Source organism: Neoarius graeffei, chromosome 8 (assembly GCF_027579695.1).
Source record: "Neoarius graeffei isolate fNeoGra1 chromosome 8, fNeoGra1.pri, whole genome shotgun sequence".
Lineage (NCBI taxonomy): Eukaryota > Metazoa > Chordata > Actinopteri > Siluriformes > Ariidae > Neoarius > Neoarius graeffei.
The window spans coordinates 82,665,969-82,738,057 of NC_083576.1; positions in this window are offsets into that span (position 1 = coordinate 82,665,969).

Here is a 72,089-nt window from a genome sequence, read left to right on the forward strand (position 1 = left end):
CACGGTATAGAACCCCAAGCTGAAGCTGGGTACCAAACATCAAGCAGTTGTGATTTGGAATTGCTGAGAAAAGTGTTATGAAAATTTTGTAAAATCCACCCTACGTGTTTCGTAAATACATTCAGCCGGTAAACAGGAAGTCGATGTGTGACAGACCTGAAAATGGTCTACACGGTATAGAACCCCAAGCATCCTGGTAAACTTGGTACCAAGTGTATCTGTGAAGATACTCAGGCCCAATCCCAATTCTAATTTCTACCCCTACCCCTCCCCCTCCCCCTTCCCCTTGGCCCTTCCCCTTGAAACTGAGCTACAAGGGATAGGGCTTGAAATTCAACCCTTACGTATTGGGATAGCCCTTCAACGATCGCATACGTCATCGCGTACCTCCGTCAGCGTTTACGTTAGCAAAACGCGACCAAATGCGTCATTGGCTGCGACCAGCCGCTACAGTCAGAGCCAGAACCAGAAATCTCTGCTGGCAGGGTGTGATTTGTTAACTAACACCACTGAATGGGATATCTTTGGCGCTTCGTGCACCACATCCGACAGAATGAGGTGTCAGAACACTCATGTAAACAATAAAAGCGAGAATAACAGAACAAAACGTACACAGTCAAGCAACCGAAAACAATACTCACTCCCAAAGCTTTTTAGCAGCAGCTTGGATTTCAGAAATCGCTGCTCATTCTCAGCTCGAAAGCAAATCAAGCGGCGTGTTTCCTCTGGATAACAACTTAAAACACGTAAATAATGGAGAAAATACATTTATGACAATCTTTCGCCGCGGGAACCGCCATCTTTCTGAAATCCGCATGAAATCTCGCTGAAATCCGCATGGCATTGTGGGAAATCACTCAAACCCCTTCGTTCGGAGTCAGCTCCAGGAAAATCTCCGTTTGGAGGGGTACAGAAGCCCTACCCCTTCCCCTACCCCTCCGCGTTAACTGGGATTGGGATACCCCTACCCCTTCACGTGAACACGCAAAATGGAGGGGAAGGGCCAAGGGGTTGGTCCAAGGGGTGAAATGGGATTCGGCCTCAGTCATCCAGGTACATAGCAATCTGTGGTTGGTAGAAGAGAGCAACTGGACTTGCTTGAAGATTCTTGAAAACGTTTCGCCTCTCATCCGAAAGGCTTCCTCAGTTCTTTCTGACTAAAGGGAGTATCCGGTATTCATCCTCTCATGGATCATCATAGAATCCGAATCAGAATGCTGATGGCTGCATTGTAGGTGGCTGATAAAAGAGGCCATAGACCCCCACCTCTGTTCATTGATGGTCGTTCCAGGTTGACAAAAATGAAATGATGAGAGGCGAAACGTCTTCAAGAATCTTCAAGCAAGTCCAGTTGCTCTCTCCTACCAACCACAGATTACTACTGTATGTACCTGGATGACTGAGAATCTTCACAGATATGTTTCTACGCACTTTGGGATGAGTTCCCTTCGACTGGTGTGGGAGTATGAGAGGACTTCCAGAAAACTGGCAGACATCTTAGCCAGAGAGGATCGTTCATTTTTGTCAACCTGGAACGGCCATCACTGAACAGAGGTGGGGGTCTAAAGCCCTATTCGCACGGGATTAGTATTACCTGTGAACTTCTGGCGATTTGTAATAATTGCAGAGAACGTCTGAGATGTTAGTCCCGTGCGAATGCGCCATGTCTGTAATTTGTAAAGTAATAATTCCACTGCAAATTACCTACTATATTTTGTCAAACACAGACGTCCAGTGACAATACTAGTCCCGTGCGAATACGCATGTCCGTGTTTGTTATTGTAATTGCGCGCGTTTTATATCTTCTCCGGTTACTGTGAGTAGGCTAATGGAGGCTACGGTTGAAATTTTCATGAGTACTGTTTTAGGGGCAAGTGGTAGTCGTGCCCCATACCACACTACATGGAATCCGCTTCCCAAAAACAGCAAGAAATCCAAGAGGAGAGCTCGGAGATTTTTGACCTGGATGACTTGTGTGGCTGCTTTCAGTAAGGAACATTTTTAATATTTCATAGCTATAGCCAGGCCATATCCTCCATGGACTAGGGATGGCGAAAACTAAAAAAAATCTTGACCGACCACCGAACCTCATTAGCCGGTTAAAGTCGGTTAACCTACAAGTTTAAACAGGGATGCAAACGGGGCACCTTCTTCACGGCTCGTGCAGATCCGATTTTTTTTTTAGGGGGGCGTTGGAGTGTCTGAATAATTTCATCAGAGTAAATTCTGTATTAAAATGACTACATAAGCAAATGCCGTTACAGTCCATGAAAAAGCCGTGAAAAAGTCGGCATCTGCGCCTTTAGTTTGTGTGGAGAGATCTGATCTGCAATAACATGCATTGTTGGCTACAGACCGAAACATACTTTCAGAATGCACTGGCCAAGGCAGGACTAAACTCCATGTGCCTTCTAATAATAATTCATCTCATCTCATCTCATTATCTGTAGCCACTTTATCCTGTTCTACAGGGTCGCAGGCAAGCTGGAGCCTATCCCAGCTGACTACGGGCGAAAGGTGGGGTACACCCTGGACAAGTCGCCAGGTCATCACAGGGCTGACACTAATGGTGCGTTCATGTGCTATGGGAATTATGGTAAATACCAAACGCCGACATGGAAAGCACACATGAACGCCCCCTCTTGTGGTATTTTCCACTGGGCAACTCGTAGAAAATTTTGATACACGAGTTGCCGAGATGAGCTGAACTTTAACCTTTTCAACATGGCGGCGAGCGGTACAAGACACTTGAATGTTAAGCATTGTACGCTGCTAAAGTTTTTTTTACTAGTACTAGTGGGTAGTTTTTGGTGTCTATGCAATGTTGCGTCATTAACAAGTGTAATATAATACGTTAGAAATCCGTTTCCTTTAAAAATGTGTTATGGTTTGTTTTTACCTATCCAGAGCAGACGCTATTGCTAACGATAGCTAACTAACTATTGCTAACTCGCAGTCCGCGTCCTTTGTCAACAACAAAAGCATGTGAACACAACACACTAGTAAATACCACTTCCCAACTGGAAAATATCATCTTCCCATAGCACATGAACGTAGCAATAGACACAGACAACCATTCACATTCACACCTACGGTCAATTTAGAGTCACCAGTTAACCTAACCTGCATGTCTTTGGACTGTGGGGGAAACCGGAGCACCCGGAGGAAACCCACGCGGACACGGGGAGAACATGCAAACTCCACACAGAAAGGCCCTCGCCGGCCACGGGGCTCGAACCCGGACCTTCTTGCTGTGAGGCGACAGCGCTAACCACTACACCACCGTGCCGCCCCTCTAATAATAATTTAAAAAAAAAAAACAATAGTAATTTGTAAGCTAAAAAGCCTGTGTCTACACTTTTTTCTTTCGCCGAGTGGCAGCGGGAGGGCGGGACATGACTGAATGGGCGTTTCTGGTTTGTCAGCTGTCTTTAACTGTGGCGGGAGGGCGGGACATGACTGAATGGGCATTTCTGATTTGTCAGCTGTCTTTAACTGGGGCGGGAGGGCGGGACATGACTGAATGGGTGTTTCTGAAGTACAGGATGTGACGACATATCCGGTCGTGATGTCTGTAAATTGAGTAAATTACGGACTTTGCTTATCCCGTGCGAACGCAAGGGATTTAACACAGAGGTTGGGTGGGAATTTACAAATTACTATAGGTTCACAGGTAATACTAATCCCGTCCGAATAGTGCTTAAGACCTCTTTTATCAGCCACCTACAATGCAGCCATCAGCATTCTGATTCGGATTCTATGATGATCCATGAGAGGATAAATACTGGATACTCCATTAGTCAGACAGAACTGGTACCAAGTGGCTATGATTTGTGGTTGTTGAGAAAAAGGGTGTTTCGGACAGACGGAAATACGGAGATATGGATGGATGGATGGACAGACAGAGGTAAACCAGTATACGCCCCCTCCTTCGGAGTGGGGGTGTAAATAGAGTCCTAAAAAATGTTAGGAGGATAAGAAGAAGAAAAGTAGAAAGAGCCTGACTGAGGGTAATAATTTGCGCTAGCGCTGCTAACCCAAATTAAAAGTCACACCATTCTGGTCACAGTGTTTATTATTTTCCGATAACTGCATGCTCTGTTGCGTTTCCTTCCTCGTTCGTGATTATTATTTACGGTCCTGAGTAAGCTAGAACTTCACATCAAACATACACACTTGGCTCCAATTAAAAACCAACCATTTGTAACATTCAAGACTTTTTCACTCCGACTCTTTCTTTCTTTCTTTCTTTCTTTCTTTCTTTCTTTCTTTCTTTCTTTCTTTAAGTTCTTTGCCTGACCTGCTTGGCACCTGCCGTAATGAAGAAACCCAGACAAATGAGTGCACTTTGAAAAAAAAGAAGAAAAAAAAAAATCCACCTTTCCTGAGGAAAAGATTCCATCTTTTTTTTTTTTTAAATATCCATTTTTCATGAAGTGGAACAATGGTATGGTTCAACCTCTGGACTCAGACTGGTGAGACTTCCAGGGATGTAAGTTTATAGTCACATCACATGAGTGAAATGAAGAAAACAAACATATAAAGCTACAGGGTTTTGACTGTAAATGATACGTCTGTGGAGCTCCTGGATTGCGGATATGACTTTTTGTATGTTTCTCATCGCGGGCTGGATAAATATGTAGCGGAAGCTCGGGTAGAACCGACAGCACTTCTGAGACGCATTATTCATGCCGGAGCATGGGAAGTTATGGAAAGCTTTGGGAAACGGTTGGCTTTTCGACGAGCGTTATTTATCTGAGAGATGCTAAATGCTGAAAGCCAAATAACATGGCTGTAAAATTCAGCGCCCAGTTGTTGTTAAAATTTACTACATCCGATTCCACTGGAGGTTTCAAATGCTCTGGGCTTTTTTGACGTGCTATGATTTCACTCAACTTATATTCGAAGAAACTTTTTCTCCAGTCAGCCAAGAAGAACGTAAACATGGCCGTATCTGATCGAAGCTGATATTTGGCAGCTATAATGCACGTGAAATTCTTGTATGAAGTCTAAATTCTGATCAAACAGAGCTGAACAATGAATTGTAATTTAACTGAGATCACAGTTTTAGCTTTATCAGTTCATTGGCTAGCTTGGTGGTCCTCCTGATACTTAACCGGTTGTATTATGAGTTTACTTCCTGGTGAATGAAGTGGTGGTCAAACCGGTTTGGCCGCCGTTATGTCAAGAGCTCGTGAAACCGTCTCCGACTATTTTCGCAGGTTAGAAGCCGACGGATGGTAGAGATACCTTCAGAAAGTTGCTGTTTGCGATGGCATTAGATCCTTACACGATAACAAAGAAGGATTTTTGCCTACGAGTTGGAAAAGAAACTGCACCGAAAGCATGACCTCCTTGGTGGAGGTTATTAAAGTAAAAAATCTCATCTCATCTCATTATCTGTAGCCGCTTTATCCTGTTCTACAGGGTCGCAGGCAAGCTGGAGCCTATCCCAGCTGACTACGGGCGAAAGGCGGGGTACACCCTGGACAAGTCGCCAGGTCATCACAGGGCTGACACATAGACACAGACAACCATTCACATTCACATTCACACCTACGGTCAATTTAGAGTCACCAGTTAACCTAACCTGCATGTCTTTGGACTGTGGGGGAAACCGGAGCACCCGGAGGAAACCCACGCGGACACGGGGAGAACATCCAAACTCCGCACAGAAAGGCCCTCGCCGGCCCCGGGGCTCGAACCCGGACCTTCTTGCTGTGAGGCGACAGCGCTAACCACAACACCACCGTGCCGCCTAAAGTAAAAAATAAATAATAAAATAATAATTAAAAAAAAAAGGTCAAAAGTCCCTCCCGTGCCAGGACCTGGTCTTCCCAGTTAGTTTCCCATCCCAGTACTAACCAGGCCCTGAAGGTACACTGGGCAGCACCAAATCTCTGCTTCTATAGCCCTCAGCCTTTCGCCTAGGGTTCCAGTGGAGGGCGGGTCCTCTGGTAACCGCAAGAGTTTGACTCCCCACTTGCATCTGTATTGCAGCGTACCTTGCCAGATGGCAGTAGGTACCATTTTTATAATGGTCTTTAGTATGACCCGACCGCGAGTAGCAAAAGAGAAACTAAGTTCGCGGATCTGTCCCGTGACTCGGATCCGCTTCAAAATTTCATGGATTCTTCTTTGGCCCATGCTACAACTTTCCACCAAGTTTCATAGAAATCGGGTCAGTGGGTTTTTGCACAATCCTGCTTAGAGTCAGACAAAGACACAAACTGCACCGAAAACATGACCTCCCTGCCGAAGGTTATGATAGCTATACAGATTAAACTGTAAATATTCAACGAGGTATTTCAGGTGACAAAGACGCTCTTGTATATGACACGTAGACAGAATATCACGGCTGACTGTATCTGTAGTTTGAACAAACATGGTGCACGCTGGAATGAAAAGGTAGTCCAGAGGGAAAGGGGCCCAAGCAGCAGACTCCGACAATGGCAGAAAGGCCAAACGAACATCCAGAGAGAAGGCGACGTTCCTTTCGATTCCGCTCTGTGCATGACGTAACGTCCTTTTTCCATCGCCTTGACCTTTTCCTTGCTCTGAATGTGGGGGCCTACAGGATGGCAGAGGTGCTCTTATTTATAACTGGAGGAATATTTCTCCGTCTGCTGCTGTGGACGTCTTTTCTTCCCACTGTTATGACTTTAAGGATTGTGTGTGTGTGTGCGCGCGCGAAGGCCTCCTTTCGATAAAAGCTTATATGGTCTTTAAGTATAAGCAGACTTCTTTGTCTGGCTGCCAGCAGTCATTTATATCTCGCGGATTAGAGGGAGTGAGAGCGAAGCCACGAGACCCGCCATTTTTCCAAACACAGCGTTGCCGAAACAAGAGAGTCGCTCTGAAACGGCTCCCGCAGGGCTGCTTGAACAAGATCGAGGCTGAGAAAAGCTTTTCACGTTCTTTTTTGTTGTTGTTGTTTTTTTTCCAGAACCGAGAGCTGTATCATCATCATGAAAAGTTTAGGCGTCCATCTTGGTCATGAGAAACTACAATGCAATGAACAAACCACACACACACACACATAATATATATATATGCATACAGAGCACGAGACATGACGAACACTTTTGATGTTTCTTAGACATTCAGACAAGTCCTCAATGTCTTCGTGTGCTGCAGGGGTGTGTGTGTGTGTGTGTGTGTGTGTGTGTGGGCGCTGGAGGAAAAGCTTGGAGATGGAGAGTGTGAGGAGGTCCATGTATGCTGCCTATTGTATGCTACACTCCAGTCACACATTCACATGACTCCAGCAGCCGCTGACGTTCGTACGGGCTAAGCCGGTTCTGTCTGATAAAAATGGCACCTACGTCAGATTATTCACTGCTGAAATGCTTTCATACTGAATTATTTTGAAGTTGAAGGGTTTTTTTTGTGTGTGGAACTGAGAGCCACCAACGACTGAAAGTAATCTTCTGAAGAAGCGAGAAGTGAGGCTCGGGCTGATTTCTTTCTAGCCCAGACTATAGAGCAGGGGTGGGCAATTATTTTTTCCATGGGGCCACATGAGAAACAGAAAATTTTGTGGAGGGCCGGACCAAAAGGCTGAACTAAATTCTGCATAATATTAATTGTATTTCTTTATATAAAGCAGTAAATAACATTGTTTTTACAAGCTGCTAAGACTGGTAAGAGTATGGGAAAAGCGAACTTGCCTTACAAAAAATGTCATTTATTCAATCAAATTTCCCAAAACAATGGTTAACAAAATGTGAACGTTTGTACCGTTTTTTTTCAGTCACATTCAGCCCAAAACACAATAAAGACATCACAATATTGTCTTTCTACTCCAAATATCAAGCAAGATACATCATATTATAATAATGATGCCCACATTTGTAGTCTAATCACCTCATTTGGTGTTTTTTATTTGTTCAGTGAGAGAAATCTCGTCTCTGTTGGTCTTTAACGAGTGCATCAGAGTCAGGTTGAATGTCTGAGGTGGAGATGCGAAGCACAGCTGACAGATGATCATCGGTCGATTCGGTGTAGGTATCAGATCTACAGATCGGCTCGGGCGCTTGTTGGTGACATCACACGATGTGATTGGCTGGACCGTTTGAAGGATGACATACAAGTTTGTGGTTGGTCTGGACAAATTACAGAAGTAGTTATCGTGGGATTAGGTTTCGTGGGATTTCATGTCATGTTCATGTCGCGCGCATTGCGTTTTTGTTGAACACAACTTCAAAATAAAAGCAATGCACATTCAGTCCATGCATGAGGTAAAATTAGAAAATACGTTTATTTTGTAATTTCTAATTAACCTTACGCGGGCCGGTCAGAATGAACCAAAGGGCCGGATGCGGCCCGCGCACTTCACTGATTTTTAGTCTTTTTGGCAGGAAGGTCGGTCTGCCTGGGGTGCATATAGATAAGTTCTACCCAAATTTGCATAATTGCAATTAATAATAATGAAGATATGGAGTAATTAATCAATCCCTAACGAGCAGTTTCCACACAAATCGCTTCTTCTCCCTCAATTCTTCACCAATTTTGATTCTTTCTGGCATGAAGAGTTCAGTTACACAAATTGAAACGTGGCGATTTTCTATGCTATGGAAAGTCCGCACTATAATGACAGGCGTACTAACACCTTCTGCGCGCTTCGACAGCGCATTGATACGGAGCTCCGAGAGGTGAAGGTATCAATGCGCTGTCGAAGCGCGCAGAAGGTGTTAGTACGCCTGTCATTATAGTGCGGACTTTCCATAGCATAGAAAATCGCCACGTTTCAATTTGTGTAACTGAACTTGTTTCATATCACTGCTCATATAAACCTATGGAAACAGGAAAAACGCGGAAGAGTTTGGTCGCATCTAACTACAGCCCCAAAAAATACCATTGGCCATACTGAACCTAGCTACATTGCTAACAGGAGTGACAGCGCGTCTGACTGCGTCTGACTGACTGGGAGGTCGCGCAAAGCTCGGACAGGTACGGAGCAGCTCGTCTCAATTCAGATAAGAGCATATTTCATTATGGAAGTACGGTGGACTGTTCCTTTAAAGTGCGTATGTGCGTGCGATATTTTGCCGCACGTTGTTATTAGCTCATCCGGCCGACAGGTGATGAGTTTACGCCATCATGTCTTGTCAGTCATCATCCACATTTCATGAAAATCGCTTCTTTGTCAGTTCTTCACTGATTTTTAGTCTTTTTGGCAGGAAGGTCGGTCTGCCTGGGGTGCGTATAGATAGGTTCTACCCAAATTTGCATAATTGCAATTAATAATAATGAAGATATGGAGTAATTAATCAATCAATCAATCCCTAACGAGCAGTTTCCACACAAATCGCTTCTTCTCCCTCAATTCTTCACCAATTTTGATTCTTTCTGGCATGAAGGTAGGGCGACCTAGCGTGCACAGAACTTCCACCCAGATTTTACAATAATAATTACAAGTATTCATGAAGTTATGGACTAATTAAGCCATAATGAGCAGTTCAACAAAAATCGCGATCAATTCCTCACCGTTTCGGATTCTTTCTGGCAAATCGGTCGGTATTCCTAGGGTGGACGTATATCGCTTCTATATATAGCTTGCAACGTTTATTGCGCAACCAAGGTGGTCCGCTTTAGATCGTTCCTTCTGGACTAGACGGAACCGGAGTGAGCTACGCCGTCACTGAGACGGTCACGTTCTCATAACAAAATGCATGATAACACTAACCGTTTCGTGCTCGAGCTATTGATAGATACGAGATGTCAACCTGACGGATCGATCCGTGTGCGCACGGAGTCCACGAGTCATGAAGCGAACGCAAAGCTTATGAGTTCGGAAAGAAGAAAGGACTCAACACAAGTCTGTGCACTCCACACGGGCATTTGGAACCTCTCTCGCAAGCATCCCGGCTTCTCTTCTGTTGGCAGACGTTCAGCTCGGTCTCTCTCTCCCTCTCTCTCTTTGCCGCCCCCCATCCCCCCCTCCACCGGCCGCATCGTCTCTTTCATCAGAGCTGGCAGTGCGAGCGTACTCTGCATTCTGCACTAATTAACATCCTTCAGAAGAAGACCACCAAACTGGAGAACTGGCACACTCTGGGCGCACGTCATGTTTTTTTTTCCATCCCACACACACACCATGTCAGTGTGTGATGGTACTGGAGCCACGCAAGCGTCCTCTCTGAGCCTCGGCGCATTAAGCTCGCCGAGGTGCGAACGCGGAAGTCTTGTCCGCACGTCCCGTCGCACGGAGTGAGCGGCGAATTTTTCGGTCATCGCTCCACGCCTACCTGACACAGATTATTACCCAAGATGCTGTGCATATCCTAAACACGGAGAGCTTAATGCAGTAATAGGTTCTGACTGCGGCTTACCGAAAGCTAAAAACGCACCGAAGCCTTGAACGCCAAGTTAGATTTCACGGCAAGTTCGATGACGTCATGATGTAATGGAAACAACACAACATACTCCATCGTTAACACCAGTGCTTCGAAGATCTATCACTCCTCTGCTACCTCGACGAACACCATCCTCGATGAAACAACAACAACAACAACAACAACAACACACGAGCAGTGTGAGACACACAGTGGAAGCTCTGGTGACCGTTTAAAAAAAAAAAAAATCCTGTGAACTTCACTCGAAGCCCTCGCTAGCCTGGCTCAGACTCACATGCTGACGATTCATCCCTCGCCCTCATCCATCACTCCAAACACGACAGCGTGGCCCTCCAGCGCCGGTCTCCATAGCAACAGCCCACGCTGTCTCGCGCATATTCATTAGCATAATCGTTTTTTTGCCCATCATGCCAGTGTGGCAGCAGTGACAGGCTGGAAAAAGTCACACCACGACACCGAATGAGTTTGTTCTTTTCCTTTTACGCGTTGCCACGTCTGCACGGCGTATCCCGCATGACCAGAGCCTTTATTTATCAATCAGGGGCCTTGTTCAAATACACACACCACCCATGGAGGACCATGTTCGCATTACACATGACACGTCATTCCAGGAGCGACTTCGTGTCACCTGCGTCTGATAACAGGGTCGAAGTGTTTACTCGCAGTGACGTCTAATATGCATCTTGCAGCTGCTTAGCTTACTGCGTACTTAGCCGTTACAGATTTTCATCCATCTCACTGACGGGTTAGTTCTTGTAAGGGTTCAATAAAAACATCACCTTTTTCACTTTTAATTTTAATGCTTATGTTATTCCAGGGCTCGACATTAACGGTAGTCCGACTGTCCGGGACAACTAAATGTTTGATCCGGACGAGTCAAATCTGCATCTGGCTGTCCGACGGGACGAGTTGAATATTTGTTATAAAATCAGCATTTTTATAGTAATTTTTAAATCGATAAATTTCCAACAAAACTACTTCAATCCGCTCAGTGATCCGGCCGTGTTCTTGTTTATGAAATTCCAGGGAAGCCGGAGTACAGCAGGTGCGTGTGTGTAAAAATAACCACGTCGTAATATCTAGTTACAGATTATTAGACTCACTGAAATCACAGAAACGATCAAACACCTACAGGGCTGTAACAATATGCGTATCGAAATCGAAATCGCGATACGCAGAGCCATGATCCGTGTCGCGATACAAGAAGGCAGAATCGCGGTACATCTTTTCAAACTTCTCCTCAGCCCAAAAACAGAGGCGCTTCCAAACTTCAATTTATGAATACTTTACTTTTTATTTAAATTACATTTTAAACTTACTTAAATTACTTTTATTTTTTTATATCTATTAGCAAGTCGTTTTTTCGCCGACCTGCGACAATCTTCTGCGAGTCACACAACGTCCACACTCGCCACTGGCAGAGCATTCATTTCTTTTAAGCGGTCGCCATTCTGGCTGCGACGCGGGGAGCGAATCTGTAAACAAGCAGCTCATTGGCTGGCTAGGTGTGCCACAAGCCAATCACAATCACTTGACCGGAAAGGCATGCAGTGTTGCCAGATTGGGCAGGTTTAGGTGCTTTTTGGCTGGTTTTGAACATATTTTGGGGTGGAAAACGTTAGCAATATCTGGCAACACTGAAGGCATGTCTGCTTGGGCGGAAGCCTTCTGCGGCAGTTACATTTTGACACGCGAGCAATGTTTCACCATAAAAATTCCGTAATTTCCATCTGTTTTCTGCGATCACAGAAAATCATTGGCCCTATGAGAGCGAGACAGTGAGAGAGCCACCCCCCCAAAAAAAAAAATCTTAACGGATTTACACGATTTGGAAAAATGACTTTTTCAGAACCGAAAAAACAGAGCTTCCAGCTCAACAGTATTATTTTGAGAAATAAAACAATCTTTGGATATACATTTGTTCATTTTTGCATACATATTACTCATTCTCTGCAGTGGTCTGAATTATTTGTTATTAAATAGTTAATGTAAGTAAGTACATGTTAATAAGTTAAATTTACTACTTTAAAAAAACATTTTTTAAAAAATCGTGGGTGTATTGAATCGTGGGTCAAAAATCACGATACGAATCGAATTGTGAGTTGGGTGTATCGTCAAGCAATTAAAATATTTAATCGCGATTAATGTCGCGACTGTCATAGTTAACTCGCGATTAATCGCAATTTAATCGCACATTTTTGTCACATGAAAAACCATTGCAATTCTCTTATCAGCATAAAAAAGAGAATGGGCTTGCTCACCGTTGGAACTACGGGGGTACTCGGGGGATCCGAGATCCCCTGAAACAGACATGAGATCCCTTGAAAACATGATTTGGGAAATGTTGGGGGGTCTCTAAAATATTGGCAAAATGATGTTTATTGACATAGCAATCGTGTGGAACGGGAAGCATTTGCATATCCGAAGTGAGCGCGCGATGGAGATCCGCGCTCTGAGACAAGCGCAAGCACCCCCCCCAAGGGAAAAAAAGGGACCCCCCGAAAATATCGGCATAGTTCGAACACTGGTTGTACCAATGTTTTTTTTTTTTTTTATTGCAGAGCATAACACGTCTTGTCACAGCCACTGCAAAGTGGGGCTGGAGCCGCCAATGGGAAAACGAAACCTAAGCCGAGCACCGTGGCTCTTCGGGGGAGGGCAGAGGACTCTGGCTGTGCGGGGCGTGGCATCATGTCACAGAGTGTTAATCTCGCGATAAAAAAATTATCGCCGTTAAAATTGAGTCAAGTTAACGCGTTAATAACGCGACATTTTTGACAGCACTTATATATATATATATATATATATATATATATATATATATATATATATATATATACACATGGTTCACATTAACCATCACGAATGTGGTAAAATATTTCAAGGGAATTTTACGACAGTGCCGAACTCACGGTTTGTTTTCATTCACACCGTGGCTTGCTTTCTCGCTGCAATCAGATAGCGCTAGAGTTGGAACCAGAACCAGACCGAGACAACCTCACTGAGACCACCTCGGTCTGGTTGTTTTGGTGGACAAAGTACTAGGGCTGGGAATCGATCCAGATTTCCTGGATCGATTCGATTCCGATTCATAAGGTCACGATCCGACTCGATATCGATTTACTTAGATATTGCTGGATTGTCACTTTAACCTTTTGGTGACTGACCCCTTGAAAATCGTTCCTCCAGGAACGATGACGTTTCAGTTGTCAAGACAATGTAAAAACTAAAATACAAAACAGAAAGATTTTGTTGTAACTTGTTTTGTTGATAAACGTTGTAACTTTAGTTTTAGTTTTTCCGTTGTCTTGACAACTGAAACGTCATCGTTCCTGGAGGAACGATTTTCAAGGGGTCAGTCACCAAAGGGTTAAAGTAAAAACTGTCCCTATTGACAGGAACAGCCCCATGTGTGTTTGTGCATGTAAGTTAACACCAAATGCCTTCTCCAGTGCAGTTTGATTCGCCGCAGGTTTAGCTGAAACTGTGTCGGCGTGGTGCCTGGATAAGTGGTTGCGGAGATTGGTTGTATTGCCACTATATTTTACCTCTATGTGGCACAGTTTGCACACTGCTTTTGTTCTGTCGACTTCGTCTCTGTCCTCGTAACGTTTGAATCCAAAGTAATGCCACACATCAGCTTTCAGGCCAGGCGGTGATTTTAGCTGTGCAGCTTCAGCCATCTCGCGTTCTTAAGTTTTAGTTTCGTTTGCCGGCACCCGCTTTTTATAGCGGTCCTTGCACGGTCGAGAAAATAGTGCCTATAGCCACCTGGAAGAGATCGATCCACACATTTTTTAATCGATCTCGTATTTTTTGAACGTGAATCGATATCGGATCGTGGATCGATCTTTTGAACCCAGCCCTACAAAGTACCCAAGTTTATTACTGAAGTCAAAGTCCAGATCCCGCTGGTTAAATGTGACTCCGATACAAGTGAAAGTTCTCCAGTCAAATTTTTACTCAAGTTAAAGTACTGAAGTACTTGCTTTTAAAAAAAATACTTAAAGGGGTAGCAAATATAATATATACAGTTGCTGATGTGACAAAGTAACGTATTCTTAAGTATTCTATCAAATTTATATACTAGAAAACAACGAAATATCTTGTTAATTGTAAATATAATAGTCGGTACGCTAAACGGCACAAGAGTCGCCATTTTTAAAAGACCGTGACGTCAGCACTACCCACTGCACTAGGACAGAAGCGTGTAATCATGGCGTCGGGCGCATCAAGTGAAAGCGACAGCTCTGTCGAATCATACGAAGAGATCCCGCAAGACACACTGCAAGCAGGCTATGGCTAATGCCGCTTTTCCACTACAAACGCGGCTGAGTTGGGCTGAGCCGTGCCGTGCTGAGTCGGGCTGAGCGGGGCTGTTGGAGATGCATTTCGACTACAACCGCGCTGAACCGTGCTGGCTGGAAGTGGGTGGACACATTGGGTGGAGTTAGCGAAAGTGGGTGGACGTCACGTGATGTCATTAAGCGGCGCAAACAGTGACATCAGTGAGCTTTTAAGCGGTAGTCTCACGACCCGAATAGTAAACAATAAACATGGAGGACATGGAGTCGTTAGTGTTGCTGGTCTTGGTGCTGTGGCTTGTTGTCACCGACAACGCCAACAGATACTGGCAAGAGCGTATAGATGAGGCGAGGCGCATAAGGCTTCAGAAATTCTCGAAATTCGTAATTCTTCTCCTTCCGGGTTTACGGTGTTTACAGATCCCAGCACGCTCGCGGGGCGTGTGTGGGCATGTGAGGACACTCCTCCTCACCAATCAGTGCACAGGGGAGTGTCTGCTCACGCCCCTAGCCTCACTCAGCTCGCTTTGGCTCGCTTCAGCCCCACTCCAAAACGGTGCGAGTTTTAGGGGCTAAGCAGGGCTGAAACGAGCCGAGTCGTGCTGGTTTTTGGTAGTCGAAACGCGAGCCGTGTCGGGCTGAAGTGAGCTGAAAAAGGGTAGTGGAAAAAGGCCATTAGAAGGGTACCAGTTTGAACCTAGGAGAGGTACTCTCGACTCCGGTGATGACGAAAGAAGAGAAGAAAGCTCGAACTCGCTTGGTGTTTTTCAGCGGAAACGAGTGAAAAGACACGTCTGGAGGATCGTTATGCTTTCCATCGGTCCTGTTATTACACCCGAAAGCAACACACTGTGGCATTGTGTAGCCGATCACTTACAATTCATCCTACTTTCCGATTCACACGTGCTATTCCCAACCTCAATGAGCCAACACAACTGGGCACATACATACGTCATGAGTGTTACGCAGAGAAAATGAACGTGCATTCTGATTGGATAAAATTAATATCATGGCGGGCTGTTCAAACTGCGGAAATAGTTTGCTCGAGCTACTTTCAAAACACTATAACTTTCCAACCTTAGAACAAAAAACTTTTGTAAGTCTTGAATAAGGTTCGTTAATGTGTGTTTTATTGTTATATATTGCCCTCTGTTCCCCTTTAAGTATTAAAAGTGCATTTTCTGTCAACGCATCGTTGTATTATTGCCACAACGCTTACAAAACCTAACGCCTCTGAAGCAACCGACTGGATTTTCTGACTAACTTGTAGAACCTGTAGAGCTGAAGCGCCACCTGACACGCTAGCAAACTCTTTTCAAACTCGAAATCATATTGGGTAGCTAACACTACTAGAAAAGAAAGATTTCTACATTCCGTTTATTTGGCAAGATTATGCTGAAGTTAACGTTATTCATGTTAGCGTGACTCCGTTTTTCCATGCTAACTAACAGTGTCCAAGTTAACTCGCTATGTGTTAGCGTTAGCCGTGGACAAGGCTACGGCAACTTGGCGGGCAAATCCATAGAAAGTCCTTTGACTAACCAGACTGCATAGCTATTGCAACGTTACCGCTAGCTCTAAAACCACAGACAGCTTCACTGCAAGCTTTCTCTTGGAATAAAACGTTTGCATCCCTCAATATGCTTCCCCAGGTCGGACGGCGAGTTTTTGTAGGCTGGGATGTGGTTCGTTTTCGGCAAACAAAGCAAACATTTAAAACGAAACGCATCTTTAATCCTTTCAGAAACCTGAAACATGGGTTCATGGGCCGTGGGTGCATTCATTCCCCAGAAGAACCGCTTCCTTCCGTTTTACCATCAACTGATCGTGTTCAAATAATGCTGTTGAGAAATCACTGAACTTGATTTTATGCAGTCTATGGACGTGACGTGACTCTAGTGATTACTGATCGGCTCTCAGTGTCACCTGCGAATAAACCAATCACGTTTTAGAAAAGAAAAGAAAAAACATCCACTTTCAAAGCTGCTTCATGGTAACAAGTAACGAGGAGCTTGATAGAAATGTAGTGGAGTGAAAAGTACGATATTTGTCTTTCAAATGTAGTGAAGTTAAAGTCATAAGTTTCCAAAAAAAAAAAATACTCAAGTAAAGTACAGGTACTCAAAAAGTGTACTTAAAGGAACAGTCCACCGTACTTCCATAATGAAATATGCTCTTATCTGAATTGAGACGAGCTGCTCCGTACCTCTCCGAGCTTTGCGCGACCTCCCAGTCAGTCAGACGCAGTCAGATGCGCTGTCACTCCTGTTAGCAATGTAGCTAGGCTCAGCATGGCCAATGGTATTTTTTGGGGCTGTAGTTAGATGCGACCAAACTCTTCCGCGTTTTTCCTGTTTACATAGGTTTATATGACCAGTGATATGAACAGGGCCGGTTCTGGAGGGGTAGCAACGGTAGCATTTGCACCCGGGACTGGTGTGGAGAGGGGCCCCAAAAAATAAGATAAAATAAAAAATAAAGAGTTCTCTCTGTTCCTGAATAAGTGCATTACTGAGTGTCTCTGAGCAAAGGAGAGCCTGAAATGTATCAATTGTTGCCCTTCCCACGGGAATCATCGCGGGCTCGAGAGACGAGACCTGACGAGTTAGTTCATTGGTAGCAGAACAAAATGTCTGGACACAAATCGGGTTTTCAGAAAAGGAAAGAAAATAAACGCAGGGTCGAAAATACAAAAAAGGAGGCAGAAAATGCAAAACGAGTATATACTTCTTGGCTTAGCGAAAACACGACGCATACAGTTTTAAGGTAGGACAAATGGTTACTTTTTAAGGCAGCCCGCCGTGGCTGCAAGCTTATTTATTATAGCCCATTTAGTTAAAATAGTTGATGTAAAATGTTTATAGTTATAGTTATGTGATGGTTGTCCTGATTTAGACTGGTGTGTGTGTGTGTGTTTTTTTTTTTTTTGGGGGGGGGTTGCGCGATGTTGCACCCGGGTCCAGATTAGGGCAGAACCGGCCCTGGATATGAAACAAGTTCAGTTACACAAATTGAAACGTAGCGATTTTCTATGCTATGGAAAGTCCGCACTATAATGACAGGCGTACTAACACCTTCTGCGCCCTTCGGCAGTGCATTGATACCTTCACCTCTCAGAGCTCCGTATCAGTGCGCCGTCGAAGCGTGCAGAAGGTGTTAGTACGCCTGTCATTATAGTGCAGATTTTCCATAGCATAGAAAATCACTACGTTTCAATTTGTGTAACTGAACTTGTTTCATATCACTGCTCATATAAACCTGTGTAAACAGGAAAAACGCGGAAGAGTTTGGTCGCATCTAACTACAGCCCCAAAAAATACCATTGGCCATGCTGAGCCTAGCTACATTGCTAACAGGAGTGACAGCGCGTCTGACTGCGTCTGACTGACTGGGAGGTCGCGCAAAGCTCGGAGAGGTACAGAGCAGCTCGTCTCAATTCAGATAAGAGCATATTTCATTATGGAAGTACGGTGGACTGTTCCTTCAACTACAGTACTCAAGTAAATGCACTGTACTTCGTGACTGTCCACCTCTGGCGTGGACCCGAGTACGATTGCTGTATTCACACCGCACCAAAGAGATAAAAACACCAGGGATTCAGACAGACGAAAGCACTCATCACTGAAGTGCAAACTCAGAAGAACGACTGCTGTCCGTTCGGTACAATTTGGAACGCAGCTTCTGTTTCCACCACTTTTTCAGCTTATTGGACCATACGTCAGTTTATTTTCCTGTAGCGGTTCCTGGATCAGTGCTGCTTTCATTTTCAGCACAATGAAAAACTCTCATGCTTCCTACTTCTCACTTATTACAGGACACCATTTATTTAAAAAAAAAAAAGCAAACTGGCCTTCGCAATTGACGAACCTGATAAACCCAGATAAGCACAACAAGGTCAGGAGATGTATACCAGGTCACTGGAACACCATACTGCCTGTGGCTACTGAGGCGAGTGGCTTCGCTGAACTCACGCTGCTGACGCCAGGATTGCACAAAACTGACTTTCCATGACCTCATTTTTGTAAAAGTGTATTTATGAAAACGTCTCTGAGAAAAGAGGGTGCTCTGGGACGCGTTTTGCTGGTTTTCGATCATTAACGGTGCACTGATCGATCCAGATCAGAGGCCAGGATGCGTCCGAGTACATCTCTGAAAACCTCCAGCCGCACAACGCAGCATTGTGTGCGGATTTGAGAAGCGGCTTGGGGCGCTGACGAAAACAAGGCGTCCTCAGAGAGAGCGGACCGAGGCGTCTCGTCTCAACAGCGCTCTCTCACCCCACCACTCCCCGAGCGAAGACAGCTCTGGAGAGACGGAGAGCGAGGAAAAGAGCCGGATCAAATCGGCGGATGATGACGCTCAAGTATGTGGAGGAGAGATTTGGTTCAAACGAGCTGTTTGATTCGAGACCTGGACGTTGTGAACATGCTGGCGGACGCCAAAAAAAGAGAAGAGAAGAGAAGAGAAGAGAAGAGACAAAGAAAGGATCATCAAATGTTGGATGAATGACATGGATGTGTAGATTTAACGAGCGGTACATCTCCACCACGACCCCGGAGCTATAGTTCCACTATAAAAACACACCAATCTCATCGCGAATATTCAACATTCGCCCAGTCGATCAACGTGCTTCCAACTGACGCCTTTTTCTACGTATCGTAAACGTGATGCATGTGATCGTCTCGTCTTTTTTGTGTTTTTTGCCGTGTCCGAGCTGCATTACTAGACTAGACCAGAGAGTCAGCGACGCAGCAGCTCACACGGCCGTACCATGAGAAACCAGATTCAGTTATAATTAGCCAAGTTGTTCTTCATGAGAGAACAATTAGAACAATTTGAGCTTCCAAACAAAATCAGAATCAAAATCCAGTGAAAATTCAGTGAGGAGTCGCGGTTTTCCTGAAAGTTCGTTAACTGGCCTAATTAGCAACTTGTTAATAGGAAATCATAAAAATAGGGAGTAACTTTTGTGCAGACTGATTAGATCTTCCAAACAAAACAATCAGAATCAAAATCCATTGAAAACTCAGGGAGGACAAGCGATTTTTGTGAACTGTGGACGGACGGACGACAGATGCAACATGATGGCAGTCGCTCATCGGCTACAGCCGGTGAGCTAAAAATAAATAAGTAAGTAAGTAAGTATTCAGTTATGGCTGGCGAGCTAAAAACAAACAAACAAACAAATAGAATCATTGGCTATGGCTGGTGAGCTAATACATACATACATACATACATACATACATACATACATACATACATGGCTACAGCTGATGAGCTAAAAATAAATAAATGAATAAATAAATAGAATCCAAATCATCGGCTACGGCTGGTGAGCTAAAAGATAAATAAATGGTGAGATAGATAGATAGATAGATAGATAGATAGATAGATAGATAGATAGATAGATAGATAGATAGATAGATAGATAGATAGATAGATAGATAGATAGATAGATAGATAGATAGATAGATAGATAGATAGATAGATAGATAGATAGATAGATAGATACTCTACTATGGCCGGTGAGCTTAAAATAAAATAAATACATACCCTGCTATGGCCGGTGAGCTTAAAATAAAATAAATACATACCCTGCTTAAAATAAAATAAAATAAATACATACCCTGCTATGGCCGGTGAGCTTAAAATAAAATAAATACATACCCTGCTATGGCCGGTGAGCTTAAAATAAAATAAATACATACCCTGCTATGGCCGGTGAGCTTAAAATAAAATAAATACATACCCTGCTTAAAATAAAATAAAATAAATACATACCCTGCTATGGCCGGTGAGCTTAAAATAAAATAAAATAAAATAAATACATACCCTGCTATGGCCGGTGAGCTTAAAATAAAATAAATACATACCCTGCTTAAAATAAAATAAAATAAATACATACCCTGCTATGGCCGGTGAGCTTAAAATAAAATAAATACATACCCTGCTTAAAATAAAATAAAATAAAATAAAATAAAATAAAATAAATACATACCCTGCTATGGCTGGTGAGCTAAAAATAGATAGATAGATAGATAGATAGATAGATAGATAGATAGATAGATAGATAGATAGATAGATAGATAGATAGACAAACAAATACTCTGCTATGGCCGGTGAGCTAAAAATAAAATAAATAAATAAATAAATAAATAAATATTTTCAATCAATCAATCATCGGCTATGGCTGGTGAGCTAAAAATAAATAAAGTAATTAATTAAATTAAATCAAATCAAATCATGGGCTACAGCTGGTGAGCTAAAAGTAAATAAATAAATAGTGTACGTGCTCTGCCATGGCTGGTGAACTAAAATAAATAAATAAATAAATAAATAAATATAAACTGCTCCGCTATGGCTGGTGAGCTAAAAATAAATAAATAAAATAAAATCAATCATCGGCTATAGCTGGTGAGCTAAAAATAAATAAATACAATTAATTAATTAATTAATTAATTAATTAATTAAAATGCATACTCCACTACGGCTGGTGAGCTAAAAATAAATAAATACAATTAATTAATTAATTAATATGCATACTCCACTACGGCTGGTGAGCTAAAAATAAACAAATACTCGGCTACGGCCGGTGAGCTAAAATAATAATAATAATAATAATAATAAAGATTTAGCACACTCTGTGTGTAGGAGGTGCTCTTTCACTGTTTAGAAGGTATGTAATGATATATCGTGCACTTGTAAACTGTGATACACATTTAACACGATTTGAATCGATGAAATAGAAAATGACTCATGATTATCATCATCATCATCATCAGGCTGCGTAATCTCTTCGGTTTTTGCTTGCTGTAATTGCATTGTTTAGACAGCAGGGGGCTGACTCCCTAGACTCCCCTTCAGATTTTTCAGGTGTAGGTCATAAAAAGAATTTTCCCCGACACCCAGTTATTCTTGTTCAGTGGACCAAAAGCTACTGAATTCAAATAACAGACTTCCAATTTTATTATTATTTTTAAATAGAACAATGAATGAATTTAGAGCCACGTGGCCTTAAATTCTCCGCTATTCTTTCTGCTTCACCATGACGCAATACAAGATACTACATCCCGTGGTGGGCTTTCCCCGTTCACGCAAGGCATTGTGGGATACAAATTTGAAGCAGGAGAGAAAAATGGAGGGCGTGAGTGTGCGAATGAAACGTGAAAGACCAACTACAGTAACGGAAAGAAAGTGAGAAGAAAAGACGTTATGTTATATACAAAGGAAAGGAAACGCAGGACCGAACTAATAAATATGGGCGCTCAGCGAGCACCTCATTGTGATCAGCTGTTCGTTTAGCGACGGAATGATGTAAACCTGCGCATGCACACACACACATGGACTTCCTCTGTCTGCTTGACTGCACGACGCAAGCTATTTCATGCACGTTATTTGCTTTAATCCCCTCAAATTAAAGAACTTCCCAGCCACAGAACAGAACGGCCTGATATTTTATCAGATATTACAGAAATAAATAAACATACATCACAATGACCACATTTCAGAGGGAACTCAATTTCACCGATTATATGAAATCGAACAGCCGTCTCATTTTAAAATTTCGATTGTCGATGCAAATCGCAGTAAGTTTTAATATTCCGATCTACGTTATTATATTTTATTTGTCCTACTTATTATATATTTGCCATTTATTTATTCATATTTATATGTTATGCCGAGCTTTCGTGTAAATAATGGCCCTTTTCCACTACCCTTTTTCAGCTCACTTCAGCTCGCTTCAGCTCACTTCAGCCCGACACGGCTCGCGTTTCGACAACCAAAAACCAGCACGACTCAGCTCGCTTCAGCCCTGCTTAGCCCCTAAAACTCGCACCGTTTTGGAGTGGGGCTGAAGCGAGCCAAAGCGAGCCAAGTGAGGCTGGGGGCGTGAGCAGACACTCCCCTGTGCACTGACTGGTGAGGAGGAGTGTCCTCACACGCCCACACACGCCCCGCGAGCGCGCTGGGATCTGTAAACACCGCAAACCCGGAAGAAGAAGAATTACGAATTACGAGAATTTCTGAAGCCTTATGCGCCTCGCCTCATCTATACGCTCTTGCCAGTATCTGTTGGCGTTGTCGGTGACAACAAGCCACAGCACCAAGACCAGCAACACTAACGACTCCATGTCCTCCATGTTTATTGTTTACTATTCGGGTTGTGAGACTACCGCTTAAAAGATCACTGATGTCACTGTTTGTGCCGCTTAACGACATCACGTGACGTCCACCCACTTTCGCTAACTCCACCCAATGTGTCCACCCACTTCCAGCCAGCATGGTTCAGCGCGGTTGTAGTCGAAATGCAACTCCAACAGCCCCGCTCAGCTCGACTCAGCACGGCACGGCTCAGCCCGACTCAGCCGCGTTTGTAGTGGAAAAGCGGCATAAGTGTCAGCTTATGAAACCCTGTACCTCATAAACTTTTAGACATAATTATATCACCCAGAAGAAACCTCCACAAACATGGCAAGCACATGTGACCCGAGCTCAGGATCGAACCTGTAAGAAGGCGATGCTACCTGCTGCAACTATTTTAAAGAATATTTATGCGTCGAATTCAGCAGCTGTTATAATCAGACTTCCGTTATAAACATGTTTTGATGTGACTCGGTTTTCAGTTCTCTGCGCGGTTCAGGAAAGCGTGTCAAAGTTCACGTCCATAACGACACACACACTGGAAGACGGGGAAGAAAGCAGGAATCGGGTTGAGTCGGCCAACTCCAGTACGTCCAAGCCATGGAGACTGGATCAGTGGAGCGCCCAGTGAGTGCGTTAGTGGGAGTGTTGAATCTCCAGCTTCAAGTTCTTCTGGACCTCAATGGTGTTCTTGTGCCGTACATGATGGAGGTATGGACGGGACTGGCTATCAGGGCCCCATGCTACACACACACACCACACATATATATTTTACACACACACACACACACACACAGCAGACGCTTTTCCATTCTGTCAGCAGCGAGCAGCACACTGGTCCCTTCCAAACTCAGCGCCACTTCATTAAATGACTTCAGACTCCTGGCAGAGGCAGTGGGAAAAGTCGATATTAACTGTGTGTGAGATCCACAGGGCAGCCAACAAAGGCTGCAGTTGTTCCCCCGCCTCCTTTCTTACACGGCTCTAGCGGTACACGAGAACCTTCCAGGACAGTCTCGAGAACACACGCGTTACAGATTTCTAGATACGGTGTCGATAAGCAACTCGGTGCGCTCTGCAGCACCTCTCGTGACATCACCGAGAACGATCGGCTGATCTGAAGTGGCGGAGAGCAGGTGGGCGTACGAGCGACACCGCCGGGTCGCCGAATCTGTTTCGAATTGTTTGCGATGAGCTCATTGCTTTCGGCAAGCTGCAAAAACAGCTGACTAACAACACAGGTACAGTTCGCTGCTCCAGGTCCACCGGTGTCCAGACAGAGCAGCTGGCTGACGGCCGACGAAAAACCATAAAAACCAGAATTCTTTCGGTGCAAAATAATAAATGAGTGCACACTCACTCAAAGAAACAAAAAAAAAAAAAACACTCCACGTGGATAAACAGCCAGGGCCGGCTGGAATAGTAAACAGGCTACACATTAGATTCATAATGTTTATATACAATGTTTATAACCTTCATAAATAATTTAAAGTGGATTATTTGACGGAACCGCAATCCACAGGACCGCCGATCACACAAACGCTGGTTATTAAAGCTGGACTGTCCTTCACTTTTTTCAACTGTAGGTGATAAAAAGGATTTCCCCCGACACACAATTACTGCTGTTTAGTGGACCGAAACCTACTGAATTTGAATCACAAACTTCCAATTTATTTATTTATTTGTTTTTTAAATAGAACAATTAATGAATTTACGTCCACGCGGCCCTAAATTCTCTGCTATTTTTTCCTGCTTCACCATGACGCAATACAAGATACTACATCACGTGGTGGGCTTTCCCTGTTCGTGCAAGGCATTGTGGGATACAAATTTGAACCAGGATAGATGGAAAAAAAAAAAAAAGGAGGACGCGAGTGCGTGAATGAAATGTGAAAGACCGACGACAGTAATGGAAAGAAAGCGAGATGAAGAGACGTGATGTTCTATACGAAGGAAAGGATCAAACTAATAAATTAAATAAATAAATATCGGCGTTCAGCGAGCACCTCGGTGTGATCAGCTGCTCGTTTAGTGACAGAAATGATGTAAACCTGTGCATGCGCACACACACACACACACTTCCTCTGTCTGCTTGACTGCGCAAAGCGAGCGATTTCATGCCAGGGCTCGAAATTCGCAGTGGTCCGGTCGCCCGAGGCGACTTAATTTGTCATTTGGCGGGTAATTCCTGTCACTAGGCAGCCCGGCTGGCTGGTTGAAAATAAAAAATATATACGAAGCGAAGATTCGGACACACCGTCAACTAAAGCCGCCACATATTAAGCGTGTGCCGTGTCTGTGTTAATCGATGTGTTTATCGTCAGGACGGAAAATACCGAAGAATTCCGAATCATATCGTGTACGAGTCAGGCTGTCGTTTTTTCACTACTGCGCATGCATAGAACGCATCTCGCTGAATATCGCGGTAATCACGTGTAGTATTGGACCAGCTGGGTGGAGCACAGAAGCACGGCAGGCCAGAACCGAGTTCTCAATGAGCTATTTATTGCTAGCTTTTCAGCCTTTTATCACTTCCCAGCCGCACACGCGCGCACACACACACACGTGTTCTGGTTGGGGAGAGAGAGAGAGAGCGCTCCTTTTCTCTGCTCTCCTCTCCTTTTAAAGGGTGCGGTCACTGGGGAAGGCACACAAACACAGGTTAATCCCCATCAGGTGCAATGATTCCACCACTTACCTTCCCTGACTCCGCCCTCCATTCACAGACCGACGCTTGGCCACGCCCCCGCTGCCACATCACGTTATCAAACTCAATAGATGTGGCCGCATTATCGCCCATTTAAACACGTGTTTTTGTTGGTGTTTACATCTACATCTGCCAAAGCTCCGTTGCGATGTGGAATTTTCTGAAAGGTGTACAGAAACCGCCAGAGACAAAGCGACCTCGGTCTGAAGAGGAGAAAAAGGCCGCCGATAAAGCGTACGAGAAGGAGAAACGACAAAGGGCTTATAAGCAAACGTGGGAGCAGGGTAGGCCTTGGCTGTGATACGATTTTTATGGAATAATTAATTTTTTTCAAGTTGATTCCTAGTCAATATGAAGCTCCTAATGCTTTCTCTCTCATAAACGGTTAAATACAGAAAGCATGTTGGACATATTTCGGGTGCTATAGTCATGATAGTAAGGATATTTGCTTTCAATACTCATACACCAAGTTGCCAAGTTTTCCAATATATTATTATTTGTCGATATTGTATTATGGTGCTCTGTGTTGTTCTCATTTATGCATTTAACAACAGTATCAAAATACTCGGGTCTTGAAATAAACGCACGTTAGTCATGAACAATGGTAACGACTCTCATCTCATCTCATTATCTGTAGCCGCTTTATCCTGTTCTACAGGGTCGCAGGCAAGCTGGAGCCTATCCCAGCTGACTACGGGCGAAAGGCGGGGTACACCCTGGACAAGTCGCCAGGTCATCACAGGGCTGACACATAGACACAGACAACCATTCACACTCACATTCACACCTACGGTCAGTTTATGGCGTATTCACACCTACGTTGTTTGGTCCGGACCAAACGACCAAACGAACCAAATTTCCCTTGATCCGGACCTTTTGGGTTGGTCTGAATACAAACCACCGAACTCTGGTCCGGACCAAACAAACGGACCGAGACCGAGCTGCAAGGTCGGACTCGGTCCGGACCAAAGGAACCCTGGTGCGGACCTTTTGGAGGTGTGAAAGCAGACCGGACCTAATCCGACAGTTTTGCTTTTTTGTACCTTGGGAGCTTCCGTCGTTTGTCGGGCATTATGGGAAACAGAGTCTTGACACTCCACCGCCAAGTGCAAACACTGTTTCGGTTGTCAAGGGAACCTTACAACAGTCGTTCAGTCATTCAGACCAGTGGTAGGCTAGACTACAGAGTACAAAAAATGAGTAGGGGGCAAACGTGGGCCGAGGAAGAAACGCGTACCCTTGTGGATATATGGGCAGATGTCCACATATCTGAGCTTTTGGAGAGAACGCACAAAAATGCCGACGTGTTTGCTGTATTCAGTGAGAAAATGAAGGAGAAGGGGTTCACGCGCTCCCCAGAACAATGTCGGCTAAAAGTGAAGAAACTCCGTCAGACCTACATTAAAATCAGGGACATTCTTTCAAAAAGTGGCGGTACTAGCGACGCAAAAAAGAAATTCATCTATTGCGTGAAGAGCCAGAACTGTCACAACATGATGTGCGCTCATCAGCGCTATCCTCCGTAGCCGCCTTGCCCTTTGTCGTCGCCGATAAATTACTTGTACAACAGCATAGTAATCGCACAATTGTGAAAACAGTAAAAACTGGAAAAAACATATAGCTTTGATGACATTAAAAAGAATAACAGCACGGAAAGCCTCCATGACTACTTTTGAACTTAACGCTTTGTGCGCGTGTCGTCTCTGACCAATAGCTGAACGACCTCAGGGCGCGCGGCTTTGTTGACAGATTTTGGTCCGCTTACTAAAATGTACAGTGTGAAAGCGAACCGCACCAAAATGAAAAAATAAAAAAAACATTTGGTTCGGACCAAAGCAAGTGAACTATCCTGGTCTGAATACACCCTTAGAGTCACCAGTTAACCTAACCTGCATGTCTTTGGACTGTGGGGAAAACCGGAGCACCCGGAGGAAACCCACGCGGACACGGGGAGAACATGCAAACTCCACACAGAAAGGCCCTCGCCGGCCCCGGGGCTCGAACCCAGGACCTTCTTGCTGTGAGGCGACAGCGCTAACCACTACACCACCGTGCCGCCCTAACTACTCTCTTTTGTGTTATTTCTGACAGAAGTAAAATTCATACATGAACACATTTTGTCGAGTTGATTTTCTGTTTGGCGAGTTACTTTGGAAGGTCACTAGTCCGGCTGGTTGGTGAAAAAAAAAAAATTTCGAGCCCTGCATGCACACATTATTTGCTTTAATCCCCTCAAATTAAAGAACTTCCCAGCCACAGAACAGAACGGCCTGATATTTTGTCAGATATTACAGAAATAAATAAACATACATCACAATGACCACATTTCAGAGGGAACTCAATTTCACCGATTTTATGAAATCGAAAGACCGGCTTGCTTTAAGAAGCAAGAAAAAGCTTGGGCTGATTTCTTTCAAGCCCAGACTATAGATCCGTGCAGTGAAAGTCGTGTCAGGTGATTACACAGAGTGACACGCCCACTAGATTTGCTGGACTATCTGACATAATACTTTTCCGAACTCTAATAGTTGAACAGTAGAGATGTTCCAGAGTGGTTACAGAGAAAGAGAGAGAGAGAGAGAGAGAGAGAGAGAGAGAGAGAGAACCCAAGCTGAAACATGCACCAGAAAAAGCGGCACGACTGAAATGCATCACATAATAGCTGGAGAGATTTCATGGCTTCTCAACAGCGACGGCGTGCAGAATTCCGTTCGACTTATACCGCGTTAAAGGCCGCGTCAGACCCGATGTGCCCCAGTGCCATTATCAGACTCCAGGCACCAGAAAGGAAGAGCTCCATTACACTCCTGGAATCGGCGTTTACAGCAGTGGAGCTCGGGCCCGCTCTTATAACCAACCGGCCTTCGCAGTTATAAATCTCTGGATTGGTCTAATTACTCAGTTGGGTGCACTTTTGCTCCCCGCTCTGGTTTCATGGTCGTTTCTGATGTAGCGAGGCAGCAAAAACAAGCCTGGGCTTCAGGAGCCTCATGCTCCGGCACAATGGCTGCCTTTTAGAGCACTGCCGCTGACACACACGGGTGAACGCAGGGAGCTGTGGCGCAGAGATGCGGTGATGTCATCGTTCGGGGTTGTCTGATGAAGAGCAATGGACAGAGCAAAGAGACAGAGAGGACTCATTGTGGTCTCTCAGGCAAACAAGCAAACAGTGGGAAAAGCAATAATAAGTCAACGTCTTTCCAGGGACACTGAAAAACGCACGTAAACGCTGTCCGGAACAAAAGAACCACGCGAGTCTTCGATGCTTTACTGCAAATTCATTTTAACGAAGCGCATTTCGATATAAACGATCCAACAAACTGCGAGACAGAACAAGCATTCGCATTCGTAGTAGCGCAACACGATGCGTTCGTATCGTATTTGCACTCGAAAAACTTCACATTCGCTCCATATGATCATTATATGTATGTACACACACACACTGAACATTGACCTTGATACAGGACAGAGCATCAAGACATGTAACTTCAGAATATGCTGAATACATATAGATCTAATACTTGTAACAGAGCTTTATTTCATGGCATTAATGTGCAAGTAGATTTGGTTATACAGTGGTGCCTGAAAGTTTGTGACCCCTTTAGAATTTTCTATATTTCTGCATAAATATGACCTAAAACAACATCAGATTTTCACACAAGTCCTAAAAGTAGATAAAGAGAACCCAGTTAAACAAATGAGACAAAAATATTATACTTGGTCATTTATTTATTGAGGAAAATGATCCAATATTACATATCTGTGAGTGGCAAAAGTATGTGAACCTTTGCTTTCAGTATCTGGTGTGACCCCCTTGTGCAGCAATAACTGCAACTAAACGTTTGCGGTAACTGTTGATCAGTCCTGCACGCCGGCTTGGAGGAATTTTAGCCCATTCCTCCGTACAGAACAGCTTCAACTCTGGGATGTTGGTGGGTTTCCTCACATGAACTGCTCGCTTCAGGTCCTTCCACAACATTTCCATTGGATTAAGGTCAGGACTTTGACTTGGCCATTCCAAAACATTCACTTTATTCCTCTTTAACCATTCTTTGGTAGAACGACTTGTGTGCTTAGGGTCGTCGTCTTGCTGCATGACTCACCTTCTCTTGAGGTTCAGTTCATGGACAGATGTTCTGACATTTTCCTTTAGAATTCGCTGGTATAATTCAGAATTCATTGTTCCATCAATGATGGCAAGCCGTCCTGGCTCAGATGCAGCAAAACAGGCCCAAACCATGATACTACCACCACCATGTTTCACAGATGGGATAAGGTTCTTATGCTGGAATGCAGTGTTTTCCTTTCTCCAAACATAACGCTTCTCATTTAAACCAAAAAGTTCTATTTTGGTCTCATCCGTCCACAAAACATTTTTCCAATAGCCTTCTGGCTTTTCCACGTGATCTTTAGCAAACTGCAGACGAGCAGCAATGTTCTTTTTGGAGAGCAGTGGCTTTCTCCTTGCAACCCTGCCATGCACACCATTGTTGTTCAGTGTTCTCCTGATGGTGGACTCATGAACATTAACATTAGCCAATGTGAGAGAGGCCTTCAGTTGCTTAGAAGTTACCCTGGGGTCCTTTGTGACCTCGCTGACTATTACACGCCTTGCTCTTGGAGTGATCTTTGTTGGTCGACCACTCCTGGGGAGGGTAACAATGGTCTTGAATTTCCTCCATTTGTACACAATCTGTCTGACTGTGGATTGGTGGAGTCCAAACTCTTTAGAGATGGTTTTGTAACCTTTTCCAGCCTGATGAGCATCAACAACGCTTTTTCTGAGGTCCTCAGAAATCTCCTTTGTTTGTGCCATGATACACTTCCACAAACATGTGTTGTGAAGATCAGACTTCGATAGATCCCTGTTCTTTAAATAAAACAGGGTGCCCACTCACACCTGATTGAAAACACCTGACTCTAATTTCACCTTCAAATTAACTGCTAATCCTAGAGGTTCACATACTTTTGCCACTCACAGATATGTAATATTGGATCATTTTCCTCAATAAATAAACGACCAAGTATAATAATTTTGTCTCATTTGTTTAACTGGGTTCTCTTGATCTACTTTTAGGACTTGTGTGAAAATCTGATGATGTTTTAGGTCATATTTATGCAGAAATATAGAAAGTTCTAAAGGGTTTACAAACTTTCAAACACCACTGTATATAGCTAGGACGCCATTTTGTAGTGCTGTCCGAAATGATCGTGAGGATTATTACACCATATATAGTGCAGGGAGTAGTGAACGAGTGAGTGATCTCGGACACAGGGATGGTAAAGGCATGATAATCACTTTCACGCTTTCGAGTGGTTTCTCTTTCGCGGTGGGAATGCCCAGCGTAAACAGGATAAAATCTGTCCGAGATCCCATTAGGGATTTGGGAATATAAGGATATATTTGGGGGCGGCACGGTGGTGTAGTGGTTAGCGCTGTCGCCTCACAGCAAGAAGGTCCTGGGTTCGAGCCCCGGGGCCGGCGAGGGCCTTTCTGTGCGGAGTTTGCATGTTCTCCCCGTGTCCGCGTGGGTTTCCTCCGGGTGCTCCGGTTTCCCCCACAGTCCAAAGACATGCAGGTTAGGTTAACTGGTGACTCTAAATTGAGCGTAGGTGTGAATGTGAGTGTGAATGGTTGTCTGTGTCTATGTGTCAGCCCTGTGATGACCTGGCGACTTGTCCAGGGTGTACCCCGCCTCTCGCCCGTAGTCAGCTGGGATAGGCTCCAGCTTGCCTGCGACCCTGTAGAAGGATAAAGCGGCTAGAGATAATGAGATGAGATGAGGATATATTTGGGCTATTTGGAGGTAAAACTTGTTGCGAGATGGCACACGGATTTTATGCGCTTCGGATGATTCATTTTATAATTCAGGGCAGCGATTCAGTTCAATCTTGAGAACGGCGACACTGATGAACGGTGGCTTTTTTTTTTTTTTAACTTCGACTCGATTCAACCAAAGATCAGCTCGAGGAAGTGTAAATATGTCTTATGAGCAGATCGGTTGATCATGTGTTATCTTAGACTGGTGTTTGCAGCACGGGGTCAGTCAGTGCCCAGTCCACTGCAGCCCAGACAGCCGGACAAACCACGCCTGACTGTCAGAGCAGTGACTTAAAACTCGCGCGTACTTGACAAGAACTTACGACGAACGTTACATGACGGAACCGCTGGTATCATACGTGATCTTTTGAAATAGCTAGTAATTAAAATTCACTCCAGGTACACTATAAATATTCATCAGGAGTTAAAGTGTACTTCCTGTTATAAAGCGTGATCCAGGAACTAACTGTTCCGCGGATGTTCCACAACATTGAACGTAAAGGATAAAATGGACACCGTGCCATCGTCTTTTAAATTAATAATTCATTAAAATGAAAAAAAAAAAAATCTGTTGTGGTATTAGAGGAATAAAACAATTCAGGACGTTCTGTCTGACGAAAATTCAAGATTTTCCTGTAACAGCACGTCCGGACGTGATTTATTCCTTACTGTACATACGGTGTTACTTTTAAAAACAACATCATTAACAGTTTTCAATGATTAACAAACTTTTTATTTCCTCAAACAGTGCTTTATGACGTATTTATGAGATGCGCCATGTATGCTTTACTATGACGTTGTGTTATACTCATATACTGCACACTATAAAGTTCCACTTTAATCGGAACTTGTTCTTGATTCTAAGATCCCTGTTCTTGGCTGCAGGAGCGGAACCCAAAGTGTTCTTCTGTTTGCTGTTGCTTTTCTGCTGAGATGCTTTTCTGCTCACCACGGTTGTAAAGAGAGTGATGATATACGAGTTACTATATCCTTCCAATCTGTCCGTTTCCCTCTGACCCTCTCTTATCAACAAGGCGTTTGTTTTTTCCACCCACAGAACTGTCGCTCCCTCGATGTTTTTCGCACCATTCTGTCTGTGTAAACTCTCGAGACTGCTGTGTGTGAAAACCCCAGGAGATCAGGAGCAGTTTCATCTGGCTCAAACCGACACCCGTGCCACAGTGAAAGAAAGTCACACTTCACTGTGAGATCACAAGTTTTCCCGTTCTGATGTTCGAACATTGTGAACGTTAACTGAAGCTCTTGATTTGCATCCTGCTGTTGCCGAGGGATCGGCTGATTAGAGAACCGCATCAAACGGAACAGCAAGTGGCCGGTGAGTGTATATACAAAATTTCAGGACTTGCGTTTGTCTAAGACTAGCCTTAAAATATCATACGATTTTGATATTTAACTTATGACGGTACTAGGGCTGTAACGATATGCGTATCGAAATCGCGATACGCAGAGCCACGATCCTTATCGCGATACAAGAAGGCAGAATCGCGGTACACCCTTTCAAACTTCTCCTCAGCCCAAAAACAGAGGCGCTTCCAAACTTCAATTTATGAATACTTTACTTTTTATTTAAATTACATTTTAAACTTACTTAAATTACTTTTATTTTTTTATATCTATTAGTAAGTCGTTTTTTCGCCGACCTGCGACAATCTTCTGCGAGTCACGCAACGTCCACACTCGCCACTGGCAGAGCATTCATTTCTTTTAAGCGGTCGCCATTCTGGTTGCGACGCGGGGAGCGAATCTGTAAACAAGCAGCTCATTGGCTGGCTAGGTGTGCCACAAGCCAATCACAATCACTTGACCGGAAAGGCATGCAGTGTTGCCAGATTGGGCGGGTTTAGGTGCTTTTTGGCTGGTTTTGAACATATTTTGGGGTGGAAAACGTTAGCAATATCTGGCAACACTGAAGGCATGTCTGCTTGGGCGGAAGCCTTCTGCGGCAGTTACATTTTGACACGCGAGCAATGTTTCACCATAAAAATTCCGTAATTTCCATCTGTTTTCTGCGATCACAGAAAATCATTGGCCCTATGAGAGTGAGACAGTGAGAGAGCCACCCCCCCAAAAAAATCTTAACGGATTTACACGATTTGGAAAAATGACTTTTTCAGAACCGAAAAAACCAGAGCTTCCGGCTCAACAGTATTATTTTGAGAAATAAAACAGTCTTTGGATATACATTTGTTCATTTTTGCATACATATTACTCATTCTCTGCAGTGGTCTGAATTATTTGTTATTAAATAGTTAATGTAAGTAAGTAAAAGTCAAATTTACTACTTTAAAAAAAACATTTTAAAAAAATCGTGGGCGTATCGAATCGTGGGTCAAAAATCGCGATACGAATCGAATCGTGAGTTGGGTGTATCGTTACAGCCCTAGACGGTACGAATTCTGCTACGTTAAGGCTACATCCACACGACAACGGCAACGAGATTTTTTTTTTTAGCGGGTAAAAAAAAAATATCGCGTCCACATGGGCAACGAATCAGTAAAATATCAGGTACATATGGCAACGCAACGCTTGCTGAAAACGATGCAATACACATGCCACACCTCTAGGTGCGCTGTAAGACGGTCCCATCGGAGACACCACAACAATAGAAGAAGTAGGACGCATGCGCATAAACCCCTTCTTCTAGTCATGTGGTTGTGACGTCATCGTAAACAAATCTGTTCTACTCATCCAGACGACTTCGCAACGGCGCCGTTGCCAGATTTTTCCACTCTGGAAACCGTTCTCAAAAAATATCGTTTTGGGGCACCCAAAACACCGGTGCCGTGTGGACGCCAGGCCGAAACGATAAAAAATTTTATCGGATTCACCTGAATCCGTTGCCGTGTGGACAGGGCCTAAATCTCCCCGGTTGTGTGTGTGTTTAGAGGAAGCGGAGCAAAAGGACACACGTTTCCAGCAGGGCAAAGACGCTGCTCTTTCAAATGGTAAAGTGACAAGCGGCTCGTGCACACGGCCTCCCCGGTTCCTGATTCAACTCCGTTTGTTTGTTCTAATTAAAACGTGCTCGCGTGGAACGCCTCGCCTAACGAAGCCATTCATCTTGCCGTGCAAAGCCATGGCTGAGAGGAGAAAGAGCTGATCCCCTCCGAAGAGGAAAGTCAGGATGGTTCACATATGATATAAACAAACACACACACCATCCATGGTTGAATCCCATTCACATATACTAACTAGAGCATCTCAAAAAATGCAGACTATCGTCGAAAAAGTACTTTTTTTCATAATTTAATTCAAAAAGGTCAGCTTTCATTTATCCCATATTCATTACACGTACAGTGAAATATTTCAAGCCTTTTTTACTGTTTTAATTTCCATGATTATGGCTTACAGTTCATGAAAATCAGACTTCATATCTGTCCATACACTACCGTTCAAAAGTTTGGGGTCACCCAGACAATTTTGTGTTTTCCATGAAAAGTCGCACTTTTATTTACCGCCATAAGTTGTAAAATGAATAGAAAATAGAGTCGAGACATTTTTCTGGCCATTTTGAGCATTTAATCGACCCCACAAATGTGATGCTCCAGAAACTCAATCTGCTCAAAGGAAGGTCAGTTTTATAGCTTCTCTAAAGAGCGAAGGAGAGGCTCTTAGACAAGTGAACACTTTCAAATACCTCGGGTGCACGATAACCTCGGATGGTAGGAGTGACACCGAAATCAAGAAAAGAATTGGTATATCCAAAGCTACCTTCAACAACATGAAATGCATTTTCGCAAACAAACATAAGCCTCAACACAAAAATCAGGACCTTGAAGACCTATATATGGTCAATCCTTCTGTATTGGCCCTTTTCCACTACCCTTTTTCAGCTCGCTTCAGCTCACTTCAGCCCGACACGGCTCGCGTTTCGACTACCAAAAAACAGCACGACTCAGCTCGCTTCAGCCCTGCTTAGCCCCTAAAACTCGCACGGTTTTGGAGTGGGGCTGAAGCGAGCCAAAGCGAGCCGAGTGAGGCTGGGGGCGTGAGCAGACACTCCCCTGTGCACTGATTGGTGAGGAGGAGTGTCCTCACATGCCCACACACGCCCCGCGAGCGCTCTGGGATCTGTAAACACCGCAAACCCGGAAGAAGAAGAATTACGAATTACGAGAGTTTCTGAAGCCTTATGCGCCTCGCCTCATCTATACGCTCTTGCCAGTATCTGTCGGCGTTGTCGGTGACAACAAGCCACAGCACCAAGACCAGCAACACTAACGACTCCATGTCCTCCATGTTTATTGTTTACTATTCGGGTTGTGAGACTACCGCTTAAAAGATCACTGATGTCACTGTTTGCGCCGCTGAACGACATCACCTGACGTCCACCCACTTTCGCTAACTCCACCCAATGTGTCCACCCACTTCCAGCCAGCACGGTTCAGCGCGGTTGTAGTCGAAATGCAACTCCAACAGCCCCGCTCAGCTCGACTCAGCACGGCACGGCTCAGCCCGACTCAGCCGCGTTTGTAGTGGAAAAGCGGCATATGGGTGCGAATGCTGGACTTTGACAAAGGATACTGAACGCCGCCTGGAAGCAGTTGAGACATGGTTTATAAGGAGACTCCTGAGGGTCTCGTGGACAGAAAGAAATACAAACGAGGTAGTAATGCAAATTTTTTATTTTTATTTTTTTTATTTAACCCTTGTTTAACCAGGAAAGGTCCCATTGAGCCACAATGGCTCTTCTGCCAGGGAGACCTGGCCAAGAATAGCAGGCAGATATTAATACAAAGACAAGGACAAAAACAAGACACTAAATAAAACTAAAAAAAACAGAAATTAAAAAAATAATAATAATAAAAAATAAAAATAACCATGGGACGTACACCAAATACACAACCGACAATGCAGCCAGGAATAATTAAAAACAAAAGACAAGAGAAAACAAGACGCACATAGAAGGTAAAACAAAAACTGAACAGCAATAAAATGATAAGAAGTGAAAACATGGGCACCCTATTTAAAAGCAATGGCAGTGCTCTATAAAAGTTGATTGTAAAAGATTTTTAAAAACACTGACAGAGGGAAGTGTCTCTAGGTGAAGTGTACTCTGTGGTTCATTCCACATATACGGTGCATAGTATGAAAATGATGTCTTGCCAAGTTCAGTTCTTATTGAGGGTACAGTCAATAGTAACTTATTTGTTGACCTTGTACTGTATACACTTGTGTGAAAAGAAAGCAGAGTCGAAATGTATTGAGGTAAGTTACCCAGTAGCGCTTTTAAAATAAAAATAAGAAAGTGAAATTTCCTTCGAAGAGAAAGAGAAGACCATTGTACCATTTCATGCAACAAGCAATGATGAACTCTATTTCCAGTCCCTGTGATAAAATGGCGGGGTACAAGAGATCACTCCTCAACACCATCCTTGAAAGACAAATGAAATTCTTTGGGCACATAATGAGAGCAAACGGATTGGAAAAGTGCTTGCTGTTAGGAAGGATCATTGGCAAAAAAAAAAAAAGCAGAGGAAGACAGCGGACAAAGTTCACAGACAGCCTGAACAAGATCGCAACGAACCACCAGTTCTCTACCATTGATCTCATCAGACGGACTAGACCCCGAAGCCGCCGCCAGGCGCCACTAAAACCGCCATTTAGAATTTGAGCCGCCGCCAGCCAATAATTTTGTAAGCCAATTTGAGCCGCTATCTAATAAAATTTGGCTGAGCCACTAAGAATTGTGTACATCAAATAATGGGTTTATCCACATCATGAGCTACAAGAAAAGTGACACAAACATGATCAACTGTACACACTAGTAGTAACACAATAGAGACGTATAGGCATACACTGTAGAGATTTAGAACTGATATCACAGCACAGAGAGCCACCACAAGCTTGCCGTTGTGACTACCTGTCTGGCTTCCCGCCCCTCACACCGTTACCACGATACACTGGGGAACCCGGGAACCCACCCAGAGCATCAATCGACTCCGATATCGACGAGATGGCTGCATTCTTTGCCGCTGCTGAGGGAAAGTGTAAAGGTATTTTTTTTTGTTTGTTTGTTTCACATACTTCGAGATTCATCTCATCTCATTATCTCTAGCCGCTTTATCCTTCTACAGGGTCGCAGGCAAGCTGGAGCCTATCCCAGCTGACTATGGGCGAAAGGCGGGGTACACCCTGGACAAGTCGCCAGGTCATCACAGGGCTGACACATAGACACAGACAACCATTCACACTCACATTCACACCTACGGTCAATTTAGAGTCACCAGTTAACCTAACCTGCATGTCTTTGGACTGTGGGGGAAACCGGAGCACCCGGAGGAAACCCACGCGGACACGGGGAGAACATGCAAACTCCACACAGAAAGGCCCTCGCCGGCCCCGGGGCTCGAACCCAGGACCTTCTTGCTGTGAGGCGACAGCGCTAACCACTACACCACCGTGCCGCCCTACTTCGAGATTGATAAAAAAAATAAAAAAAAAAAAGTACTCCACCACTCTACTTTCATCATAGTAAGATAGCTGCCAGTCCTTCACTGGTCATTGCTAGTGAGAGTAGATAGCTAGATGCCTTCCTCGAACAATCCAGATTAGCTTATTATTAGCATTGAACTACAATCTTGCTAGATTTATATTTACAATCAAGTAAGAGACCAGGGGACCTGTGGTAATTTGCTATTTATTCCCCCCATTTGTTTGATCCGTTCGCCCGGATATATGCCACACAGTGACGTCCAGTATCAGCCATTTGTAGCCATAAACATTTTGGTGGCTGCAGCAGCCATTAAGGTTTTGGCTGAGTCAGCTAGCCAGCCAATAATTTCATCAGCCAGCCATTATCCTGAAAACAAACGGCTTCGGGGTCTAAGACGGACTGAATGCAGAGAGGAATGGAGAGCCGTGATCGTCGATGTCTGCGAGACCAGACCTGACACTTAAGAAGAAGAAGAAAGAGCTCAACTGTTTTCAGCTGTGCTAACATGATTGTACAAGGGTTTTCTAATCATCCATTAGCCTTCTGAGGCAATGAGCAAACACATTGTACCATTAGAACACTGGAGTGAGAGTTGCTGGAAATGGGCCTCTATACACCTATGGAGATATTGCACCAAAAACCACACATTTGCAGCTAGAATAGTCATTTAGCACATTAACAATGTATAGAGTGGATTTCTGATTAGTTTAAAGTGATCTTCATTGAAAAGAACAGTGCTTTTCTTTCAAAAATAAAGACATTTCAAAGTGACCCCAAACTTTTGAACGGTAGTGTAGGTGATGTTCGCCAGCATCACGGCGCACGATGGAGCTCTGCTGCCGCTCTGTGGTCACATTCAGGAACTTACAGAACTTAAAAAGAGACAAAATCTCATCTCCTCATCCAAACACTCTGATGATGAATAAATAACTCCATTCATATTACGTCAAATAATAAGTCGAAATCATAGTGCGTTGTGTTTTCGGATAACGCTCACGAAAATCTTTCAGATCGTGCCCAGTTTCACACAGTTCACACTTCACAAGTGTCAAACTAATAATTCACTCTTTCAAGACTTAAAAAAAAAAAGAAAGAAATGCTGGAAGGAAAAAAAAAACAGCCAAAGAACAATTTTGTGACCAAATAAATACAAGCTTGTGAGTTACAGATATTAATTATCCACAAATATCATCCATCATCCACTAGATGGCAGCATTTGAAAATAAATCGATCGACATTCGGTAAGCGCGTCATCATGGTCAGGACATCACAGACGACTGTGTGCGCGCACCCTTGTACGTACATCTTTATGGGTCCCTCAGTGACAATAATGCATTCCCTCACCCTTTACCCGAACCTGAACCATCACAACTAAATCCCTAACCCCACCCCCTTACCCTAACCCCACCCCCTTACCCTAACCTAAACCTAATTCAGCCCAGGCTTGTAGTACTCGAGTCTGACTCGAGCCCTAATTTTAAGGACTCGTGACTCGACTTGGACTTCAGCGCTGATGATTCGGACTCGTAAATTGGAGACGAGGACTCGGATTTTTTCTTTATTTCCTGTAACGTGCCATAATAATTTGGTATAAGATTTATATTTATATCTACGTTAATTTTTATACCAAGTTCGTGCAAGAGAATGCGCATTCACCTGTTCGTACATCATGTTCAGGAACAAACTAACATTCATCTCATCTCATTATCTGTAGCCGCTTTATCCTGTTCTACAGGGTCGCAGGCAAGCTGGAGCCTATCCCAGCTGACTACGGGCGAAAGGCGGGGTACACCCTGGACAAGTCGCCAGGTCATCACAGGGCTGACACATAGACACAGACAACCATTCACACTCACATTCACACCTACGGTCAATTTAGAGTCACCAGTTAACCTAACCTGCATGTCTTTGGACTGTGGGGGAAACCGGAGCACCCGGAGGAAACCCACGCGGACACGGGGAGAACATGCAAACTCCGCACAGAAAGGCCCTCGCCGGCCACGGGGCTCGAACCCAGAACTTTCTTGCTGTGAGGCGACAGCGCTAACCACTACACCATCGTGCCGCCCCAAACTAACATTAATGGCGCTAAAATGCCTGGAGAGAACGCCGCTAGGATTGTCCGCTTTGCTTCTACAGACTTCTTGCGTGGTGGGGAAAAAAAAATGCACTGCTATGTGTTCCATATGTAGAAGAACTATCGAGGAGACGACGGGGACGACCTCGAACTTCAATCGTCATTTGGCGAGACTCCGCCCAGAGAAGAAAGTTACACGCTATGTTCATTGCTCTGTTGATAGTGGGCGGGGCTTGCTGAGCGATGAACAAGCTTTTTATCTGTAGACTGTTAACTAAAATGGTGCAGCCGAGCAGTAACGTTAGTCCAACACAGTAGCAGAGACGCTTTCACATAAAGGCAGCAACAGCCACCGTCACATGGTGCCATTGGAGTCTTGTTCTTGACTCGGAATTTAACAACTCAGACTTGAACACTGGGGACTTGAGACTGGACTTGGACTCGAGGTTTAGTGACTCGACTCCGACACTAATTCAACCTGAACCCTAAAACTAAATCTTAACCCTCAAACAGCCCTTTGAAGAAGTGAGGACCGGCCAAGATGTCCTCACTTCTCAAAAATGTCCTCGCTTTGTTGGTAAAAAAAAAAACGTATTCCGGTCCTCAATATGTAGCAAGTACACACACACACTTTCATTCACATCGAAGTCATCAATCTAAATACTGCCACATTTTTGTTACAGTAGGTGGGACGTTTTTTCAGATACTTTTTCCTTCTATGCTGTGATATACAAAGTTCAAGTTCAAAGTCCGTTCCCGTGCCAGGACCCGGTCTTCCCAAGCAGTCTCCTGTCCCAGTGTTAACCAGGGCCTTGAGGCGCATTGGGAGACACCGATCTCCGCTTCTCGGCGAGAAGCTGAGGGCTATATACCGTACAGCTAGGGTTACAGTGGGGGGCGGGTCCTTTGGTAACCGCAAGAGTTTGACTCCCTGCTCGCATCTGTATTGCGGCGTACCTCGCTAGATGGCAGTAGGTACCATTTTGATGATGGTCTTTGGTATGACTTGACGGCTAGCAGATAGAACTCACGAGCTCCTGGTTGAGAGGTGGACACGCTAACCACTAAGCTAACTCGTGGTTGCGGTTATATCCAAGGTGTCCCAAAATTCAGGAACCAAGGAGTTATACATATTACATATATGCAATTTTATATTTAATATTAATTCACTTGTGTATTTATTTTAATGAGATGAAACAGTAGAGATAATGCTTCTAGGTACTCGGATACTGCTTTTTGACCAACAGGGAACGGGTTCTTGAACTAGTTCCATTCAGGATTCTTTGAAGCTCGGTGCCTGTTAGCGAACCAGCCCACATTTTCACCAGTCCATTTGGTTGGTGCTCGCTGAGCGCCGATATTTATTTAGTAGTTTGGTCCTGCGTTTCCTTTCCTTCATATACAACATAACGTCTTTTCTTCTCGCTTTCTTTCCGTTACTGTAGTCGGTCTTTCACGTTTCATTCGCACGCTCACGTCCTCCATTTTTCTCTCCTGTTTCAAATTTGTATCCCACAATGCCTTGCGTGAACGGGGAAAGCCCACCACGTGATGCGAGACGTAGGATCTTGTATTGGGTCATGGTGAAGCAGGAAAAAAATAGCGGAGAATTTACGGCCACGTGGCTCTAAATTCATTAATTGTTCTATTTAAAAATAATAATAAAATTGGAAGTCTGCGATTCGAATACAGTAGCTTTTGCGCCACTAAACAAAAATAATCACGTGTCGGGTGAATTCTTTTTATGACCTGAAGTTGAAAAATCTGAAAGGCAGTCTAGCTTTAAAACGTAATACTAATATTATTTTTTCAAAATGGAATCACGGAATTCGGTCAAATTAGGAATGAAACAGTTTTATTGCGATGCGACTCTACAAAAGGTTTTACTTCATATCCCTGTATCAATCTTTCCATCAGGCTACACTCGTTATCCAGGTTAATTATTCCGAATTCATCTTTTTAAATGCTTATTATCAAGAAATCTGGGTTAAATATATCCACGACAGGATGAAACCAAATGGACAGTAAAAACTAAAGTATACTCAGCAAAAATAAAAACTTGACACTCATTATTTTTCAAATAGTGTTGAGAAACTTTTCTTGAAAGGGTTCTTGTTGTGATTATGGCTAAATGCATTGTCAAGGGCATTACGTCACACATTCATTCTACTGGTCGGGCCTACGTAGCACGTGCGAGAGCACTGCACGCTAAAATCACGTTTCCACGTGACACAAGTGACGTGACCTATTGATACACGTGCAATTGATCTCACGGTAGCAGAGTAGAGTGTCATCTCAGAAAAACAAGGTTTTATGGTTAATTATTCGTTAATTTGCAATGCCACGACTGTCAGACATTCAGCGTGAACGTGCCATTGGCATGCTGAATACGGGAACATCCGTCACTGACGTTGCGAGGGTTATGGGATGCAGTCGACAGACCATCCATAATCTCCAGACACGTCTCCATCAAACTGGCACCACAGCCGACCGTAAGGAACCCTCCACAGAACTTGCAGGAACTTGGTGCCATGTTGGTACAAATATGGCGGCGCATTCCCCAAGCTGTGTTCAGACGCATCATCCAATCCATCAGGAGACGTCGTATCGCAGTTGTGAACGCCCGTGGAGGACACACCCGATATTGACATGATTTCATTAAGTTGTGACTCACAGTTTTTGATCATGGACAGTGTCGTCGCATTTCCGGTGGAACTGATTCCATGACAAACATGATCTGTATGCTATAGCGTCTTTAATGACAAGATACTTGAATACAATCGTTATTTCAAACCTATTTTCCAAAATGTTCAAATTATTGACTTTGAAACGAGTGTAAAGTTTTTATTGTTGTTGAGTATATTAACGCGCTTGTGATTTCATGTAAGCGCATCAGGAAAACCTGCTCTCTCACACTAGCCTACCGTTTTAATATAATATCAAAAAATCTCAACAATAATCACATATCGCGCCTTGACATGGAGTTCCTGTTTCATCCCAAATTAAATCGGATCATTTTCCTCTTTTATCACAGCCACTTTGCAACACTCTCAGCTGTTTTTTTTTATTACAGAATGACACATCATACGTTTTATCCATTTATAGTTATATTTTTGAGACGGTTAGTGGTGTGGAATGGGGCGAAACAAGTTCCTGTTATCACTTACATTATAGCCGCAAAAAAACAAACAACAAAAACGCAGCTTGTCATCACGTTGTCAAGAAACCCAGTTCCTTCATGTCTGAAAAACGTCCTGAGTGTTACAAAGCGCCAACACTGGACGTTCCTTCATTAAATAATAAATGCGGGTTTTTAATGTTTACGTCGTGCATCCTCAGACACTCACACAAACCTGTGTAAACGGCTACTATGGAAACCGTAACGTGTTCAGAAGAGTGCATTAATACTGTAAAACACTGTAAAATAAAGCTGAGCAAGTGAAAATATTTCGAATGTTGTCAGATTGAGCTCGTATTTCCGATTATAAGACTTCAATAAACCAAATACGTGATAAGACGCAGATTTGAAGGAGAACTGAAGGCCAGGTTTTTATTATCAAAATTCTATTTCTCTCATTTTATTAAATATCGGAATGCAGTTTTGATCGCTATTTTGTCGCTGCTATAGCACGTTATGAGTGTTTGATATATCAGTCCGTATGTCAAAGCAACGGCCGTAAACGAGATTCGTTGAGACCTGTGCGAGACGTCGTAGGACGGAAGTAAAACGTACAGAGGAAATCAAAGCGACCGACATCTGCCAACGTTGTCAAAAGACGCGCGCGCCCTCTTTCGAATGCTGATGGAATCAAGCCGGAAGTTTGGTTTATTTTGATAGCAATCAGGAAAGTTTGAAAAAAGTCAGCAGTAATCGTCATTTAAACTCGTTTTTGTGCAATACTTCGTTTGGAAAACAGTTTTCAAAATGGCGGCACTGACACCTGGTTGACGCTTGACGTTTCGAAGTCTCGCACAAGTCTCGTGAAGATCGCGCGGATAAGTGACGCCTGCCGTGGACCAAACGAACTAAATTCAACACGGCTAAAAACCAAATCGGCTGATAAGTATAATATTTAATTGCAATTAGTCGCCAATACGAGTGGCAGGGAAAAACTCCCTCAGACGACACGAGGAAGAAACCTCGAGAAGAACCAGACCCAGCCTCATTTGGGTGATAACAGACAAAGTGATTATAACAATGTTTATATGTAGTAAATTTTAACAACAACTGGATGCTGAATTTTACAGCCATGTTATTTAGCTTTCAGCATTCAGCATCTGTCAGATAAATAACGCTCGTCGAAAAGCCAACCGAAGGTATCTTGACTATCCATTGGCTTCTAAACTGCGAAAATAGTCAGAGACGGTTTCACGAGCTCTTTGTCTAATGGCAGCCAAATCAGACTGCCTGACCACCACTTCATTCCCAGGAAGTAAACTTGCAATCAAAAGTCATGTGACTGAATATAACTGATTGGCAGGTCTTTTTTGTTTTTTAAAGAAACCAAATAAAACAATATGTGGCAATAAAACAAAATATATGCATTTCATCGTAAAACAGAAATAATCTTTGATTAGATTTGATTTCTAATCCCATATTAAGACATGTTTAATCAATCAATTTGCCCATTTTCAAGATATTTTCATCTCATCTCATTATCTCTAGCCGCTTTATCCTGTTCTACAGGGTCGCAGGCAAGCTGGAGCCTATCCCAGCTGACTACGGGCGAAAGGCGGGGTACACCCTGGACAAGTCGCCAGGTCATCACAGGGCTGATACATAGACACAGACAACCATTCACACTCACATTCACACCTACGGTCAATTTAGAGTCACCAGTTAACCTAACCTGCATGTCTTTGGACTGTGGGGGAAACCGGAGCACCCGGAGGAAACCCACGCGGACACGGGGAGAACATGCAAACTCCGCACAGAAAGGCCCTCGCCGGCCACGGGGCTCGAACCCGGACCTTCTTGCTGTGAGGCGACAGCGCTAACCACTACACCACTGTGCCACCCTAGATATTTTCATTTGCAAAAAAAAAAAAAAAATCAAATAATCGCTAGCCGCTTGGTCATGAGCGCGAGCTGGAATTTGTGGCAGTTGTAGTCATTACTATATGATATGGATATGACGGATATGAATCCTGGGTGTACATCTGGACGACAAGCTGGACTGGACAGTAAACGCTGACACCCTCTACAGGAAGGGTCAGAGCAGACTCTACTTCCTGAGGAGGCTCGGGTCCTTCAGGATCTGCCGAAAACTGCTGCTGATGTTCTACTAGTCTGTGTCCTCTTCTGTGCTGTAGTGTGTTGGAGAGGCAGCATTAAGAAGAGAGACGCTGGACGGCTCGACAGGCTGGTGAGGAAAGCTGGCTCTGTGCTGGGTACTGAGCTGGAGTCCCTTACATCCGTGGCAGAGCGAAGGGCCCTGAGTACACTGCTCTTAACGTTCACCACCCTCTGCACAGCGCCATCGTCAGGCAGAGGAGCTCGTTCAGTGGCAGACTGTTGTCCCTGCCCTGCACCACAGACAGATTCAGGAAGTCTTTTGTCTCTCAGGCCATTAGACGCGTCAACTCCTAATAAGACTCTGTGACTCTGCTGTACTCAGGACTAGTTACACTGCTCTTTTCAGGTCCAATGCACTTCTCTGCTGCTTACATAGATGTACATTATATGCATAGATGGGTATATACAGATATTTGTAGATAAGCTGGTATGTTGTCCTTTACCTTATTATATACTTTGTTATATATGTTATTTACCAGCTGGGAGGTCCATATGGTGAAATACCGTGACCGAGGTCTTGAAAGTACTGAGCGAGGCCCTCTGGGCCGAGGTCACGGTATTTCACCATACGGACCGACCTTAAGCTGGTAAAAAAAAAAACAAAAAAAACTTTTTTTTTCTTTACCAAATTCTAACAGAAAACGAGAGCGCCCGAAAGGGAAAACCGAGCCGAGCCGCCATTCTGAATCCTCATTCACGGCTGTAATGCAAATTGCTTCCTCCTCGGTATACAAGTGCACTTCCATGGCAGGAAAAAAACGACATTTTGCCGCCTATATAGTCCCCTATTTATACAAAATTGAGTCATTCAGGATTCAGCCATGTTTTTGCTCGGCGTTAGCAACAGTTAGAGGTTTTTATCTTTCTCCTGAAATGATTTCTTTTATTTCTTCTTCCTCAGGGTAGTAAAACTCGCTTTCGCTGTGAACACTGTTGTTATCGCTATCCATGATGTAAAATTAATGCTATTCTCCTGAGAAATGCTGGCAGAAATGTCTAAGATGTTTGATAATCTTATAAATAAGTCTTATTAAAAAAAAAAGATAAATGTTGACAAAAAATGCTACTATGTTTGTTGTTGTTGTGAACGAACGAGTCGCCAGAGGTCCGTAACCGGGGTCCGTACCATAGGATATGGACCCGCTCACCAGCCAATCAGAGCGCAGGATTTGGACCGTGATAAAAATAAATACTGTTATGTACCTACTTACTTATATATTATACATACTACTATATCTATCTACGTATATACACACTTAATATTTATGTACTAACTTAATATTATATATATATATATATCATATGCTATCACACTATTACATATGTACTGATATATACTTAACTCTGCCTATCATGTAATATACTGTGCTTTTTATCTACCATATACCACTAAACACACTGCACATGTATGTAACTGTCCACAAAGTATTTGCACTGCTCATTACACGCTTATTTGCACTGTGACTGGTTACTGCCAACTGCACAACCTCACTACCTCCCACACAGAGCTGGATATTTTATTACTTGCTCTGATTGGTAATGTTTTATTTCTTTTGGTATTTCGCTTTTTGTATTTTAGTTTTTTTATACATATAATGCTATTTAGTTTTTGTACTGATCTTGTGCAATGCGGAAATGTTACTGGATACCTTGAATTTCCCTCTGGGATTAATAAAGTATCTATCTATCTATCTATCTATCTATCTATCTATCTATCTATCTATCTATCTATCTATCTGATTTACAAAAAAAAAAAAAGAGGACACAAAGGACTTCTCACTGCGCCAGGCGGCAACGTTTAACAGGAAAGAAACGCCTTGAAGAGGGACAGGTTAGAGTTTGAACTTGTACGTGTGGCATCCGTTCCCCTGTGATGCGTCTTCGTTTCCAGTGAAGAGAGGAAACGATGACGTCAATTTGCCCCAGATGTATCGGTTAGGTTTTTCTTCACCGCGGCTGACTAACAGCTGCTGATGAGACACACTTTCACTTCCTGCTTAACATCACAGTAAACAACAACAAAGCAACAAAGGCACTCGGGTCAAGGTTTGGGATTTGAAATCGTCACTTTCACGATGGCGTACTAAAGATGGAGTCATCGTGTCCTTTCAATTTCACTCACTTCAAACATGACGCATGACAAAGACAGGGAATAAAAGGAAATTCTACAGGGCTGATTGAGTTGTTATGATGACGCATTACACCCTTAGGCTGCTTCCACGCTCCCCCCCCGCACTTTCAGTGTAACACTCGGTCCTAAACAGCATCCGCTAACTCGCTAACTACGTAGCTATCATTTATTACTCTCAGTAACGCAGATGAACTAAAGACTGATGTAATATCGGTGATGAGGAGGTTCTTGGTTTTCGTTAGAGCAGAAGCCATGGCCTAAAGGTTAGAAAAACAGGTTTGGGACCAAAAGGTTGCCAGTTCGAATCCCTGGACGAGCAGGAATGGCTGAAGTGCCCTTGAGCAAGGTACCTAACCCCTGACTGCTGCTCTGGGTGTGTTGCATGTCTCCAAGAAAATCAAGAGAATGAGCTGCTTGTGCGACTTGATTGTTTGAAGCTACGTAAATCATCAAAAGTGCTCCTTACAAATCACCACAACGGACTTCAGTCCAGCCAACGACTGTAGGCTATACGTCACTCAAACATTTCAATAAAGACTACGTATATTAAAAGACACACTTTCTTTACCTCCCTAGAAGGCATGAACTTTATCTACAAGTTGAAAAAGCACACCGAGGTACGTTTCGCTCATTCGCTAACAATTTTCTTTGCTAATGCAAGTTTAGACTAGCATCGATTCCTGGAGCTGACAAAACTGGCTAGGTAGCAAGTCAAATTCTGGCTAATGTAAATACTGTAAAGGGCGAAGACAAAATGGAGTAAACAGGGGTCTTCAATCCTATCCACAAAGGGCCAGTGTGGCTGCAGGCTTTCATTCCAACCAAGCAGGAGCTACACCTGATTTCACTCGTTTAATCATTTCACCCTCGTCTCCAGTCAACAATCAAGTGAGCCTCCAATTTGGCTGTAATGAAAGCCTGCAGCTACACCGGCCCTTTGCGGATAGGATTGAAGACCCCTGGAGTAAACCAAAAAGAATAAAGGTAAACCGTCTTTCAGGAATTTTTTGATTAATAATCACAGCTACTTTTAACATGAAAACAAAACTTTTTACTTTTTCATACTTGATCACATTTAAAGCTAGACTGCCTTTCAGATTTTTCAAGTGTAGGTCATAAAAAGAATTTTCCCCGACACACAATTATTTTGTTTAGTGGACTGAAAGCTACTGAATTCGAATCACAGACTTCCAATTTTATTATTTCTTTAAACAGAACAATTAATGAATTTAGAGCTACATGGCCTTAAATTCTCCGCTATTTTTTCTTGCTTCACCATGACCCAATTCAAGATACTATGTCATGCATCACGTGGTGGGCTTTCCCCGTTCGCGGAAGGCATTGTGGGATACAAATGTGAAACAGGAGAGAAAAATGAATGTGCGAATGAAACGTGAAAGACCGACTACAGTAATGGAAAGAAAGCAAGAAGAAAAGACGTTATGTTATATACGAAGGAAAGGAAACGCAGGACCAAACTAATAAATATCGGCGCTCAGCGAGCACCTCGGTGTGATCAGCTGTTCGTTTAGCGACAGAATGATGGAACTGTCGGTGCACGCTCAAAGGTAAACCTGTAGATGGCAGTAATGCAACACTGCGGGTGCCAGCTGCTGTAAAACCCAAAAGAAGAAGAAGGTGGTAAACCTGCGCATGTGCTCAGCACTGAGCTCTATATATAATCTGGAGAGCTCAGAGCCCATTCCCCGCTGTAGAGATAAGTGAAGCCATCTGGCCGCCATCTTACCACTCGCATCGCGTGTATTTGGTTTGTGTGTTACACTGTCGTATCTGATCAAATTTGCCTCAAGAAAAGTATCTCCTGACTTCCCCCCCTCCATTGCCTCCTTTTATTTTCTCAACTTTACCTATATTTCTTACAGATCTTTATAGCGCTCCGCTTCACTGTTATTGTTTTTTCCTTTTCCAGTTCAGTCTCTGATCATTTTTTTTACTTCTGTAATTATTTCAACTGAGATTATTTCAGTTTTTCTCTTATACAGTCTATCTATCTATCTATCTATCTATCTATCTATCTATCTATCTATCTATCTATCTATCTATCATACCAACATAAAGGCTGTACAATACTTCCTTTCTCTTTAGACCAGTTGTTGAAACAGGATTATTTTCTCATGTTATTTGCCATTTTCGCTTCATTCTCACAGTCGTGTCTTAGTATTTATTGGTCACAAGCTGCATGAATATTGTAACAGTGAATTATGTGACCAATAAATACCGTCAAGACGTGACTGTGAGAATGAAGTGAAAATGGCAAATAACATGAGAAAATAATCCCGTTTCAACAACTGTCCTGAACAGAAAGGAAGTGTTGTATAGCCTTTGTGTTGGTATAATAGATAGATAGATAGATAGATAGATAGATAGATAGATAGATAGATAGATAGATAGATAGATAGATAGATAGGAAGGAAGGAAAAAGAACGATACGAAAGAGATACACTGTATAAGAAGAAAAACTGAAATAATCTCCCTAAAAATAATTATAGTAATAAAAAGAGCCATTTTTTAAAAAATGATCAGAGACTGAACTGGAAAAGGAAAAACAATAACAGTGAAGCGGAGCACTCTAAAGATCTGTCAGGAATGTGGGTCAAGTTGAGAAAATAAAAGGAGGTAATGAAAGAGAAAAGCAAGTTTGATCAGATACGACGGTTTAACACACAAACCAAATACACGCGATGCGAGTGGTAAGATGGCGGCCACATGGCTTCACTCTGACGAGTCTATGGGCTCTCCAAATTTTATACAGAGCTCAGTGCACACACGAGGACTTCCTCTGTCTGCTTAACTGCGTGAAGCGAGTACTTTCATGCACGTTATTTGCTCGGGAATCCCTTCAAATTAAATAATTTCTCAGCCACAGAACAGAATGGCTTGATATTTTGTGAGATATTACAGAAATAAATAAACATACATCACAATGACGAAATTTCAGAGGGAATAAAATAAAATTTCACCAATTTTATGAAATCGAAAGGCTGTCTCGCTTTAACCATTTAACACTTGAACCTACTATTTATTTTCATTCAAGCTTTTTTTTTTTTTTTGCTGGATACTTTCATTTTTAATTGAGAAGGATTTTCTACACACAGAACCAGTCAAAACTTTGGACCTGCCTTCTAATTCAATGTTTTTTCTTTTTTTTTTATTAAAAGTCATTTCATGTCTTAAAGCAATGCTGGATGTTATTTTAAGTTCGTTTCTTAGACAAGGATTTTTTAAACTTGTTACCTTGTTAACAGTTTCGGCGAGAATCTTCCGCCTTCTTCAGAAACAGCCTGGACTGTTTCTGAAGAAGGCAGAAGATTCTCGCCGAAACTGTTAACAAGGTAACAAGTTTAAAAAATCCTTGTCTAAGAAACGAACTTAGAATATCTATAATAGATAGACATAATGAACTTACACTACAAATGCTGGATGTTGTTACTCTTTACTTAGTTCATCGGTTCTTGATATAATACAGTTTGGATTACTACAGTTGTGGTGTGGAATAGGGCTGTTTTATTTATTATTTGTATTGTTATTATTTACTATTTACTGTTCGATGATGTCAAACGCATTAAGAAGGCGAGAAACTCGTCCACTAATTACCTTTTGATGAGACAGACCTGTTAATTGAAAAGTATTCCAGGTGACGACCTCAGGACGCTGGTTAAAATAACGCCAATAGTGTGTAAAGTGTCATCAAGGGAAACGCTGGATATGAGGAAGAATCTAAAATATCAAACGTATCTTTTTTTTTGACTACATAATTCCAGATGTTATTTCATAGTTTTGATGAAATACAAAATACAGAAAAACCTATGAATGAGTGAATGAACGAACGAGTGGAGTAGGGGTGTACAAACTTTTGCCTGGTACTGTATATACTGTTTTGGGTTTTTTTTTTTCCTTTTTAGTTACATTGCATTTTTTGGGATATTGTCAATCAAATATTTTTCAACCAAAGACGGAGAAAATCTCATATTCGTTATCATTTTTTTTTTTTACCAACACTCCGTCCTCCATTTTGTTCCGTTTGTTTTGCTCTTTTACTCGCCAACTTGTGATCTGATTGGTCAGAAGGTTAAAAAAATGTTTTCTGAAAACTTGTTTCAAATTTGGAAGCTCCACTGTGGCAGGAAATAAAAGGAAAAAAAGAGGCCACTTCCAATAGGATTAGATCCAAAACATGCGCTTTAACGCCGTTTTCTCGTGATAATTAATTAATTTTTCTCCTCATCCCGAAATTACAAGGGGCATTTTAACAAAACGTGAGATAACAAGGTATGATAAGAAGTTACTCATTCATTCATTATTATTATTTATTTATTTAAAAAAATTTATTTGTATTTAATATTGATGGAATTATTTGTGTATTTTTATTTTCTCTTTTTTTATTCATTCATTATTGATAGACTGAGTGAGTGGAATCCCGTTCACCAGAAATAAATCTTCAGACGGTGTCGGTGTGATTCATCTTCATTTGAGTCCACAGGACATCCTGGGAAATTTCCGACACCAGACATTTGTTAAAAAAAAAAAAAGCCCAGGATCAAAAGTTAAGCGTGTGTTCGGTCTGTGGAGGTCACGATGTTCAGTACGACGCACTTCCAGGGCTCACGACAAACTGTGATGTCGTTAACGGTTCGACAAAATGAATACAAATTCCTCTTCAAGAAAATTCATTCATAATAACAAACTCATTATCTATAGTATAAGCACGACTGTTTTCGGCTTCCGTCCGTGGAAACGTTCTGTTATGGAAAAGTAATCAAAGACAGGAAGCTGTAATGAAGCTGAGTTTCTGTTAAAACCTCAAAGTTGATTATTTTCCTCGAACAGCACATCGTGAAGTCTGCTGTTCCACGTACACAACAGCAACTTTCCAAAGATTACATTTCTTATTTATTAAAGAAACCTTTGATGCGTGTTTTATCCGTTTATAGTTACATATGTTGTGGAACGTCAGCAAAACAAGTTCCTCTTCTCGTTTACGTTATAGCAGCTCTCTATATTTCCTGCTGTCTTGAAAATAAATTTGATAAGACCAAAAAAAAGTAACTTGATACCAGGAAATGCAAGGTCCTCAGTGCTGTGGCATCAATGTGACAAAAAAAAAACAAAAACACAAGACACCACCTGCTGCATTACATGTGAAACATGCACTCTGAAAGAAGCATCTGGGTTTCATGTGTACACACACACACACACACACACACACACACACACTCCTCCGCTACTTCAATAGGAACTTGTTGATTCTAAGATCCCTGTTCTTGGCTGCAGGAGCGAAACCCAACGTGGTGTTCCGTTTTCTGTTGCATGCTGAGATGCTTTTCTGCTCACCATGGTTGTAAAGAGTTGCTGCGAGTTACTACATCCTTCCTGGCCATTTTTCCTCTGACCTCTCCTATCAACAAGGTGTTTGTTTCCACTCACAGAACTGTCGCCCACTCACTCAGTGATTTGTTTTTCACACCATTCTGTGTAAGCTCTACAGGCTGTTGTGTGTGAAAACCCCATGAGATCAGCAGTTTCTCAAATACTCAAACCTCATACTCATCTGGCTCAAACCAACACCCATGCCACAGTGAAAGAAAGAAAGAAAGAAAGAAAGAAAGAAAGAAAGAAAGAAAGAAAGAAAGAAAGAAAGAAAGAAAGAAAGAAAGAAAGAAAGAAAGAAAGAAAGAAAGAAAGAAAGAAAGAAAGAAAGAAAGAAAGAAAGAAAGAAAGAAAGAAAGAAAGAAAGAAAGAAAGAAAGAAAGAAAGAAAGAAAGAACGAAAGAAAGAAAGAAAGAAAGAAAGAAAGAAAGAAAGAAAGAAAGAAAGAAAGAAAGTTCACTGTGAGATCACAATTTTTCCCCATTCTGATGTTTGAACATCCATTTGAGGCCAAGTTTACATTAGACCGTATCTGTCTCGTTTTCTTCGCGGATGCACTGTCCGTTTACATTAAACCGCCTGGAAACGCCTGGAAACGGGAATCCACCAGGGTCCACGTATTCAATCCAGATCGTGTCAGCTCCGGTGCTGTGTAAACATTGCTGAGCTCTAGCTGGCGTCGTCATTGGACAACATCACTGTGACATCCACCTTCCTGATTCGCTGGCGTTGGTCATGTGATGCGACTGCTGAAAAACGGCGCGGACTTCCGCCTTGTATCACCTTTCATTAAAGAGTATAAAAGTATGAAAATACTGCAAATACTGATGCAAATACTGCCCATTGTGTAGTTATGATTGTCTTTAGGCTTGCCATCCTTCCACTTGTAAGTGGTAAGTGACGCGCATGCCCGACATGCACTGGGATCACACACACAGCGGCTCAGTCCCGAATCACTGCTCGTGCGCTTCACTCGCGCGCTCTGTGAGCTGCGCAGGGCCGGAGTGCGCACCCTCCAGAGGGCACTCGCTGTTCAGGGCGGAGCGATTTGGAGCGCAGGATGCCTGCAGAGCCGAGCGTATCCGTGTATTGGCGTTGCTGTGTGCACGCGAATCGTTTTAAAAACGTTAATCTGATGATCCGCTGATACGGTCTAATGTAAACCCCACCTGAGATATTTCACACCTACGGTCAATTTAGAGCTACCAATTAACCTAACCTGCATGCCTTTGGTGGAAACCGGAGCACCCGGAGGAAACCCATGCAGACACGGGGAGAACATGCAAACTCTACACAGAAAGGCTCTCGTCAGCCACCAGGCTAGAACCCGGACCTTCTTGCTGTGAGGCGACAGCGCTAACCACGACGCCACTGTGCCGCCATCCATATTTGAACGTTGTGAACGTTAATTAACCGAAGCTCTTGATTTGTATTTGCATGATTCGATGCATCGTGCTGCTGTTGAGGGATCGGCCGATTAAAGAACTGCAGAAAATAAAACAGCAAATTGATGGATGCATAGACATATAAATGTAGACACCGCATTCTGCGTAGAATCATACATCATCCTCGCCGCCATATTGGATGTGGCAAAGTGGAGATTCTTCAACCGTCTCTGGTATAGCGTCTAGACAGTAGCCGAGAATAAAGGTGCCTCATTCATGTGCTGCGTTTAACTGTACCAACAGGTTTACCGTCCAAACGAGATCACATGGGATTACCTTTCACAGGTGAGACTGGAAAAATACTTTTCATTGTATTTGGTCATTATAACATAATTTTACGAACAGATTTTCCTGACTTTGTGGCTAATATGAAGTCTCGCGCATAATAGCCACTCGGTGAAACCTGTCTCCAAACAACGAAGTATTTCCTTTGTAACTACGCTGATTGTTAGTTGCTTAGCTAACTTTTCACATACTATGTAGGTTTCCCAAAAATAAAGACATGAAAAAGCAGTGGGAGACAGCTGTGCGACGGGAAGGGTTTTCTGCTACTCCGTCATCCATGCTCTGCAGTGAACACTTGAGAATGGAGGATTTTGACAGAACAGGTCAGACAGTCAGGATCAGAGAGGGAGCTGTTCCTTCAGTCTGCAGTTTCCCAGCTCATCTCCACCGGGGGGGTGTATAGTTATAAGCAGTGAGAATTAGATAATACAGTGCCACACTATGATGAACGTTTCTGAACGTATGATGAATGTTTTTAATCTTTCTGAATGTGAAGGAATCAGTGATGTATTTTGTTTTGGTATGACGTTAGAACCTGGCCGAACTCAGTTTGGCGCTCATTCAGCTCACTTTATTCAGCGAGAGTAGGTCTGTGTGGTGACTCAATAAATAAAACAGTACATTTTTATTTTCATTCACTATTTCCAGTTTTTCCACTATTTCCATCATTTATCATATTCAGTCTTGTCGGTTGGTTATTGTGGCCTCAGGTTTTGGTAGTTTGCTACGGTATGCTGACTGATTAGCTTACCTGAGCTATCTATCGCGGATCTGTCGCTAGTTTGCAGTGTACAGGGTATTTCGCACACTATTTATAACCATCACATTATGTTGTCTTGATGCCTGTTTGTTTCCCAAATATATACGTGTGTGTCTTAATGGGTGAATAAAAGGCATCGAGTTAAATATTATTGTAGAAAGGGGCTTTATGAAGTTCAGTCCGTTTACTTGCATTGGTTTACGGGGACGATTTGCCACATCCAATATGGCGGACACTCTGACGTATCCCAGCAACGGGGCCACCGGCTCAATGCGGCGTCTATGTTTATATGTCTATGGGTGTAGGGACTCTCTTTGTGAACCTTGGGGACATTTTTACTTAGAGAGGAAAAAAAGAGAACAAAAAACAACAAAAACACAACAAACATGTATGTCTGTGGAGATTCTTCAACCGTCTCTGGTATAGCGTCTAGACAGTAGCCGAGAATAAAGATGCCTCATTCATGTGCCGCGTTTAACTGTACCAACAGGTTTACCGTCCAAACGAGATCACATGGGATTACCTTTCACAGGTGAGACTGGAAAAATACTTTTCATTGTATTTGGTCATTTTGGTCAGGTTTTGGTAGCTTGCTACGGTATGCTGACTGATTAGCTTACCTGAGCTATCTATCGCGGATCTGTCGCTAGTTTGCAGTGTACAGGGTATTTCACACACTATTTATAACCATCACATTAAAAGTTATATATGTTGTCTTGATGCCTGTTTGTTTCCCAAATATATACGTGTGCGTCTTAATGGGTGAATAAAAGGCATCGAGTTAAATATTATTGTAGAAAGGGGCTTTATGAAGTTCAGTCCGTTTACTTGCATTGGTTTACGGGGACGATTTGCCACATCCAATATGGCGGACACTCTGACGTATCCCAGCAACGGGGCCACCCAGCTCAATGTGCCGTCTATGTTTATATGTCTATGGATGGATGAGTGTTCCTAATAAAGTGTCCGGTGAGTGGACCTATGTTCCGGATGTTATTTCATACCTTTGAGGTCTTCAGGACTGTTCTATAAAAGTAGAAGATACAGAAAAACTTATGAATGAGTAGAGTAGGGGGTGCACAAACTTTTGACTGGTATGGGAAATCTACTGCTTATTCATTAATTGACTACTAGAGTATAGATAGCAATCAAAACGTCAAATTATCCCAAAATGCAACCTAGTGATCGACATTTGTACAAATTTTCCATTTCTCTTCGGTTTAAATGCCAGTCACTAATAGAAAACGAAAGATGTCGTTTCTGAGAAGGCGAGGTCTCCTGAAAAACCACAGCAGGTGACACGAGTGCGTCAGGACTAACTCGACCGCAACGGCTACATAAAACCAGCAGCCGTTTTAATTCCTGCTTGATTGAAGGTGGGGGTTTCAACAGAACCTCACAGAGAGCGAGAGAGAGAGAGAGAGAAAGAGAGAGAGAGAGAGAGAGAGATCGAGACCATGATACAACTTTGTTATTCAGCACATGATTCACACTGCCTGGAACTGCTGAGCTGCTGACCACACACACACACAAAGCCGAGGACTTCTGAATTTCCCAGAAAGAATCATCTTCAAGTCTTTGTTTTGTGTCTTCGCAAACACATGCGTGCGAGGAGCCGACAAAGACGGCAATGTGTTCCTAACTCTACGGTTTTTGGCAGGAAGTTACTTCCTCCTTCTCCTCATGCAGGTCTAGACGAGCGTTGTTAAAGCAGCAGTGACACAGCACACACACACACACACACACACACACATCCTGTGCTGCTGCGCATTACATTGTTCTATACCCTGCCGTCATTTTGGAGAGAATGTACATGCGAAATATGTTCAAAGTAAACAAAGGCAAGGTTTCAGCACAAATTTCACACCATCACATCAAGTATGTTCATCTTACGGCCAGAAGATTATAATTACTACTTTACACACTGTGTACTTTTTTTTTTAAAATTAAATCTGCATTATACACCATTTTGTAAACAACTTGTTCAGAGTCTCCAAAATGCCGATATGGTTGCTACGTTCACCAATGATACCCACAAAACCACATGCATGCCATGCTAGGAATTAGTAAGCAGAACAAGTCAAATGTTCCACAAGTGCACAAACGTCACGAAAAAATGTGAATGCTTCTGAAGCTGGCACTTTCAGTATTCAACAACAACAACAACAACCAGCGAATATTCAAAGTTAGCATCCACATCATCATAAGACTTTGACTATTTTCTTACAAGGTGTTTTGTTAACTTTACACCTCAGCAAGTTGCCAATGATTACAGAGATTGTTCTACAGGTTGATGAACTTGAAACGGACATTTTTTAGCATTCGGATTTTTACTACTAGGCGGCACGGTGGTGTAGTGGTTAGCGCTGTCGCCTCACAGCAAGAAGGTCCGGGTTCGAGCCCCGTGGCCGGCGAGGGCCTTTCTGTGCGGAGTTTGCATGTTCTCCCCGTGTCCGCGTGGGTTTCCTCCGGGTGCTCCAGTTTCCCCCACAGTCCAAAGACATGCAGGTTAGGTTAACTGGTGACTCTAAATTGAGCGTAGGTGTGAATGTGAGTGTGAATGGTTGTCTGTGTCTATGTGTCAGCCCTGTGATGACCTGGCGACTTGTCCAGGGTGTACCCCGCCTTTCACCCGTAGTCAGCTGGGATAGGCTCCAGCTCGCCTGCGACCCTGTAGAACAGGATAAAGCGGCTAGAGATAATGAGATGAGATTTTAAGACTTCTTGTTTCCAATAACGAGGCACTAGAATGACTGATGATAGACAGACTGTTTACAGCTACTATAATGCAAGTGATAACAGGAACCAACTTCTCAACAAAACCCCGATGCGTCATTCGATTATAAATAGAAAATATTACACTCAAAGCTTATCTTCGAGCAGTAAATGTTTCTCATGAGTGAGTGAAGCAAACAAGTGATATATTTTTCAACACAAGAAGATAAACCTCATATCTTCGCCCCACCGTGTAATGCTCTTTATATTATATGCACACATCCACAAAAAATACGCAAGTTAATCAAAAGAATTTTAATTTTGAACCGGTTCGCTATTTTGCCAATGTGCGTCTAGTCAGAATCACTTTATTAATCCCAGGAGGGAAATTCAAATTTGCAACCAAGCTGCTGAATCAAAGAAGAAGTAAACATGTCTAAAAATAGAAGATAAAATATAGTCTTAAAAAAAGAATAAATAAAAATAAAATAAATTTAAATACATTCAATAACTTGAGGAAAAGCAAAATGAAGTGATTTTATATACTGATTTAAGGTCACAACCGGACATACGATTTTTTGGCCGTGCGATTTTTGGCGTTTCCCAAATCACTGCGTTTTTTTTTTTTTGTTCATGGAGAAAGACGCATGTTGGCCGTAAATTTGTCTTGCAACCTGAAAAAACCGTAAGCGCCCGTAGAGTTTGTTTGACATGACAAAGAACCTCTGCGGCCGGTCTGCGGCTCGAAAATCAGCACGTCACACGCGCGCCCTCCGTGCGTTTCTTGCATTTTTTGCACGTACGGCCGGTTGTGACCGAGGCTTTAAGGATACATGGTAAGCGGGAAAACACTGGGAATGACGTCATCTGAGTGAAATATTGGCGATTATTATCCATACAGGACACTTTTTCGATGGAATAAAAACGTGTTCTATTCCCTTCTACCGCGTTTCATTCATTTGGTTCAATAGCATGCAATATTGTTAGCATACCTCGTATCCTACGTATATTACGTCACTCTAGCCAATGGAGAATGAGCGCTGAATATGGTTTACGATATTGCATGGTTGTCAAGACAACATGACGTCACAAATCAGAGACGTAAAACTTCCATGCTAATGAGTGACTTGGAGAATTTGTAAACAAGCATGGCCGGCAGGTTTGCTTTGTTAAATATGGAAGACTTTGAGATTATTTTAAAAGAGAAAGACACGTTGAACATCTGAAAGGATAATAATAGTAATAATAATAATGGCTTTTTTCGTGGTATATCGGATATATTCCATTCAGGGAATTTTATTGAATGGAATATATCTGATATACCACTCAATGCCAGTCAGACATCCATTATTTGTAGCCGCTTATCCTGTGCAGGGTCGCAGGCAAGCTGGAGCCTATCCCAGCTGACTACGGGCGAAAGGCGGGGTACACCCTGGACAAGTCACCAGGTCATCACAGGGCTGACACATAGACACAGACAACCATTCACACTCACATTCACACCTACGCTCAATTTAGAGTCACCAGTTAACCTAACCTGCATGTCTTTGGACTGTGGGGGAAACCGGAGCACCCGGAGGAAACCCACGCGGACACGGGGAGAACATGCAAACTCCGCACAAAAACGCCCTTGTCGGCCACTGGGCTCGAACCCGGACCTTCTTGCTGTGAGGCAACTGTGCGAACCACTACACCGCCATGCCACCCAATGCCAGCCAGTATTATTTAAATATATGTCACTTGGATCCGCAATGTATTTTGTTTGAAAAATGTGAGTTTTTCAACATGACAAGATAAACTTCATATCTTCAAGCCAACGGGTGATTTTCTTTTTATTATATCAACACAAACAAAAAGTACACAAATTTATTAAAACAATTCATCGATTTCGGCACGAGTGAAGATATCGGAATTTTTTTTTGCGGTCCGGTTTCCATCAAATCCGACTGGCTTATGAGCAGTCCGGAATCCTACGATCCAGACCCTGGTTACGGACCTTTGGCGACTCGCTCGTTCACAACAAAAAACATGGGAGCAATTTTTTGTCAACGTTTTTGTCACCTAGATCAGGAAAGTGATCTAGATCAAGTTTTCTTTTTGGAAAATTCTGAGCTGATGTACGTTGTCAAACAGGTTTTTGACGAACTTGTAGCAGGTTGGTTCTAAATACGGTTTCCCTTTCGGGTGCTCTCATTTTCTGTTAGAATTTGGTAAAGAAAAAAATAAATATATTATTTACCAGCTTAAGGTCGGTCCGTATCATGAAATACCGTGACCGAGGTCTTGAAAATACTGACCGAGGCCTCTGGGCCTCGCTTACAGTCGGGCTGTATCGTGAAACACCGTGACCGAGGTCTTGAAAATACTGACCGGGGCCTCTGGGCCTCGCTTACGGTCGGGCTGTATCGTGAAACACCGTGACCGGGGTCTTGAAAATACTGACCGAGGCCTCTGGGCTTCGCTTACGGTCGGTCCGTATCATGAAATACTGTGACCGAGGTCTTGAAAATACTGACCGAGGCCTCTGGGCCTCGCTTACGGTCGGTCTGCATCGTGAAATACCGTGACCGAGGTCTTGAAAATACTGACCGAGGCCTCTGGGCCTCGCTTAAGGTCGGTCCATATCGTGAAACACCGTGACCGAGGTCTTGAAAATACTGACCGAGGCCTCTGGGCCTCGCTTACAGTCGGGCTGTATCGTGAAACACCGTGACCGAGGTCTTGAAAATACTGACCGGGGCCTCTGGGCCTCGCTTACGGTCGGGCTGTATCGTGAAACACCGTGACCGAGGTCTTGAAAATACTGACCGAGGCCTCTGGGCTTCGCTTACGGTCGGTCCGTATTATGAAATACTGTGACCGAGGTCTTGAAAATACTGACCGAGGCCTCTGGGCCTCGCTTACGGTCGGTCTGTATCGTGAAATACCGTGACCGAGGTCTTGAAAATACTGACCGAGGCCTCTGGGCCTCGCTTAAGGTCGGTCCATATCGTGAAACACCGTGACCGAGGTCTTGAAAATACTGACCGAGGCCTCTGGGCCTCGCTTATGGTCAGTCTGTATCGTGAAATACCGTGACCGAGGTCTTGAAAATACTGACCGAGGCCTCTGGGCTTCACTTATGGTCGGTTGGTACCGTGAAACACCGTGACCGAGGTCTTGAAAATACTGACCGAGGCCTCTGGGCCTCGCTTACGGTCGGGCCATATCGTGAAACACCGTGACCCAGGTCTTGAAAATACTGACCGAGGCCTCTGGGCCTCGCTTACGGTCGGGCCGTATCGTGAAACACCGTGACCAAGGTCTTGAAAATACTGACCGAGGCCTCTGGGCTTCGCTTACGGTCGGGTTGTATCGTGAAACACCGTGACCGAGGTCTTGAAAATACTGACCGAGGCCTCTGGGCCTTGCTTACGGTCGGTCTGTATCGTGAAATACCGTGACCGAGGTCTTGAAAATACTGACCGAGGCCTCTGGGCTTCACTTATGGTCGGTCCGTACCGTGAAACACCGTGACCGAGGTCTTGAAAATATTGACCGAGGCCTCTGGGCCTCGCTTACGGTCGGGCCGTATCGTGAAACACCGTGACCAAGGTCTTGAAAATACTGACCGAGGCCTCTGGGCCTTGCTTACGGTCGGTCTGTATCGTGAAACACTGTGACCGAGGTCTTGAAAATACTGACCGAGGCCTCTGGGCCTCGCTTACGGTCAGTCCGTATCGTGAAACACTGTGACCGAGGTCTTGAAAATACTGACCGAGGCCTCTGGGCCTCGCTTACGGTCGTCCGTATCGTGAAACACCGTGACCGAGGTCTTGAAAATACTGACCGAGGCCTCTGGGCTTCGCTTACGGTCGGGTTGTATCGTGAAACACCGTGACCGAGGTCTTGAAAATACTGACCGAGGCCTCTGGGCTTCGCTTACGGTCGGTCCGTATCGTGAAACACCGTGACCGAGGTCTTGAAAATACTGACCGAGGCCTCTGGGCCTTGCTTACGGTCGGTCTGTATCGTGAAATACCGTGACCGAGGTCTTGAAAATACTGACCGAGGCCTCTGGGCCTCGCTTACAGTCGGGCCGTATCGTGAAACACCGTGACCAAGGTCTTGAAAATACTGACCGAGGCCTCTGGGCTTCGCTTACGGTCGGTCCGTATCGTGAAACACCGTGACCGAGGTCTTGAAAATACTGACCGAGGCCTCCGGGCCTTGCTTACGGTCGGTCTGTATCGTGAAATACCGTGACCGAGGTCTTGAAAATACTGACCGAGGCCTCTGGGCTTCACTTATGGTCGGTCCGTACCGTGAAACACCGTGACCGGGGTCTTGAAAATACTGACCGAGGCCTCTGGGCTTCGCTTACGGTCGGTCCGTATCATGAAATACTGTGACCGAGGTCTTGAAAATACTGACCGAGGCCTCTGGGCCTCGCTTACGGTCGGTCTGTATCGTGAAATACCGTGACCGAGGTCTTGAAAATACTGACCGAGGCCTCTGGGCCTCGCTTAAGGTCGGTCCATATCGTGAAACACCGTGACCGAGGTCTTGAAAATACTGACCGAGGCCTCTGGGCCTCGCTTACAGTCGGGCTGTATCGTGAAACACCGTGACCGAGGTCTTGAAAATACTGACCGGGGCCTCTGGGCCTCGCTTACGGTCGGGCTGTATCGTGAAACACCGTGACCGAGGTCTTGAAAATACTGACCGAGGCCTCTGGGCTTCGCTTACGGTCGGTCCGTATTATGAAATACTGTGACCGAGGTCTTGAAAATACTGACCGAGGCCTCTGGGCCTCGCTTACGGTCGGTCTGTATCGTGAAATACCGTGACCGAGGTCTTGAAAATACTGACCGAGGCCTCTGGGCCTCGCTTAAGGTCGGTCCATATCGTGAAACACCGTGACCGAGGTATTGAAAATACTGACCGAGGCCTCTGGGCCTCGCTTATGGTCAGTCTGTATCGTGAAATACCGTGACCGAGGTCTTGAAAATACTGACCGAGGCCTCTGGGCCTCGCTTACGGTCGGGCCATATCGTGAAACACCGTGACCCAGGTCTTGAAAATACTGACCGAGGCCTCTGGGCCTCGCTTACGGTCGGGCCGTATCGTGAAACACCGTGACCAAGGTCTTGAAAATACTGACCGAGGCCTCTGGGCTTCGCTTACGGTCGGGTTGTATCGTGAAACACCGTGACCGAGGTCTTGAAAATACTGACCGAGGCCTCTGGGCCTTGCTTACGGTCGGTCTGTATCGTGAAATACCGTGACCGAGGTCTTGAAAATACTGACCGAGGCCTCTGGGCTTCACTTATGGTCGGTCCGTACCGTGAAACACCGTGACCGAGGTCTTGAAAATATTGACCGAGGCCTCTGGGCCTCGCTTACGGTCGGGCCGTATCATGAAACACCGTGACCAAGGTCTTGAAAATACTGACCGAGGCCTCTGGGCCTTGCTTACGGTCGGTCTGTATCGTGAAACACTGTGACCGAGGTCTTGAAAATACTGACCGAGGCCTCTGGGCCTCGCTTACGGTCAGTCCGTATCGTGAAACACTGTGACCGAGGTCTTGAAAATACTGACCGAGGCCTCTGGGCCTCGCTTACGGTCGTCCGTATCGTGAAACACCGTGACCGAGGTCTTGAAAATACTGACCGAGGCCTCTGGGCTTCGCTTACGGTCGGGTTGTATCGTGAAACACCGTGACCGAGGTCTTGAAAATACTGACCGAGGCCTCTGGGCTTCGCTTACGGTCGGTCCGTATCGTGAAACACCGTGACCGAGGTCTTGAAAATACTGACCGAGGCCTCTGGGCCTTGCTTACGGTCGGTCTGTATCGTGAAATACCGTGACCGAGGTCTTGAAAATACTGACCGAGGCCTCTGGGCCTCGCTTACAGTCGGGCCGTATCGTGAAACACCGTGACCAAGGTCTTGAAAATACTGACCGAGGCCTCTGGGCTTCGCTTACGGTCGGTCCGTATCGTGAAACACCGTGACCGAGGTCTTGAAAATACTGACCGAGGCCTCCGGGCCTTGCTTACGGTCGGTCTGTATCGTGAAATACCGTGACCGAGGTCTTGAAAATACTGACCGAGGCCTCTGGGCTTCACTTATGGTCGGTCCGTACCGTGAAACACCGTGACCGAGGTCTTGAAAATATTGACCGAGGCCTCTGGGCCTCGCTTACGGTCGGGCCGTATCGTGAAACACCGTGACCAAGGTCTTGAAAATACTGACCGAGGCCTCTGGGCCTTGCTTACGGTCGGTCTGTATCGTGAAACACTGTGACCGAGGTCTTGAAAATACTGACCGAGGCCTCTGGGCCTCGCTTACGGTCGGGCCGTATCGTGAAACACCGTGACCAAGGTCTTGAAAATACTGACCGAGGCCTCTGGGCTTCGCTTACGGTCGGGTTGTATCGTGAAACACCGTGACCGAGGTCTTGAAAATACTGACCGAGGCCTCTGGGCCTTGCTTACGGTCGGTCCATATCGTGAAACACCGTGACCGAGGTCTTGAAAATACTGACCGAGGCCTCTGGGCCTTGCTTACGGTCGGTCTGTATCGTGAAATACTGTGACCGAGGTCTTGAAAATACTGACCGAGGCCTCTGGGCTTCACTTATGGTCGGTCCGTACCATGAAACACCGTGACCGAGGTCTTGAAAATATTGACCGAGGCCTCTGGGCCTCGCTTACGGTCGGGCCGTATCGTGAAACACCGTGACCAAGGTCTTGAAAATACTGACCGAGGCCTCTGGGCCTTGCTTACGGTCGGTCTGTATCGTGAAACACTGTGACCGAGGTCTTGAAAATACTGACCGAGGCCTCTGGGCCTCGCTTACGGTCGGGCCGTATCGTGAAACACCGTGACCCAGGTCTTGAAAATACTGACCGAGGCCTCTGGGCCTCGCTTACGGTCGGGCCGTATCGTGAAACACCGTGACCAAAGTCTTGAAAATACTGACCGAGGCCTCTGGGCCTTGCTTACGGTCGGTCTGTATCGTGAAACACTGTGACCGAGGTCTTGAAAATACTGACCGAGGCCTCTGGGCCTCGCTTACGGTCGGGCCGTATCGTGAAACACCGTGACCAAGGTCTTGAAAATACTGACCGAGGCCTCTGGGCTTCGCTTACGGTCGGGTTGTATCGTGAAACACCGTGACCGAGGTCTTGAAAATACTGACCGAGGCCTCTGGGCCTTGCTTACGGTCGGTCCGTATCGTGAAACACCGTGACCGAGGTCTTGAAAATACTGACCGAGGCCTCTGGGCCTTGCTTACGGTCGGTCTGTATCGTGAAATACTGTGACCGAGGTCTTGAAAATACTGACCGAGGCCTCTGGGCTTCACTTATGGTCGGTCCGTACCGTGAAACACCGTGACCGAGGTCTTGAAAATATTGACCGAGGCCTCTGGGCCTCGCTTACGGTCGGGCCGTATCGTGAAACACCGTGACCAAGGTCTTGAAAATACTGACCGAGGCCTCTGGGCCTTGCTTACGGTCGGTCTGTATCGTGAAACACTGTGACCGAGGTCTTGAAAATACTGACCGAGGCCTCTGGGCCTCGCTTACGGTCGGTCCGTATCGTGAAACACCGTGACCCAGGTCTTGAAAATACTGACCGAGGCCTCTGGGCCTCGCTTACGGTCGGGTTGTATCGTGAAATACCGTGACCGAGGTCTTGAAAATACTGACCGAGGCCTCTGGGCCTTGCTTACGGTCGGTCCATATCGTGAAACACCGTGACCGAGGTCTTGAAAATACTGACCGAGGCCTCTGGGCCTTGCTTACAGTCGGTCTGTATCGTGAAATACTGTGACCGAGGTCTTGAAAATACTGACCGAGACCTCTGGGCTTCACTTATGGTCGGTCCGTACCGTGAAACACCGTGACCGAGGTCTTGAAAATATTGACCGAGGCCTCTGGGCCTCGCTTACGGTCGGGCCGTATCGTGAAACACCGTGACCAAGGTCTTGAAAATACTGACCGAGGCCTCTGGGCCTTGCTTACGGTCGGTCTGTATCGTGAAACACTGTGACCGAGGTCTTGAAAATACTGACCGAGGCCTCTGGGCCTCGCTTACGGTCGGTCCGTATCGTGAAACACCGTGACCCAGGTCTTGAAAATACTGACCGAGGCCTCTGGGCCTCGCTTACGGTCGGGCCGTATCGTGAAACACCGTGACCAAGGTCTTGAAAATACTGACCGAGGCCTCTGGGCCTTGCTTACGGTCGGTCTGTATCGTGAAACACTGTGACCGAGGTCTTGAAAATACTGACCGAGGCCTCTGGGCCTCGCTTACGGTCGGTCCGTATCGTGAAACACCGTGACCGAGGTCTTGAAAATACTGACCGAGGCCTCTGGGCCTTGCTTACGGTCGGTCTGTATCGTGAAATACTGTGACCGAGGTCTTGAAAATACTGACCGAGGCCTCTGGGCTTCACTTATGGTCGGTCCGTACCGTGAAACACCGTGACCGAGGTCTTGAAAATATTGACCGAGGCCTCTGGGCCTCGCTTACGGTCGGGCCGTATCGTGAAACACCGTGACCAAGGTCTTGAAAATACTGACCGAGGCCTCTGGGCCTTGCTTACGGTCGGTCTGTATCGTGAAACACTGTGACCGAGGTCTTGAAAATACTGACCGAGGCCTCTGGGCCTCGCTTACGGTCGGTCCGTATCGTGAAACACCGTGACCCAGGTCTTGAAAATACTGACCGAGGCCTCTGGGCCTCGCTTACGGTCGGGCCGTATCGTGAAATACCGTGACCGAGGTCTTGAAAATACTGACCGAGGCCTCAGTATTTTGAAGACCTCGGTCACGGTATTTCACGATACGGACTGACCTTAAGCTGGTAAATCATATCTATGTTCCTCGAAGTCTTGGATGTAGTTCGTATGAAAAACACGAGTGCTGTATTTCCCAATAAAACACTCGCATCTATATTTATATAAATCTTTCTGGCAAAATGCTGCAGTGTAGGAGGAATAAAACGCTTCAGAAAATAATCAAAATCAACTCTTTCTGATAACACCTTCTCGCAACAGACTGACGAACCAATATTTGTATTTATTGATTTATTTATGACATCATAAATCAAAATACACTATTTCCAAAGTTATTCTGACCTTCTTTTTTCCTTCCTCCCCACACATTTATAAAATTTGCTATTTGGACTGGCCAGCTGAATGTTTAATCCAAACCTCAACAGGGGGGAAAAAAGAGATAATAATTTACATTTTAAATACTTCCCTTTCAACATTTTTCATCTGTCCTGGGGAGTTTATCCGACACAAAAGTTTGTAAACCCTTAGTGTGGTTAGCATGTTGCTAACGTACCGCCATCCTTTCAGTGCAGAGCGTTCCACCGAGGAATTGCGCAACAGGAGTGCTGGTTTGTTTTTTAAACAAATAAACACACGGAGAGCTGTTCAACTGCTCGGAAAGGTGATGTGAGGAGTTCGTGTGACCGCCGGAGTGGAGTTGAAAGGGCAGACAGGTTGTTTGTGGAGGAGGAATGGAGGGAGAGACGGACTGAAGGAAAATGAAAGCCAGAGAAACATTACGGCAACATAAAGCATGGGACATTGCAACAATGTTACCGCGAGCGCTTTAGAAAGAACTGGGGTAACTATGGCAACCTGGTGCAGTCGCGTGCGCGTTTTCTTGTTGTTGTTGTTGTTGTTAAAGGCACCGGATGTGTGCCAGCAACAACACTGCAACATTTACCTACTAGTGAGAGAGAGAGAGAGAGAGAGAGAGAAAGCATGAATCCAAATGAATGTTCATCTTACCTGTGAGAAGTCCAGTAACACATCCATGAGTTGTACTCCACTGTTTTGCAAACAGCATGTACTGTGCAACCCTCTTGTTTACAAACGTGTGAAAACACTATTCCGATTGGCTCACGAGAAAACAAGGCAACGCCCCAAAACCTCAGTCCTCAAGCTTGGTGAACATTTCTTTTCTTTGCTTCTTCTTTCTTTCTTTTTTTTCCTTCTTCTTCACCCTTTCTAATTCACTTCATGCTGCAGCTCACTAGGTGGCGCTCTCTTTCTTTCTCTGGATGGAAAGGTGTACGGGTTGCCAGATTGGGATCTCATCTCATCTCATCTCATTACCTCTAGCCGCTTTATCCTGTTCTACAGGGTCGCAGGTGAACTGGAGCCTATCCCAGCTGACTACGGGCGAAAGGCGGGGTACACCCTGGACAAGTCGCCAGGTCATCACAGGGCCGACACATAGACACAGACAACCATTCACACTCACATTCACACCTACGCTCAATTTAGAGTCACCAGTTAACCTAACCTGCATGTCTTTGGACTGTGGGGGAAACCGGAGCACCCGGAGGAAACCCACGCGGACACGGGGAGAACATGCAAACTCCGCACAGAAAGGCCCTCGCCAGCCATGGGGCTCGAACCCAGGACCTTCTTGCTGTGAGGCGACAGCGCTAACCACTACACCACCGTGCCGCCCTCAGTTATAATCATCAAAATTAAAAGAAATAAACACTTGAAATATATCAGTCTGTGTGGAATGAATGAATGGATATAAAATTTTAATGCTTAAAGATGAAGAATGTAAACAAACCGGCGAAATGACAGGAGCAATTTGTGAAAAATGCGATTCTTGAAGAATTAATTAAATAAATAAAATCAACTCTTACCTTCAAATACTTTTATTCCATATCTTGCTGCTTTTTTTTGTATTTTTTGGGGTTTTGTTTTCGAGTAGAGTTTTTATTTCGTCCTCGGTTGGTTCAGCAACACGCTCCGCCATTTTGTTTTTCTTTGCTCACGGTACAGTATATGAGCTGATATCCTCTTAATAGAGTCAGAGCGCGTGATTGCTCATATCCAGTAAATGTGGATAGAATGAATGTGGTTTTCTCATCTCATCTCAAGTCGCTTTATCCTGTTCTACAGGGTCGCAGGCGAGCTGGAGCCTATCCCAGCTGACTACGGGCGAAAGGCGGGGTACACCCTGGACAAGTCGCCAGGTCATCACAGGGCTGACACATAGACACAGACAACCATTCACACTCACATTCACACCTACGCTCAATTTAGAGTCACCAGTTAACCTAACCTGCATGTCTTTGGACTGTGGGGGAAACCGGAGCACCCGGAGGAAACCCACACGGACACGGGGAGAACATGCAAACTCCACACAGAAAGGCCCTCGCCGGCCCCGGGGCTCGAACCCAGACCTTCTTGCTGTGAGGCAACAGGACTAACCACTACACCACCGTGCTGCCTCCCAAACAACATGATCTTTGTTTTGCTGAGATTTAATGATAATTTATTTTTGTCAAACCATAGTTTTAGTTTATTTATTTCAGTTGTGATTGTCTCCAAAGTCTGCTGCAAATTCTCACCGGAACAAAAAATATTGGTGTCGTCTGCAAATAAAGCAAATTTCATTACTTGCGAAACTCTACATATGTCATTGATATATAATATGAATAATTTCAGACCTAATATTGACCCCTGTGGTACCCCGCATGTAATGTTCATGAAATCAGATTTATGGTCACCTATCTGCACAAACTGTTGCCTGTTTCTTAGATAGCTCGACAGCCAGCTCCATCCAACTCCCCTAACACCACACTTTTCTAGTTTACTTAATAATATACTATGATCAATGGTATCGAATGCTTTTTTTTAGGTCCACAGATACTCCAATTGCTATTTTTTTATTGTCTATACAGTTTGTGATTTCCTCTATTAGTTCCATTAGTGCCATCGATGTTGATCTGTACGTTCTGAATCCATATTGACTGTCTGTAAGGAGTTTGTGTTTTTCAATGAATTTGTCCAGTCTATCTGAAAAAAGTTTTTCGAGTATTTTGGAGAACTGGGGTAGTCTGTGAAATGGTGTCTATCTCCAGACTGTGGGGGAAAACAGAGCACACCCACACGGGGAGAACATGCAAACTCCGCACAGAAAGGCCCTCGCCGGCCACGGGGCTCGAACCCGGACCTTCTTGCTGTGAGGCGACAGCGCTAACCACTACACCACCGTGCCGCCCAAACAGTAATTCCACGAAATCGAGTCGTACATGAGCTGATAGCCGACGAGGCGCGTAGCACCGAGTCGTCTGTAATCCATGTACGATGAGATTGAGTGGAATAACTGTTTTATTCTCTCCACATTCACTGGATGTTGAGAAACGGAGCATTTTTATTTTTTGCAAATTCAATCAATAAAAACTTGATACAAAATGTCCAACAAAATCATTTCCGCTTAAGCCTCAGTCACATCCAGCCGTACGTGCTCCTACGGCCGGTCTACGTGCAAAAAACGCAAGAAACGCACGGAGGGCACGCGTGAAATGCACGGAGGGCACACGTGTGACGTGCTGATTTTCGAGCCGCAGACCGGCCGCAGAGGTTCTTTGTCATGTCAAACAAACTCTACGGGCGCTTACGTTTTTTTTTCAGGTTGCAAGACAAACTTACGGCCAACGTGTGTCTTTCTCCACGAACAAAAAAAACCGCAGCGATTTGGGAAACGCCAAAAATCGCACAGCCAAAAAATTGTATGTCCGGTTGTGACCGGTTTTCACACATTTCATATTGTATCACCTGTTGGGGGCGGGCCAATGAATCTACCATTAAACCGCGACAATCACTATATAAACAAGCTATAAAAATTCTTGATAAAAAACCACTTCAGCACCACCATTGCAATATTCTAGAGAAACATCATTTATTAAGTTTTGAAAATTTTAGACTTTTTTCAAGCTTGTGTCTAGTGTACAAGATCCTACATGGTCTGGCCCCAGCTTGTCTATTGGAGTTTGTCTGTTATCGTCCTGCTAGTTCCATACGATCCTCCAGAATAGCCTCTGTCCATGACTGTAACATATCTTTTTATCGCACAACTTTTGGACAATCTTCTTTTTCTTTTAAAGCCACTACACAGTGGAATGCACTATCAGGGGATTTAAAGAACTGTCTCTCCACTGGGAGCTTCAAATCACAACTGAAATGTTTCCTAAAAAACAGTCAAAACTGTAATCACTGATTCATGGTGCTGACAGAATGTGTTTATGTTGGATGCGGGTGTTTGCGTGTGTGTGCGAGTTTGGGGTGTAGGGGGTTTGGACACTCATGTGAGTAATTTGTTTACTGTATGAGTAGAGTTTGCTATTTGGGTGAGGTAGGAGGTCTGGATATTTATTTTGTATGTTTTTATGTATTGTTGTTTTTATGTCTTGCCTGGGACTGCAGATGTAAATTAGCCTGAGGCTAACTCTGGTACGATGCATGAAATGGCAACATTTATGTTTTAATTGTACATGGTGTACCTTATACGGCACGGTGGTGTAGTGGTTAGCGCTGTCGCCTCACAGCAAGAAGGTCCTGGGTTCGAGCCCCGCGGCCGGCGAGGGCCTTTCTGTGTGGAGTTTGCATGTTCTCCCCGTGTCCGCGTGGGTTTCCTCCGGGTGCTCCGGTTTCCCCCACAGTCCAAAGACATGCAGGTTAGGTTAACTGGTGACTCTAAATTGACCGTAGGTGTGAATGGTTGTCTGTGTCTATGTGTCAGCCCTGTGATGACCTGGCGACTTGTCCAGGGTGTACCCCGCCTTTCGCCCGTAGTCAGCTGGGATAGGCTCCAGCTTGCCTGCGACCCTGTAGAAGGATAAAGCGGCTAGAGATAATGAGAATGAGAATGGTCCCTTATAAAATAAACTGAAACTGAACTGAACCTAGGCTTAAGGCGGACTTCTTCAAAACCTATCGATGGCTGCATGAACTGACTTTAGCGTTGTTGTTTGTTTTTTTTGTAGAAAATGCCATCTTGCTGTCGTGCCGAGGTATAGAATAGCTTTCAACATTGATTTAATTCTTCCTTGGACATTTCAGTTCTGTAATTTTCAAACTTCTTTGAGCTTTTGAACCAGTGTAAAAAAATTCAACAAATTTTAATGCTTAAAGATGAAGAATGTAAACAAACCGGCGAAATGACAGGAGCAATTTGTGAAAAATGCGATTCTTGAAGAATTAAATAAATAAATAAATTCTTAGCTTCAAATACTTTTATTCCATATTTTGCTGCCTTTTTTTTTTGTATTTTTTGGGGTTTTGTTTTCGAGTAGAGTTTTTATTTCGTCCTCGGTTGGTTCAGCAACACGCTCCGCCATTTTGTTTTTCTTTGCTCACGGTATATGAGCTGATATTCTATTAATA